This window comes from Hakea prostrata, chromosome 1 (genome assembly GCF_041222555.1).
Source record: "Hakea prostrata isolate BN-2017 chromosome 1, UWA_Hpros_2, whole genome shotgun sequence".
Classification (NCBI taxonomy): Eukaryota; Viridiplantae; Streptophyta; class Magnoliopsida; order Proteales; family Proteaceae; genus Hakea; species Hakea prostrata.
The window spans coordinates 78,514,358-78,583,271 of NC_142600.1; the positions used below are offsets into that span (position 1 = coordinate 78,514,358).

Consider the following 68,914-nt stretch of genomic DNA (forward strand, 5'->3'; position numbering starts at 1 on the left):
ACAAAGTTAGTCCTTCGTTTAGCCGAGACCCAAAACTCTCTCCCATTTGTTTAGCAAATGATTCTTCTTCGTTTGTTAATGCAACAAAGTTCGTTGATGGTTCCTCCGGGCAAAGTTCATTGATGGTTCCTTTGGGCGTGGATGGTTCCTCTTGGCAGGAAATTAGGTTTGGTGATATTTGTGTTTAAAAATAGAGTTCCCGATCCCCACCCTCCCCTCTCTTTGTGATATTTCGGCAATTTCAGCGAGATTCCACAGTCTGCTTTGGGTGGAAAAATTAATTAACGCTTTTATTTGTGACGCTCTAGTATGATGAAATATTTGCCTTTGATATCATTCGTTTATGGTTTTTTGAAATTTCAGATTTCTCATTTTGACGGAGTTCGAGAACTCGAACGGCGCTGAACGAAGTCCTCTTCTCCTCTCGCCTCCCAGAACGAACGAATGTTCTCATCGTGAGTCTCCAACAGCAGAGTGAACGAAATCTATTTGAACGGCAATCCAACGAAACCTCTTTCAACAGCGGTCTTCAACACTTCAAAGTCGTGATTGGATTGGCAACAATGAAGTGTTAGGTCTTGGTCATGAGAGAGGATGGCAATTGTAAAATCAATGAGTTACCGAGTCTTCGTCACCACTGCAGAACAGACACGTAAGACGTTGCCTGTCTCATCTCCATTTCTGATTCTTATTGTTTTGATGGTTAGTTATTGAGATTCATGCTTCTTGTTAACATGATTTGGGGCATTTTACCTTGTATCTTTCTTGTTAAATTGTTTTTATTTTTTATATATTGTCTATTTAATCAACCGATATCCTCCTTGGATCTGTTTTCTTCTTCGCATAAACCGATGCATCATTGTTCCATGAATCCATATTATGGAACCAGAAATCTTGATTTGATTACTGTTACGTAAGTTTGAGATTTGGTTGGTCTTCTCTAAATACATTGGTCTTTTTTTTTTGTTCTTTTAATTAGGGAGCAATTGTCAACCAACTAAAAATCTGATCTGGAATGTTTACGGGGAGAAATCAGGACACCGCTAGTTAGTATTATAACAACCGTTGACCCGTTCAAAGAGGAATGTGCAGATTGTATCTATTATTTCATTATATTAAGAATCTGAATTTTCATCTCCTGGATATGCTCTTTGTATATCTCTGTACCATCTCCTTCATTGTTGCAGATTATGGCAGATGAGTTCATTGCACATTAGAATCTGAAACTTTTTAAGTTAAAATATAATCTGTAGTGTATGTGCAGGATGAATGAATTTCCACTCATTTTATCTTATTCCTTTCCGTTTTGTAGACATTCATTGTTTGGACGAAAACTTATAACAGGGAATGCAAATTACAAGACTATAGTACTTCAAATACAAGCAGGAATGCAAAATAGAAGATTGAAACACTACGAATAGTAGTTAGTTGCATTTTCATACATGATTTAAGGTCACAAGCTAATTTATTGCAACAGGCTCCATCCAGAATCCATGAAAGCGACTCAAAGACTGGTTAGAAAAAAGAGAGGAACTGCACACTCTTTCTCTTCATTGGGTTTGGTAGATAGTGGTAGCAGAGGCTGTTAACCTCCTCCTTGATTAAGAGCCCCTGTAAACTTCCTTTTGGTTTTTGCACCTTCAAATTCTGAATTCATCTCTCTTTTGGTCCATATCTCAATTGTATTGATTAAGAGCCCCTCCTTGTTATCACAAAAAACACTAGGATCGATTTCAATAATATTATTCAACCATGTTGGAATGTGAATTGATGAAGAGGTCAAGAGTTCAAATCTCTTTTGGAGCGGGGTTCTGCACCTTTAAACGTTAAAGTAAATTTGTACATTTACATACATACCCTGCCCTTTGATTTACAGCCGTTTGATTTACTTATGCTTACATGGCCTAATCCTCACCATTGGCAGCAGCAGGCAACTGCTGCTGCAAATAAAAATCCGGGGGTGGGGGGTTCAATGGGTTGAATCAAGTTCAATAAAATCTTTCCAAAATCTTTCCAAAAGTTGTCCCTGTGTGTGCTGTGATATTGTAACCTGTTCACACCAGAGGTCAGGGCATTCCATAATTACTGCGTACAACTGGCAATTTGTTCCAAGCTCCATAGTTTATACAAAAGATCTATCACCACTTTAATGATTGCACTCTTCAGTCAAAGATGGTACCAACTACCAAGGTTGCATGTCCATCCTGCAAAATTAAAATGCTTCTATCCACAACCAGAATACATATCAAATGTGGTTCAGTAGTTGGTAACTTCATTTTCTTATAATTTAGAAACATCTATGATATTTGAGCTTTCTTTCAATTTCAAATGCTTGTACTGAACTAGTTGGTAACTCATTATGTTCCTCTTCTTATAATATCTTGGCAGCTAGAAGGATTGAAAATGGTTCTAAGGTCATCATTTCTCCATTACTTCTAGAGCTAATCCTTAAAACTGATGGTAATGGTGGTTCAAGTTCTGGTGAGACAAGCACAATGGGCATTTTATTGGTGCTATTTATTAATAGTGGTTAGGTAGAGAGCAGACAATGATCGAGCACCCATAAAAGCCAGGGAATTAGGTGTCACAATCATGGCCATTTGGACTGATTACTGTGAGTTCTCATCAACTAGACATGGACCAGTTACTCTTCTATGTTCATGATGTATATCTATTAAACATAAACACATTATGTGGTATATACTAAACATATGTGACATATGCCAGTGCGGTTAAGTAATTAGCATTTTTGTTTTTCTTGTTTAGAACTTAGGATATTGCTTTGTTTCACTTCATTCTTATTAAAGTCGGAATGTCTTTTATATTGCATTCCTGCAGCAGCTTTTATAGGTACTTTTTTGTCAAAGTAATCTTTTGATGCCTATGGATTATTTGTAAATCTTTTGTTTTCTTAGGTTGGTGGACCTTACTGGGATGTACCACTAGATAGAAAGGATTCCATAAGTGCAACCTACAGCCTTGCTGTCTCAAACATCCCCACACCTGATCAGGGTCTTCTTACTCTCGTTGCAAAGTTCATAGACCAAGGACTCTCAGTCACAGATATGGTTGCTGTTGTGGGTAAGTAAGCTTCTCATGTGGTGCTTAAAGAAACCCCAGAATAGAGATGGAATTTTGATTGTCTCTCTTGCAACTTGCAGGTTCATGTGGTGCAATTTGAAAATTGGAAATCCACCTACATAAATATCCAAAGCTCTGTTCTCCTGATCCACCCCCAGAATCCTTTTTGTCTTTTGATCATAAAGAAGGAGAAAATGGGAAGAAATCTGGGTTTGTTGCTGTGCTTCTCTAGTCTCGTTGTTGGTGTAGCAGTTGCAAACTGGAATATCTTGAACCAGTGGAAGATAGGGAAGGACTCAAATGACCTAAAGATAACCCTGAAGAACTATTGTGAAGCTTGGAGGATCAATGTCGAGCTCCATAACATTCGTGGCTATTGAGTTGTCCCTGAAGAATGCACAGATTACATCGGCAAGTACATGACCTCCACTCAATACAAGGTGAATTCAAAGAAAGCACTGGAAGAATGCACCATCTATCTCAGCAAAAACTTCAAGTTGACTGGTGATGGCAAAGATGCTTGGATCTTTGATATTGATGATACCCTTCTTTCCACTGTTCCTTACTTCAAGAAACATCGCCACAGGTACTGTACATAGGAGCTCTTGATCTGGGCTCCATTTCCTACCTTTTATCAGATCTTCCACGTTTTTCTTCTTTTTCCTTTGTCAGCAATTTCTTTAACTAATTATTGTTTTCAGAGGAGAGAAGTTCATTGTTACAGACTTTGAGAAATGGGCGTGGAAGACCAACGCTCCAGCTCTGAAGCACTCGATGAACCTCTTCAATGAGATCAAACGAAGAGGATTGAAGATCTTCTTAATGTCTTCAAGAGGAGAACACCTCAGGGATCCCACAACTGATAACCTCTTCAAGGTTGGTTGCACTGGGTGGTCTGGTCTCATTCTGAGGTTGGTGAAGTTCTATCCTTTCACTTAGTTGAATCAGAAGTTTATATTCTTCTATCAAGAATCAAGATCAATCATTAACTCAATGAGTTGTGTCTCTCACCGTCTGTTTATGATAGGGGTTATGAGAACAATGGCATGACAGTGCAAGAGTTCAAGGCAAAGCAGAGGAAGAAGCTGATCCATGAAGGCTACTGTATCTGGGAATGGTTGAATCACAGTGGCCCTGCCTTGTGGGGCTTCCTGGTGCCATGAGAACATTTAAGCTTCCCAATTCTCTGTATTACATTCCCTGAAAAGGGATGTCAACTCTTCATCATTCAAAATAAATATATGTTTGATTTTTGGATGCGGAACACGCTTTGGACATTTAATTTATTTCAAATTTTGATCTTATGATCTATTATTTTTATTTGTACTCTTTTGCCTTTCATTTTTTAGATTGTACAACTGTACTAATGGTTGTGTGGTAACTTTTCTGCTAAGTGTTGTGTGGCCAATACAAAGGAATTGGGTCTTCATCTATGCTTACAAGCTGAGTTGTATTGGTAGAATTGGATCTTCATTTGTGCTTACATTTTGGATTGTGGGTATATGTATAATGGAAAGTGACACATTTATATTTGTAAAATTGAATTTGGTTTTTTAGAATCAATTTTTTTTTTTAATTTAAAAAAACTTATGGCATAGGTAACAAAAAAATAAAATTTTTACTTTTTTCCACCTTTTTTTTTTCTTTCTTACTCACTCCATTAACACAAACCACCCCCCCACAACACCCCCCCCCTAGCAAGAAAAAAAACAAAAAAAAAAAACCAACCCCCCCCCCCCACTTTATTTTATCACCACCCCCAATTGTTCTACCAACCCCCTCTATTTCCCCCCCTATAAATTCCCAAAAAATTGGAAGATTTTTTTCCAAGGGAAGGGGGGTCCAAATTTACTATAAAGGTAACCCAGTATACCTAATGGAGATGTCACGGTGGGCATGAAAAGACAATTGAACACAGTGAACTAGTTTTACTTGAGAGATCAATTTGAAGAAAATGCAGATAGTATTACTCCAAGTCCCAAGATTTACACAATAAACCACATACGATGGTAGAAAAAAGGCATAAACCGCACATATATTCATAACATCAACTACATAATTGGGTTGACATGTTAAGTTCAGCTGGTTTCCATTTTGAGTAGACTGCAAAAACAGATAGAATTATGTCAAGAAAAATCGTATATTTTGAAAATAAATAAATAAATACAAGAAAAAAATTTCCCTAACCCACCTCATACCCTACGCCACCTCATACCCTAAGCCACCTCATACCCTAAACCCACCTCATACCCTACACCACCTCATACCCTACGCCACCTCATACCCTACGCCACCTCATACCCTAAGCCCTCATACCCTAAGCCACATCATACCCTACGCCACATCATACCCTACGCCACATCATACCCTACACCACCTCATACCCTAAGCCACATCATACCCTACACCACATCATACCCTACGCCACATCATACCCTACGCCACCTCATACCCTACGCCACCTCATACCCTACGCCACCTCATACCCTACGCCACATCATACCCTACGCCACCTCATACCCTACGCCACCTCATACCCTACGCCACAATACCGCCGGCGGCCCTACATCACCGCCGGCAGCCCCAACACCGCCGGCGGTCCCAACACCACCGCCGACCGCCGACCGCCGGCAGCCCCAACATCGCCGGCACCCCCACAACACCGCCGGCACCACCACAACACTGCCGGCACACAAAACTCAACACCCAATACCGCCGGCCGCCGGCAGCCGAAACCCCACCCAAGACCCGCCAGACAGCGCCGGAACCCCAAACCACCAAAAACCCTCAAAGTCTTGGTTATCAACTCTATTTCAGAATGGAACTGCAACAAACAAAAGCATAAACCAAGACAGAGTGGAACGAAATTGTTGTAAATGAGCATATATATAACACCATTCGCTTCAAAGGCGTCAAAGAAGTAGTGATTCTAAGAAGAGTCACCGGAGCTATCAAAGGGCATGAGCGGTGGTAGAGCGAATGAGATCCAGGTACTCGCCGGAGCCATTGTTGGCGTATAGGTAGTTGATCGATCAAATACACCTTAAGAAGCTCTCGTTTCTCTAGCAAAAATAAAGTGAGAAACAAAACCCAGAACCAGTCAGAAAGGCAATGGAAAACAAGAGAAGAAAAACTTGGAAAACACTCAAAAAGTGATTCAACACTTACGGTTTTAGTTGTAAACCACCGATTCCTGCAGAGAAAGCTAGCCGGATAACGTAAGGGTTCTTCCATGCTAAGGAGAAGCATTCTCTGAAAGCCGAAACATCAGTTACTGGAAATAATCCTTCCATGGCTGCTCCTGCACACAACTTGATTATGAACTCCTTAAAGGGCCAAATATTTTGGAGACATGAAAAGAGAAACTGGGAGAGGGAGAGACAGAAAAAAATCATCATCGTTGAGTCATATTCCAAAAATAATGAAGAAGTCGAACTGCGAAATCGAGTGCAGTTCGTCTTGTTGAGCTCGTTGTGAGGTCCAGTCTTCCTTTAAAGTTTGAAGAAGAAGAAGAAGCTTCTCTTGCTGCTTCCATCATCGAACGGAACCACCGGTTGAAGTTTGCTGGTTCCATCACCGAACGGAACCGCCGTAAACAAACAAAGGAAGAAGATGAAATTAAACTTTTCCATCGCATGACTGACTTACATGTTACGCTAAGCATATCTAGCCATACAAGTGGCAATGTTAAAACCATCAAATTGTAAAAAATTATTAAAAAATTACTTAACGTGTGGAACAATGAAAATGGTACGACTAATAGACTCCCAAACCCTAAACCCCAAAATTCAAAACCCTAAACCCAAAACCCTAATGACCAAATTGCCCTTTATGACTAAAAAGGCCAAAATACCTTGTAACACCAAATCACCTAAAATGTCCTTTATGTCCAAAATACCCTTTCTACTAAAAAAAAATCAAATTGTAACTCATGAGCAAAATCCCCTTTCGGATCAAATCACCTAAATGTCCTAAATGATGAAAATACCATCTAGGACATGACCCAAAATGTTGTTATGACTAAATGTTGTCTCATACGAGCAAACTACCCTACGTGACCAAAATACTCTTTATGCCAAAATGACTAAATTATCCCTGAATGACCAAAATACCCTTTATGCCAAAATGACCAAATTATCCCTAAATGACCAAAACGTGCTTATGCCCTAATGACCAAAATAACCTTCCTGTCTATAACTTTCAAAATGACCAAAATACCCTTTATGCCAAAATGACAAAAATGTACTTATGCCCTAATGACCTAAATTACCTTCTTGCCCGTAACATTCAAAATGAACAGAATGCCCTTCATCCTAATGACCAAATTGTCCTTTATGACTAAAAACGCCAAAATACCTTGTAATACCAAATCACCTAAAATGTCTTGTATGTCCAACATACCCTTTATACTAAAAAAAATCAAATTATACCTCGTGAGAAAAATCCCCTTCCGGATCAAATCATATCATACTACTATATAAAAGGAAAATCTCCAACACTTGTGGCACGTATTTTCTTAGACCAAAATATCCCTCCTAAATAAACATGAACCTTCTCAAAAAAACCCGAAATCAAACGACCGCACCCCTTCCAGCTCTTCATACCCATCCAATCCCACAATATCATACAACTATATAAATCATATCATACAATTATTAAATTTAAAAAGACAAACACAATTTATGTTCTTTTCTTTTAGTTGACTATAATAACATCCATCCGGTTACCAAAAATAAAATAATATCCCTCCCTATTGTAAAGTACCTTTTCGATAGATATTATAGCCCTTTCATTTCTTTCTACCAGAAAAATTGTCTAATTACTTGATTTCCAAAACCACGTCTCAGGAGAAAATAGATAAGAAAAACCATACATCTTCACCCGACTTTTCGTCCACCATACATCCCCATATGGATATACATAGTTCCCAAATATCATAAGATTCATAACCTTTCAAATACATATTATAGCTGTTTAAATCATAGTAAAACTTGAACCGGCAAGCGTGAGTCGCTCTACCAACCGACGTCACCTTGAAGCCATCAACCCAACGCCCCGTTACTATCCAACGTTCTAATGAGGTTTTAGCGTCGATCAAACCTCATCCGACGGACTGGTTCTTGAATTCTGTCATTACTACGGCCACCGATTTGTCGATAATCAATCATTTGTATCCCCATCTAATTGCTAACCTTACTAGATTTACTTTGGAATGCGAGTTCGGCATCCGCTGGAATTGTATGGTGGCAAGCTCTTGACGATATACACAATGGTGAAGGACACCACAACTAGATGATCCAACAAACCAAGGAGAAGGGCCAATTCTATAGGAATCAGCAGAAGCAAGCGTATTGAGTCTGTGACGGATGAAACGGCATAGACGTCGTCATTGACCATGCCAAAGAAGCTGAGCACCTCTTCACTGTTGAGAACCCCATCCCGAACCTACTCATCGACGTGTAACTACTTCAAATCGTTTCTTCCATTCAACCAGGAACTTTCTGCCAAGGAGGCTAGGTTGCCTTATGCTACCCTCATTCCTCGTCACAAAGTGGCCATCGTGAGTTATTGACTGAGTTTAATTTGCTTCCCTAAAATCCCCAATTGCTTAATATTAATCTCATTCAATTAGTTATAATCTTTCAACTACACCAATCTGCTTTTGAAGTGGAGACGTGAAACATTGTTTCATAATTTAATTTTGTTGGTTTGTACTTCGATTAGCCTCCAAAATTACAAAGCGGAAGAACGCGGGGAGTGGGATAGGGGGTTGGTATTAACTATTAACTAATGTCACTAAAAAATGATATTTATCTTGAAGAACATTTAATGTTAGTTTACCCCCCCCCCTAAAACTTTAAACAGTGTTCATTGAACAGATCCCCGATTTTAAATTGTTGGCTTGGTTGAGATTCATGTTTTGATTGGTAATGCTTAGATCATAAAGATTTAGGTTTAAATTTTATCATTGTAGGGTTAGTCGGTTGTGATCTCTCGGTGGAGATATTATGGGATAAATAAATAAAAGAAGAAAATTTCAGTAGAAAATTCCCTAAGCCACCTCATACCCTACGCCACCTCATACCCTACGCCACCTCATACCCTAAGCCACCTCATACCCTACACCACCTCATACCCTAAGCCACCTCAACCCCTAAACCACCTCATACCCTACGCCACCTCATACCCTAAGCCACCTCAAACCCTAAACCACCTCATACCCTACGCCACCTCATACCCTAAGCCACCTCATACCCTACGCCACCTCATACCCTAAGCCACCTCATACCCTCCGGCACCCTACGAACCGCCGGCAGCCCCAACACCGCCGGAACCCCAACACCGCCGGAATCCCAAAACCGCCGGAACCCCAAAACCGCCGGAACCCCAACAACGCCGGAACCAAAAACCGCCGGAACTCAAACCCAGCCGGAACCCCAACACCTCCGGCACCCCAACACTGCCGAAACCCCCTAGACCGCCGGAACCCAAACCCTAAATTTTGGCAGAAAGGATTAGAAACCTTCAACAGATGCAATCAGAACCCTATATTAAAAAAAACACAACAAGAAACAGAAAAACAAATTTACAAAACACAAACGATGCAACACAGTAGACACAGCAAGAAACAGAAAAAGAAAAGAAAAAACAAAAGCAAAGTTAGAAGAACTTACTGTTGAAGGAAAAGGAGGGACTCAGGTTTGAATTTGTCGTCACCGTGATAGTGAGAGTCAGAAATCTAAGATCCTAAAACCCAGTGACATGTTCATTTGGATCCAGAAAGTTATAGTTACAACGAATTTCGTCTAAATCATTACACCGTAAAATCAAAACCCCTGTTCATTTGGATTCGAGATGAAATAATTTGGTTATCTTCCTCTTCTCAGTTCTCTGGTAAGTGGAAAAACATGAAATTTATTTTCTGCTGCAAGAGTTTAGTTCGGAGAGGATTGAGTGATCCGTGAGTTGGAAGAAACCGAACTGATGAGAAACAAATCTCGTTGGAGTTGTTTTATGGGGAGGAGAAGATTGGAGACATGCTAGGGAGAGCTGATTCCGTCGACGGCGTTGGTGACGAAATCGTCATGTTCCATACGAGTATGAGACGTGCCCTTGCTGGAGGCGAAGCCAAGGAGAGACGGTGCCCTTGCTAGAGGCGAAGCCAAGGAGAGACGGTGCCTTTACCGGAGCCGAAGCCAAGAACAATGGAAGTTAGGTTTTGGTGCCTTTACCGGAGCCGAAGCCAAGAACAATGGAAGTTAGGTTTTGAACTTTTGAGAGAAGACGGTGGGTTAAATGGTTTATAGTTAAATGAGAAATTAAAAAAATATATATTATAATGTATGATAAATTATTGACCATTAGATTAGTATAATACACTTGTCATTGATCTAATGGTGAACTTTAGGAAACAGGAGGACATCAGAACCGGAGCGGATAAAAATCCCTGGTTAAGACTGTAATGGCGTAGTACTTCTTGTTGGCGAGGTACGAACTGTGTATGTTTATCCCCTTCCCAGAACATTTTAGTGTTATGGCGTTTGAGGATTGAGGAACCGAATGGTGTATATTCTGGTTTGTGAATCCTGAATGTAATGTTGTGGTTTGGTTTTCTTGATTAGACATTCTGTGCGTTTTGGTTTTTGATGTTCTAGGGTTTGATCGTAAGTTTTTTGCTTTTGGTTTTGGTAACGGAAATAGTAGGCAATGGTAAGCTGCTCGGTTAGTGAAAAGGGAATGGGGAATGGGGGAGAGAAAATCTGAAGGGGAAGCTTTTGATGACTTGTTCATACATGAACTTGGACAACATGGAGTCGGTGAATTTATCTGGAACTGAGGACAAACAATATGGTGAGAACCGTAAGGATTTAGATAGCAGAGCCAGTGGTACAAAGACAAATGGGGCTAGTAGCAGTGACAATGAATCAGAGAGCAGCAACAGCTTGAATCGTCTAAACCCAGGTTCCTTCACTGAGAGGAAGGGACCAAAAGAAGTGCAGGAGGGGATATTGCTCCAACTACCCGTCCCCATAGAGGGTTTCGGGTTTCGGGATTAGAGGGTTTCGGGTTTCGGGTTTGAAACAACTAACAAGTCATGTGACTTTCATGTTTCAATGTTAAGTAATATTTTAATTGTTTAAGAGTCTTGTAAGTCGTGTCATTTTAATTGTTTCACACGTTAAGTAATATTTTAATTGTGTAAATGTCTTGTTAGTCGTGTCATTTTAATTGTTTTACACGTTAAGTAATATTTTAATTGTGTAAATGTCTTGTTAGTCGTGTCATTTTAATTGTTTCACATATTAAGTAATATTTTAATTGTCTAAATGTCTTGTTAGTCGTGTCATTTTAATTGTTAAAAAAATGAAATCTCACACATAACACATTGTTAAATATTACTTAATCATTTCATTTTCCTTTAAAAATTGTAACCAAAAATGAAATCGCATAAGAAAAGAAAAATAAGTACCTTACACAGGTATTTCTCCTTTTGAACTCTCACACATAACACATCGAGATTCGAGAGTATGTTTGGTTGCAGTGTAAGAGGGGATTGTAACTAGAATAAAGTGAAAATTATTTTACCAAACTGTTTGGTTTAATTTAAGATTAATGCTATTTTTTTTAAAATCTATAAATGATAGCATTCCATGACACAAGGAGCGTATTGCATTAAAAACATCACATTCCTGTAAGTAGGCCTACACTTTCCAAACGTATTGATGATTGCATTGCTAATGTGCACAGTCAAATCCGTTTGCTCATGTAACACGACAGATGGCCTTGTCCAGCTTTTGTAATTTCAAACTTTCAAAATGCAATATGGAGAAGCAAATTGATTTACTTTTGGCTACCAAGGCTCTCGTTCAAGATGGAGAGTCAAAGACATGAGACATATGTGTTTGATTTACTTATATTTTTGACAAGTAAATTAAAATTACATTCTCATTTTGAAATGTGAAAATTATTCTACCTGAAATATATAATACCTGGCATCCAAACACCTAAATTACTTTCCTTCTCTCTCTCTCTATATATATATACACACACTATACATCAACAATTTGCATTTCTCAAAACGCTTAGTCCAGCAATTCTCAACCCATCTTCGTTGATTTGGATTTTGGCCTTCGGACACTCTTCTATGACTTTAGAAGTCTTGGAGTTGAGTTTGATGCCATCCAATAAGTGATTACATTCACAAGCAATTCTATGTCCTTTGAAATCTCTGCTCCTAGGATCCTTGAATCCATGCCAAAAGTATTCCCTACTTCTTTGGCAACTGTTTCCCATGGTGTTCCCAATCGTTAGATTTGCCAGCAGCTCACCTCCACGATTTACCGCGTCTGCCATTGCTGGGGTACATCCGGGAGAACCTGCAAATTGGATTCAAAAAGATTAATTTTGTATAAAAAGAATCATAACATAAATGAATGAAAACATATTTAAGAACCTTGTTCAAAATGTCACTGATCATATACCACTGATAATCTAACATACACTAGTGGCTATAGTATTAACCTGTTGCAGCGGAAGCCCATGATCTCCAGGTAACATACGGATTGAGATATCGAGTAGTGAACTAATGGCAGAATCACAGGTCAGCACCTGTGCTAATGTCGAAGTTTCATCAATTGTATCATCTTTGAATTTAATCAGTAGATTCCTCGAAACACCATAGTAAGACCTTATCTGTGAATTGGTCATCTAAGAATCATGAATCTTCTTATAGAAAGTAGATGTTTGCAAAATTATTACTTACAGAAAGACCCAAAGCCCATATAACAAGCAAATTTCCTCTACCCGATCCCAACACCCCCTCCTCCCCAGAAGAGGAAGACAAAAAGACACTTAAACGAATTGCACTTACCACTTAGAATGACCTTTAGCGCATTTGGGCCTTTCTGATAAAACCTCACATGCACCTTGTCACAAGTGAGTGAACTACGGTGACATAATGAAACTCCACCTACACCCCCCACCCCAAAAAAGAGAAATTCCTTCCTTCCCCGATCACCGTTTAGTCTATAGCAGATAAAAGGAAGGCTGGACAGAAAAAACAAAGAAGAAAAATGGAATTACCCAAACAATCCTACAGGCCTTGATTTGGCTGGAAGAATTGTGTAGTAGTAAATTTAGCAACTTAAAAGAATTCAATCTTGACAAGGGTTAACTCAAAAAATTCACCTTCATTAAGAAGTGAAAATCTTTTAAGACTCCAAATATGCAAACAGAACTAAAATTCACTTAAACGACCAAAGAATCCAAGCAGTAACCATAAGAGCAATCTCCAAACCGACAATTTAGAAAGTGATCCCAAAAAAAGAAAAACTACAGCCAGCAGCTATGTTCAAAATTTCGTTGAACCACAACCCATCCTCCAAAATTTCATTCATTAGATCAGTTTCAAAAGATCAACTACAGCCAGTCGATAGTGGTACCTGTGAAATTCCAGGATTTTCAACCCATTAACCCATGTTTTCAGGATCGCAAACTCAACTATGAGCCATTTGAGTCGAGCCTGAAGGTTCGAAAGTGGATCCAATGATTGTAGATGATCCTTGTGATGATTGACAAATCTTCTAGAGTTTAAGAGAAGAGAGAAGATTAATCACGACGGCGTTAAAAGGCGATTATGGCATGTTAGTAGACCGGCGATGGAAAGTCCGATTGACGAAATTAAGGTATCCAATCGGAAAAATAAAAATATTTTTTATAAACAAGAAACAAAATATCCAAATTATGACTTACCCTAGAGATTATCGTAACGGCCATCTTTAGATTATGTAACGCTGTCAAACTATTGCCGTTAACTTAAATCGGAAAGTGCAGCTATGAGTACGGCAGACATGGATTCGACATCGAACCGATGTCCGGGTTGATCAATACCCTCCAACGCGGTTCGCTGGAACCATGATTTGAGTTCTTCCTAATGGGATGGTTATTACTGTATATCAGAGCTGATTTTGACTAATTACCAAATCTGTATTCGGATAAAAAGTCTAGATTGATTTCATATTCTCTAATGATCTTAGCATTTCGAACTCATGATTCAAATACAAAGAGATGTAATTACAAATTGAGGGGCTTATCATTAAAAGGTGCAAGAAAATAAATTATGAAAATCCCCCATTTAATCTCACAATCCATCTTCTCATCATGTCTGCAACCACAACCCGAAAAGACAAGATTAGCCTTGGACTCACTCAAGTGCTTCCATTTTCTAAGCCCATGCATGCATGTGATGAATGAACATACAACTTTGGATGTATCTAGGTATCAATTCTACTGCTTCTAGCTTTTAACAACTACATTTGAATCAATTATTTTCGTTTTTATATCTATTCTCTGTTCTTGGTGCTGGGTGGAATTAGGAGATTCAATCATTGAAAGGTGAGGCATAATAACCTTTATATTAATTGTTTTTTTAGGTTCTCTATAGATAATACAACTAACTGTAATACACTTACACAAAAGCACGCATTACATTTACAGATACGCAATTTTATTTTTTCTCTGGCTTATAAACCCTAAAACCTTTATGCTCAATGACCAAAATAACCTTCTTGCCAAGAACATTTAGAATGGCCAGAATACCCTTTTTGTCCAAAACATACTAAAATGACCAAATTATGCCCTAATGACCAAAATAACCTTCTAGACTTCCAGTCCACAACATTCTTTTTTGTCAAACAGTCCACAACATTCAAAATTACCAGAATACCCTTCATGACCAAAACGTGCTTATGCCCTAATGGCCAAAATAACCTTCATGCCAATAACATTCAAAATGACCAGAATACCCGTTATGCACAAAACATATCAAAATGTCTAAATTATCCCTAAATGACCAAAATCCTTCATGTCCAAAACATTCAAAATGACCAGAGTACCCTTCATGTCCAGAATGACCAAAACGTGTTTATGCCCTAATGACCAAAATAATCTTCCTACCTAGAACATTCAAAATGACCAGAATACCCTTTATGCTCAAAACATACCAAAAAAACCAAAATACCCTTATCGCTAAATGACCAAAATAGTAAAATACCTCAAACAAGCGTACCCAAAAAATGTGCACGTACGAAACGTCTTCTACAATTGTTCTTGTCAATGTGACTAACATTTTCAAATTCTTAACGGCCAAATTTGATTTTAGTTTTCAAAAAAAAAAAGATTGATTAACAATTAACAAATGAAAAGGAGAAAAACAAATGAGTGAACCATCTGAATAACATTAAAAATATATGGGATAATTACTATTGCCCCGTTATACTTTGGTTTTATTACTAATCAAACCCCCTTCTTTGTGAAATTATTACTGCCCCCTCACTTCTAATGGTGTTAAGTGGCTGTTAACATCAAATTTGAAATGTCTATTTTGCCCTTAAAATTAAGAAGTAAAAAATATGCATTACCTACCTTGATAGAAACTATATTGCATGTCAATTATATCTTTAAAATCTTATATTTTATAATTAGTTTTGGATTTGGTGGGACCACATACTTATGAATGTTGAAACTTTTACATTCCACTTAAATTTTTGATAATCACCATGATAGAAGTTTTACAAACAAATTAGCATATAAGATCTAATTGATAGAAAATTTGGTAACATACATAATGGTCAGCACATATTAGGTGATTTTCAACTTTCAGCTTTGAATTAAATTTGATATTTCTTAATATTTTTGTTTCTATTTAATTACATCTTTTCTTTATTTGGTGATTTATTTTTAGAGAAAAAAAATCACATTTTTCCTTTATTTGGTGGTTTCTTTTTAAAAAAGAAAAGTGAAATTAAAGTTAATTTTTCCTATTAAGGGTAGTATTATAATTTAAAAAAAGAGCAAATAAATAAAAAGATAATTACAAGGTTATTTTTGGGATTTTGAAAAAATACATAGATGCAACATCATTAGTAAACTGACAGAGCTTAATGGTAGGGGGGCATTAGTAATTGTAGACAAAATTAAAGGTTGGAATAGTAATTTTAAAAAGTACAGGGGATAAAGTAGTAATAAAATCAAAGTACAAGGGGGCAACAATAATTATCCCAAAATATATTCATTGAAGCAGAAAACCTACTATAGATGTGAACAAGAAAATTCAAAAGGAAACCAAAATCTAGAAAGAATCCCACCAACGAATCAAAAAGGGAAAACGAAAAAACAAAAGCCTAAATTACTAATTGCACCATAGTTGATGAGGCAAATAGCCAATACTAACCGAAAATGAAAAACAAACTAAAAGATCAATAGCTCCAAAAATCACAAAACCATGCTCAGATCCAAAAAAACGCAAGGACGAAAATACCATAGATTTGAACTCGAAGATTGCAGATCTGAAAAGATATTTTCAAATATGAATCTAAGATGAAATCTACGTAAAAGAAGTGCCCAAGAAGATGCTTGAAAATAAAGAAAGAAGCGAAAATTAACAAGAAAACCCTAAACCGAAGCACGAAACGTGGATGTACAAACCCCAAGTGAATCACCAACGAATAATCTGAACTCAACGTTTGCAAATGCCATTGCTAAGGAAGAGCGATCGAGAGAAACAAGAAGAAGAATAGAAAATGACAAGATCTGAAGAAGATGAGGACAAAGCAGCGGCAAGACCTCTAACCAGTGTATACGAAACCCTAATGTGTTTTCCACCATGAAACATAACTTTCATGTCTCCAAATTAAAATGAAAGAGAAGAAGAAAGAACTCCATCCTCTTCTAAGGTGCATAACTGGGAAGAGATGAACTCAACAAATTGGATGGATATTTGGGAGTGTAAAACTCTTCCCAAGGTGAAAACTTCCTATGGAGAGCATGTAATGACAGTTTAGCCATCTCCAATGAAATAAACAAGAGGGGAATGAAAGTGGACCAACTTTGTGGAGCTTGTGGGATAGAGGAAGAAACCATTACTCATAATCTTCTCCATTGTGAGTTTGCCAAAGCAGTGTGGTTTGGTAGTCCATTATCATGGAGAAGCTCCCAAAGAGAATTCACCACATTGGCCGATTGGATGAAGACTCGAGCATATTTACAAGTACTTGAGAAGAAGAAAGGAGAAAAAGTGAAAAGTCTGATATCCTTTATCTTATGGTCCTTGTGGAAAGCACAAATTTCAAGGGTAATTAGAGAATCATTGTTTTCACCATCTGAAATAATGCAAATGGCGATCCAAGCACACTCAGAATATTGGACATCGGTCAAGAAGGTGAATCAAAATGCCACAACTGAAAGTAGAAACATTTTAGAGGAAAGAATGGAATGGAAGCGTCCAAATCACCCTTTTGTGAAGGTGAATACCGATGCATCTTGGCAAAAGAAAACAAAGAAGGGAGGCATGGGGATTATCATCAGAGATTGGGAAGGAAAGCCTCTAGTGGCAGCATCCATACCCAAATCATTCTCATCAGTGATTGAGGGGGAGGCCGAGGCCATGCGAGCAGGGATGTTAGAAGCTATAGCTAATGGCTTCGAATTTGTGGAGATAGAAACCGACTCTCAGCTTCTAGTGAGTTTCTTATCCGAAACAGCCTTACCTCCCACATTTATACTACCTGTAATTGAAGACATCAAATTTATAGGTAGTAGATTTTTGGGCTTTAAGCTCATTTATGTTTCTAGAAGATCCAATTGTGTTGCGGATCATCTAGCACGGAAGGCCCACTCGGTTTAGGGCCCGAGTTATTGGCCATGTTCCTCTGATTGGTTACTGAGTTTATGTTCAATTTCCTTTCCTACCCCTTCATATTAATGAAAGCTTGATTACCAAAAAAAAAAAAGAAATGAAATTTCTCCAAATGAATTTACATTTAATTTTCTCTCTTCCGGCCAAATCCGCGTGCAAATACATCCCACGTCACATCCCCTGAAAAACTATCGATTTGTAGCTTAACCTATATTCCATTTTTAAGTATAAAACCGTAGTGAAAATTATACAATAGCTTGCTGTTACGAACGGCTCATATTCAATATACTATTATCCTATGGCTGAGGATTATCGCAAATCTTGACAACTACATGCGAGCAATAGAGTAAGAAGTCAAAAGTGAAGAACGTTTACAAAAAAAAAAAAAAAAAAATTGAAGAACGGAGTGGAAATTGTGGATCTTCAGCCAAGGAGTTGGAGTGGAAATTGTGGACCTCCCTCCCGCCGCCTCCCCAAAAAAATCTCTCTTAAGGATCAAGAAATAAAAACGAAAAGAAATAATAATTAATAAATTTAATTTAATTGCATAAAATTAAAAGATCTTCTTAATTTGGGTGTTTTTCATTGGACTAGGTCTGACTCCAGTCATTTTTAGTCCAAAAACAAAATGATATCTAGCATTTTTAATACAAGATCAAACTCACGACCTCTCCACTGAAAGATGTTGGTTTTACCAACCGACCAACATCCACAATAGTATTGATGCGTCCAAAATCTGCTTAGCCCTTAGAGCACTGATGAATGACCTGTAAAACAACGTTAGACGTGGCCCGACCGTGGGGGTCGGGAGGTCACCTCCGAAAGCTAAGTCAGTTAAGGAACTGATCACAAAGCTCTGGCTAAGTACAGAGCCAAATTTGAGTAGGATAGTAAGGGAAAACGATCCAGTTACCTCAGCTGTGTAGGTGCCTGATTATCGTTGGATTTGTTCGTGCCTTTTCTTGGTGATCGTCAAATCTCGCGGTTAAACTCCTTTTATGGAGTTGTGGGTGGTTTCCTCTGCTCACACGATCCTCCGTTCCATGACTATGGCAGTTGCCACATCTTACACGATTGCCAACTCTTGTTAGTGATAGTAACCGTTTTTAAATCGGTTATCTGTCCCAATCTCCGCGGGATCATGCATGTCTTTGAAACCGCAAGGTTCCTTCCTTATCACGCTAGTGATTAAACCGGTTTGTTCAAACCCAATCGCGGTCAAACTGTTCTTAACCGGAGTCAAGGATCAAACCGACGATGGACTTGCTTTGGTAATAATCTTCCCATATAAGGTATATATGATTTCCATTTCTTTTCTTCATCTAATACCATCTATTAAATTAAATAATAATCGTTGATCTTAACATATGTTTTTCCTTTTCGGTTAGTATTGGCTATTTACCTCATCAACTATGGTGCAATTGGTAATTTAGGCTTTTGTTTTTTCATTTTCCCTTTTGATTCGTTGGTGGGATTCTTTCCAGATTTTGGTTTCCTTTTGAATTTTCCTTTTGAATTTTCTTGCTCACATCTATAATAGGTTTTCTGCTTCAATGAATATATTTTGGGATATTTACTGTTCTCCCCTTGTACTTTGATTTTAATACTACTTTATCCCATGTACTTTTTAAAATTACTATTCTAACCTTTAACTTTGTCAACAATTACTAATGCCCCATACCATTAAGCTCCATCAGTTAATTGATGATGTGGCATCTATATATTTTTTCAGAATCCCAAAAATAACCTTGCAATTATCTTTTTACTTATTTGCTCTTTTTTCAAGTTATAATACTACCCTTAATAGGAATAAATTAACTTTAATTTCACTTTTTTTTTTAAAAGAAACCACCAAATAAAGGAAATATGTGATTTTTTTTTTCTCTAAAACTAAATCACCAAATAAAAGAAAGATGTAATTAAATAGAAACTAAAATATTAAGAAATATCAAATTTAATTCAAAACTGAAAATTAAAAATCACCTAATATATGTTGACCATTATGTATGTTACCAAATTTTCTATCAATTAGATCTTATATGCTAAATTATTTGTAAAACTTCCATCATGGTGATTATAAAAAATTTAAATGCAATGTGAAAGTTTTAATAATTATAAGTATGTGGTCCCACCAAATCCAAAACTAATTCTAAAATATAAGATTTTAAGGATATAATTGACATGCAATATAGTTTCTATAAAGGAGGGTAATGCCATATTTTTTACTTCTTAATTTTAAGGGCAAAATAGACATTTTATATTTGATGTTAAGAGCCACTTAACACCTTTAGAAGTGAGGGGGGCAATAGTAATTTCACAAAGAAGGGGGTTTGATTAGTAATAAAACCAAAGTATAAGGGGCAATAATAATTATCCCAAAAATTAATTATTTTGCATCTTAATTCTAAGATCAAATTATGGTATTAGAAAATCATAAATTGATCGAATAAAGAAAGTGAAGATTACTACCCAAAAAAAAGGGGAGAGTGAAAATTTCGAAAGAGACCTAGCTGACCTAAAATTGACAGATATCTCAAGGATTAAAACTAGAATAAACACAGTATGTTTACTAATAAACTCAGAAAACTAGTTACCTAATATTGTAGCTGAGGTACCCGACAGTTCACATATGATGTTTGGGATGCCTAACAAGTACAGAAGAAAAAGATTCTATTTGGTAAAACACAAATAACAGGCTAGAAGTTGTTAAATTTAATAACATCATAACATTTAATTGCAACATAATGCACATTCCAAGATATCATGGATGTTTCGACTTCAGCTTAATGAGAAAAGAATATACTGATGTTACAACAATCAAAAGAGCGGATGATAGAGCAGAAATAAAGGTAACAGAGGATACAAATTTGGTATGTTCCATGTTTCCAGAAGGCATTTTCCATACGATGCTAGTTGCTGACTCGGAGCCCTCGGTCACCAACTTCCATAAGCAGTTTCGATGGAAGGAATCTCCTTCTATACTGCAATTAATGAACAAGTCTGGCAGATTCATCTGAATTACTGAATAGCCGCTCGCATCAAGAGGCTGCAAGAGAAAGTTAAATTAAGGTTTAAGAAAATCTTTGTTTTTAGCTGGTTTAAAGTCGCAAGAAAATTTTTGTTTTCAGGTGTGACACAATTTTTCCATTCTTAACACAATAACCCAACAGATAAATACCATCTACCTGAAATTTATTTGGCTTTAGGAAGAATGAAGGACTGACATTAGATACTGCTCAGGATACTTTCCAGAATTAACATAAGTTCCTTTTCTGTGCATTATCATCCTTTCTAGTTGCCTTTTCTTCTGGCTTTTTATAAACAATTTTAAGCAAAGACTTTGAATTAAGATGACTTTGACTGGCACCAAGCAGTAACCAATGTGAATATACAAAGAATATCGAAGTTTGCAAGCTACGGAAGACCTGTTTTGAATAAGGGACTTCGGCAATAGATTGCAACCGCTGGATACACTGCACTGTCAAGTATCTCCCTTCAACTGGTGATTCTCTGTGCATCCCAACTGGCTTTATGAAAGTAGTTCTAATGTAGTACTGTATTTGAATGATCAAAATAGTAGCCAAATAGGACCTTTCACAGGGAATCAACTTTAGATTTGATAGACTTAAGATAAATAAAATTCAGATATAAAGGTAGGCACCAAACCGGAGTGGTAGAACAAGGATATTGGTTTAAGAACAAGGACTAAATAGGTCTTCAAAACAGCAATAGACTATAAAGAAGAAAAGGATGGAACAATATAAGAGAATTAAGAGAACAATAAGGACAACAAAGTAACACCCGGGCTTCACACCGCAAGGTGGATCGATTGGATCAAACACCAACCTACCTCGATCAAACACAAGGAGTCTCCATAGAAAAGGAATGCTAACAAAGCAAATTGATTTCACTAGATGAGTTGTGTCTTCACCACTTACATAAGTCTCTTTATATAGCATTCTAAAAAGACATAAACACTAATGGCAACATCCAACCACTAGCTAACACCACCTACCTATTAATAACTCAACTACTACCTAACTCTTGACAAAGGAGAACTCCTTTGACAATGAGTTCTCTTATTTTCAAACAAAAGCCCCTTTTATTGACTTTCCAACAACTACACTTAGGCTTAGGCTATGAGGTTCAACATATGTGGGCTAACTTTAACCCACTAAAACAGCCTTAGCCCATGAAAACCATGGGCTGATTCAGGTGACAACTTTAGGCCTTTGATGGGCCTGACCCAATGGGCTTCTTCTTTCGTAAATATGTCATCAATTCTGCATCAAGTTCTCTTTAAATAACCGTGGTCCTGTCTCCTATGTCCTTGCCCCTGACACCTCAGCAGCAAAATTTCGAACTTCCTTCCATGTCCTTGCTGAATGCAGCATCTGATTTCCCTACCAATCTCAACCTGCTGGACTAACTTAAAGGGCCAGTGAGCACTTCAGAACATGAGGTTCGTACTATATGCAATCAACTCAAGTTTTCAGATTATGTGCTAATGAGAACTCGACTGCCCTACAATATAGATATTGCAAATGCTGGGATTGTGGATTATTCCTACATTGACAAGATGTGTCTGAGCACCAGAGCAATAGAAGATGAGAGTGGCAAAGGCACTGGCTGGGGAGACTATCCAAGAAACAGGAAGGGTTTATATCTGAGGCTGGTTGGCCAGAAACAGCCACCACGCAGACATGAAGTTCATAAGCATCAAGTGTTGTGGACTTGCATCCCCATGACAAGGATGGAACTAAAATCACTATGATGTGAACTAGGATCTAGGGTTTAATTGTTTTGAGTGTCTCTAAAACCAAGTCGCTCCAAGATACTCTTCCCTGAGAATCAGCAGTCTTCTAGGGCTGAAAATACTTTCGGAGGATGGATTTTGGATAGTTTTAAGGTTTGTATGCATAGGCTACAGTTAGGGTAGTTTCGGCCAGGCTTACGGGTTTTATGTTTTCAAGCACTAAACCTTGCTGTAATAGCAGTTTCAGATCTGTAATTGAAGTTAGGTTTTGGTAAATTAGGGTTTGAAGGATTCTAGGGTTAGGGTTTCCTAAAATTGAAGATAAGTAGCAGAATTTTAGGGTTTTAGGTGTGGGAGTTTAGTATCGAAGGAAGGGGAATGGTTTTAAAGTTTAATCCTAAAAAGGGAATGGTTTTAAAGTTTAGTATCGAAGGTAGGGGAATGGTTTTAAAGTTTAATCCTAAAAGGGCAAGCGTTTAGACCTAGAGACAGGACTCTTAATTGCAAAACTAAGCTGCTGGCGGTTGGGGTTTAAATCAAGGAAAATTGCCAAGCTGCCGCAGGTCTGAAAAGAAGAAAAGCAGAAGAAAAGGTGAGAGGCGGGGATATAACTGTAGTTTTAGCATTAGAAGAGGGATGGGGTTAACTAGTAATAAAAGGGGGAGGGATCCTCAGGGTGCTGCAGGGGTTGAGTGCGGTTGGGGTTGTCTATGATGGAGGGAAGTGCTAGGATTCTAAAATCCAGGGTTTGAAGGGCTGGGATAGGCTATGGATGAGTGATGACTTATACTTGAAGACACTAGCTGCAATTTTTAGAAAACTGCAGAATACCACTCTTTGAAGTAGCTGCAGGCGCCTCTTGGAACCCACGACATCTCTGGGGCTCTTTTTGGTATTTATTCTCATTCTCAATTATTAGAATTTTATTTTATTTTAAAGTGTTTGGCATCCATTCTTAGTTTTATTTTTATTTAAGACAATAGAAAAACCCCAATAATCCATAATAGACTTTTTTGTCTATTATGAATGAGAATTTTATTCTCTTCATTTATGCAGATTTGCATAAAAATTTTAAGTTAAGACGAGGGTAAAGTGGACAATACACATCTTTTTATGAAAACCTCATCTTTTTTCTTCTTTTCTCACTCTGAAACCCTATTGCTTTAGCAAGGACGCTCTCGATGGCTCGAGACCTCTTTGAGTCCCACAACAAATTCGCCTTGGATCTGCACTGAAGATCGTCTGTCGGTAGGTTTTCGTTCTACTTCTTTTGAATTAGATTTTTCTTTGAGATTCATATTCAAGGGGTTCAGCTCATCCGTTGGAAGACGTTTGCAACTTCTCAGAAAGACTTCTCCATTTCTCAGCAAGTTCCTGCCTTCAAGGCCTCGGATATTGGCAAGAAATTCTTCATAACAAGATTTTCTATGAAGACTTAAGGGGTTAATGTTATGGTCATCATGATTTAGGCCAATGAACCAGAGCAGATCATTTGGACCAAGCCAAGGGTTTAAATCTGGTCCACGATGGTTCATATGGTACTTCCAAACTTGGAACTTCTCAAAAGGGAATACCAATTGAGAAGCTGCAAAGAAAACCATGTAGTGACATACAGCTGTCCTCATACGACTTCCCGGCAAAAGTAGCGTAGATAAGAGATTCAGTGTATCCTTATCCAGACGTAAATCACAACATTGAATGCGCTGGGAATCATTAAATGTTTATCGCTAGTGAGGAAGTTTCTCATTCGTCCAAAGTCTGCCTCAAGTATTGCATCAACACCTTTTGTCCCCCCAACTGTGGGCTGGTGTCACATCAGGATCAACCTGATGCTGACCACTTAATTCATCAACAAGATCTCCAGCTGTCGAGAGGATCACACATGGTTTAGCTTATTGAGCAAGCATCTCCAAGAAGTCATCTCCACCCTTCGTCTAAGCCACGCTCATATAAGGGCTATGGAGCATCCACCATCAATTTAGGTACCAACTAGTTATATATATCATCATTATGCCTGAGCAAAGGTAAGACTGAGAAATTCCAGCCATTACTCTCTTGCATTAACTCCAAAAGAACATTCGCTTCTTCGTCTTCTTTCTCCTTAAGCATTTATTCCTCAAGGTTGAGACTCTGGCTTTCTCACTTGAACTGACTTAATCCTTGCCGCAATTCCATGATCGCTTTCGCAACTCCTGCTTCAACTCTTCCCACGTATGGAAGGGATTTTGTAATTCTCGGAATTGTACCCACCCGATTGCAGGTCCTTCGAAGCAAATCAGCGCTGCCTGTAACTTCTCTGCATCGGTGAGCCCTTGCAGCCCGAAATATCTCTCCGCTCTAGCCGACCATCCATTTGGATCTTCGCCATTGAAAATAGGTAACTCCAGATACCTCGAAAAGAAATCGCGACGCCCTAAGGACGTTGTGGTCTGCGGTGTCTCTTGTACGACAGCACTCTGCGAGTTATCCCTCACGGATGTTGGTGCCGCTTCAGCCTGCCTTCCCATAGTAATTTCAGGCGATGGACTATCGATCTCTAGGGCTTTTCCCTTTGCCAGGTATGTTCTCAGTTCACTCATGAATGCCACCTGACTTTGTTCTACCTTGTCTATTTTCGAGTCGATCAATGCGAGTTGGGTTTGCAGGTCTTTCACACTGTCTTCCAATAATTCAACTCTGGACTCCATTCTACTTCTTATCATTCCCTGAGTCGACGTGCTCTGATACCAGAATGTTAGGACCCCTTCTCACTAGCCTAACTTATCTCCCTACCAAACTCCTCAACACCAGCAAAGATTACTCAGATTGATAAATAAAGAACATGAACAGATGAGGAAGTTGAATATCATTGCATATATATTAAGACGACAATCCAACTTGAACCACTACAACAGACTCTATTCATCTGCTAACTAATTCTTGGAATGATAAAACAGAAATAAGGTAAAGCTGCAACTAACACCAGAAGGTTATACCCTTCTCCTGAGAGGCTCCCTCTCCCCGCAAGATCAACTTGCCTTTCTCTTCCTTCTCCCCCTTACTATTCGGCTATTCCCCTTATATTATTCTCCCATCCCCTGGTACTCTAACAAACTTGATTCTCTTATCCAATGTCCTGCTGCCATCTGGCCTACAGTTCTGTCTTTTAGTGCATACTAAAAATGGTGGTATTTGCCCACTCCTGGGTTGCCACTTGGCCTTCCTCTACACCTGCTGCTGGTGTAGCTACCACATCTCCCCTGTTTCACCTATGTTCTGCCCTGTTCCAGCCAATGTTTCTGCTGTTCTTCTCTGTTTCTTCTTTCGTTGATACACTTGTGTAATCAGGGGCGTATCAAGCACTCATGTTTCACCTTTTGTAAACCCCCCCCCCCCCCCACCCCCACCCAAAAAAAAAGCATTGGACTGCTACATTGCTTATTTTAGGTCTGCAACTTCTAGACATCACTTCACCAGCTTGCCCAAAATGTATTGACTCCATGGATAGGTGATCAGAATTCTTACCAAAGCATCAAGATAGAAATGGGCAGTGGGGTCCTCTTAACATTGATTCAAAACTCTCTTTCCTTAGGGAATATCCACAATCTTCTGAACCCAAACTAAAATTTTGTTTAAATAATTATCCCAAAAAAAATTTAATAATATCTACATTATATTTAAAACTTCCACGAAAAACAAGGATCTCCCAGTTTATCTCCTTGCAAGTTGGACTTGGGGCCAACCAAATATGAAGAATAATCTCCCAGGTTATACTATTCACGTTACTGTATCTCGAACAGCAACTGGTTGTGCTGCATCAGATTCATCATCTCACATCTTACAGGCCAATCTTTTCATAATCTATAGGAAGAGCTTCCAAATTGGAACAGATAAGAGGAGGAATTAGGAGAGGAAGAGCTTTATAATGTTGACCCACCCTATCAGACAACTAAATGGTTCACATTTGAATCCTACCATATGCTCTCCTGAGGACATCAACCAACGTGAGACTCTAGTGTCCCCCTACTTTTTCCTCTGTGCACAAGACCTTTCTAGTTTCTACACCCCTGAATGATGCTATGGAATCACAGTGCTAAATGGGATAAGGATCTCAAGCAATGAAATCTTGTCTCATATGTCCTGCAAGAAGACCTCACTCTAAATGGTCAGGCATCAACATCAGACGGTCGGGCCTTCTGGGAAAACCTTCAGCATTATTGCTCCTCCGGTCAATATTAATGTTACAAAAACTTGGGTCCATTACAACCCAACTGTTCCCGCAGTCTAAGAGAGACAATTGAGCACTTCCACATCATTCCTACATCTGAATCTGATATTTAGTTGGGCATTCCTATGATCCCTGGTAAACTCAAGAAGCTCATACAGAGAGTTGACAGGAAACTACAGATTTGGAAGGCTAAATTTCTGAGTCCAGCAGGTAAAATAATTCTTACACAATCCTTTCCTCGTCAGTGCCACTTTAATACATGTCCCCCTTCAGGCTCCCAGCCTCAATGCATCACACGATGGAGGCCTCTGCAAGAAGATTTTTTATCAATCAGGGAAGACTCACAGTTTCCCACTATTAGTTGGGACCTGATTTGTCAACCAAGGGGATGTGATGGTTTGAAAATCAAGAAGTCAGAAAAGATGAATCAAGCTCTTATAGCCAAGACAGATTGGAGATTATTAAATCCTTCCAATACTCTCTGGGGAGACTGCTTATGAAGGAAAAATGCTTCCCAAACACAGATATCCTTCATGTCTCCCCTATCAAGCTTTTTCTGGGACCTGGAAATCTAGCTATAAGTGCAGCACCACTCACACAAGGGCTGTACATCCAAATTGGTGATGGTCAGAGTATTAATCCATGGACAGACTTTTGTATCCCCAAGGGTAATATCTCATGATGAGGAAAATTTCTGGAATGTACTACAATTTTATTCTTATGCTGAAAAAATGGCTTTCACATTAACAAGACAAAAATTAGCCGAAGAATGCCAAGTCGGCCTCCAGGATCAAGTTCTTGGACTATGTTCTAAAGTCTAAACCACACAATCCAACACACGTGGAACTGAAAGTCTGATTTGAGAGCTACGGATAAAATTCTCTTTCTCTGGGCAAAAAAGAAAGGGGCTGTTCGGAAGACCACCTCATTGTGGCAGCTGTGGTTAGTTATAGAATGCTGCTTTTTCCCAACCGGAAACACTCGCTTGAGTCCTATCCAGGCAGGCAATCTTGTTGGCTGAAGAGTTTCTCCAACAATTTCTGGTTAAAGGAAACCCCTCTTCCAGTGCTACACTTGGGAATGGCACCCTACCTCCCAGGAATGATCAAATTTAATGTTGATAAAGCAAGTCACACTAATCCAGGACTGGAGGTATTTGTAAGATTTGAAGGGACTACTTTGGTTCTTTGTTACTCCACAAAAGGGGTTGGAGTTACTCAAGCATGTGTTTTTAAAGCACTAGCCATCAGGCATGCCTTCCAACAAGCCCAACAGTGCGGCATCAGAAGACTCTGCATCAGGGGGGATAATCTGATGGTTATTAACCTAGTAAGAGGCACACATTTTAATGTTTCATGGTGATCAACTTGCATAATCAAAGATTGCAAGCTCACCTCGAATGATGTTGATTTCATCTCCTATCTTCATACTCTAAGAGAGTGCAACTGTAATGCTGATTCTCCTGCAACAGGAGGCTCAGGCATGGAACTATCTTCCTGTGGCTCCTTATTTCCAGTTTTTTCTCTGCTTTTAAAATGTTTCTGGTTGCAATTTCTCTAAAGGATTTCAATGAAATGTCTTCTTTAACAAAGAAAGAAAAACAAAATATTGAGATGGACCACTTGCTTTCAAGGATAAGGCAGAACCACAAATACAATTCTTCTTGATGGTCTAGCAATTAAATTAGTCGTGTCATACAAGGCTGTTAATGGAAGTATGCGATGAACAGAGGACCATTTCAATATTATTGTGATCTAGAGGCCCCTGACTGTTCCAGGACGAACTCAGGCTACCATATTCATTAGACTATCAAGAAGTGTTCATTCTATCAAGTTCAATTTATTAGGTGCAGACCTGGGTCCTTCTGGCTCAGGAAAATATGTAATTCTTGATGCTACTGTATTTTGTACGTCTGTTTAATTGAAGTTTTTATTTTCATTCCAAGGGGAAGAAAAAAAAGAGCAATAGCATTGGTGTCTTGCAAACTCACTGGATATCGTGCATGTAATGGAATCTTTATCTTCAATGCAATCCCTTCCTCACGTATTGATAAAATGTTGTGACTAATGTTTATGTGAACCTCAACAGTGGACCGGTTGGAAAGTGCAGAAGGTAATTCCAAATTCGTGTCTCCTAAAACAGCAACATTCTTGAAAACTGCAACAAGGCATTCTAACACATTATGTCACAGACAATTCTCACTTACCTGGCATTAGAAAGATAAGATCCCTTACCACCATGGTCAACAAGATGTTTTAACTCAAATGGATCCGCAAAAACTCCGGAGGGTAGTCTTTCAATGATTATGGCATCACAAGAGTGAATAGGCAGCTCAGTTATGATCCCTGGCTGGAAACTAATTTTGAAAGAGGAAATTATATGGCGATGAGAACCTTCACCAATCAGATGACGCTGCAATATTGACATCTTTAGCATAGAAGTGAGATCAAGTGGCAGCCCTTTACAGAAGCCAAGGGGAAGTTCATGTGCTAAGAAATCATGAAAATCAGCATCCAAAAGGCTAGTATGTTTCTCAAAGTATGAATCCATAAGATATCTCCAAGAATATCCCAAGGAGCTGATAGTCTGGTCTCTGTTGTGATCAACATTTAGACTACTTCCACTTACCTGAAATAATGAAAGAGAATAGATACAAGGTTAGAAGCGAATAAAGGAAATGAGTGAAGAGTCATTAGTTTATAAATGACAACCAACATCAATAGAGCAAACAAAGTCAAAATGCAACATATCAGTGTTTCTCTAAGTGAAGATGAATTCAGAAACAGTTGGACAAAGACAACGAAGATTTATAAGTGACAAACAACATCGATAAAGCAAACAAAATCAAAATGCAACATATCAGTGTTTCTCTAGGTGAAGATGAATTTAAAAACAGTTGGACAAAGACACTGAAGATTTTCCTAGAGCATGCTTGTCAGGATGGTCCCCTAGTAGCCTCAGTGCCTAGGCAAACCAACATGCCTGGATAGTGGAAACCTTGACAAATCATGGTCTACCATAATATAGCAGTATCACGCATCCAAGCAACTGCTTACTTCAACTTTATCAATTTAGGAGTCCCTAGGATGATACAAATCGAAAACCCTATTTAAGTTCATTATGACCCACCCAGGTAATAGAAAACTCAACTGACAGCATTAATGGAAAAAGAGCAAATAGATTGAAATCACAAAGGGGAGTATCAATTAGAAAATAACCAACAGTCTTCGACGCTACTTGGTAGATGGGTTATAAATGGAATTAGTATTTATTGACTGAGGGTAAACTTGGAAGTGAAACAAAATAAAGAACAAACTGAAAAAGAGAGGGAGCCTAGGGAGGAGAGTGTAGTAAATAGAAACAAGAGATTATCTAACAGAAGAGGAACATTATCTCCATCCTTCAAACAGAGCTAGTTTAGTGACAAACCAGCAGCCTGATGGAATGTGAAACTCTGATCTCATGTGAACTCCAACAGCTATGAAATGGGAGGAGTTCAACAACTCAAGGACCTAACCAAAACATCAGTCCAAATCATAGTTGTCAAAGCGCTGCCTTTGATGTCCCAGCCTTTGATGTCCCAGCAGAGATCTTGGGGGCAAGGCACCTCGCTGTTTATTGTCAAGGTGCTATTTCATTATTTTAAATCTGTTCGCTCCATTTGGTGTGCTTCTATCCATTTCCCTAAATAGCTAGTTAATCTGATTCAAAGGGATGCGGCAGCACATTTTATGACAGATTGTAATTGATCTAAACCACGTCTAGGGCTAAAGGGTATTGAGGTAATTTTCCTAAATATCCCTTTCCTAGACTTTAAGTTTGCCCAGGAAATTCCAGCAATTTAATGGAAAGATCTAAGGAACTAAGGGTGATTTTAAAACTATTAGGGGTTGGAAAGGATCAACCTAAAATTATACAGTAACTGTTTTGGATAAAAGGGAAAATTAGGGGAGGGGATGGAATCCTTTACTAGGTAGTAGGGTAAGTAAAATATCAGTAGGGATACCAAGAAATCCCTTGGAAAGGAAACTGACTATTCAATTGGGATGAGAAGTATTCTGGATAAGGGAAGGAGAGACGGGGAATCTTGCGGTAAAGGGAGGGATGGGTAGGGACTTGTGGCAAGGGTGGGGAATCTACTTGCTGGATTCTTGAAAGAACCCCAATATTCTTTCAAGAATCTTGATTTTCTTTCTCTCTTGCTTTCTTCTCTTTCTTTTTCTTCTTCTCTTTTCATTTTTTTTTTTTTCTCTTTTTTTTTTTCCTGCCGCAAGAAGATAGACTGAGAGAAAGAGTCCGAGAGGGTTGGGACTTGAGAGGGAAAGGGAATGAATTGTAGGGTAGGGATAGGGTGAGGAAAGCTCAACAGGGTCGTGGGGGGCTAGGGAAGGGACTGGGGGTGTCGGGAGGGGCTGGGGAGCCAGCTGGTCTGGTGTAGCAGCAAGGCAGGAGGTGGGGATGGTGATGCAAACCTCACCAAGGAATACGAGACACGATAATCGCATAAGGAACCCAAGACCCTTCTTCAAAAGGATTTGGATGTGAAACCTCGACCTGTTGCTTATAATGAAGAAAGAACCTTAGTATGTGGAGACGCCACAATCAGTTGTGGAAGGTTGATTGATAAGTCTTGAATTGAACGCCACAGAAATCCGATAAGTTCAATAAGTTGGTCAAAAACCAAAGAGAATATAAACTCTCAAATTTGTAATAAAACTATTGTGTCTTCATAAGAATTCCAATTAAATTAAATAAGTTGATAGCCTCAAAGAAAGGAAAGAAGATCTTCCAAAGAAAAGAAAACATGATCTTGAAGAGAAAAGAAAGTAGAAATTAAATAAAAAGGAAATACCAAAAAAAAGGAAGAGACAAACAACAATCAATTGCCATATTTTGGGAAGTCAACCACAGGCAATATATCCTTCCATTATGTACGCCATCCTTGACCAAAAAGAAAAGGTAATTTTCCAATCATGCTCTAATTTATGTTATTGTCCAAAAATATAGAGCTGAGTAGGTATGGCAATTTATTGCTCTCTCTAATCAAGGAAAGTGATTAGAGAATGTTAAAATAAACATCACGAAAAAGCGAATCGAAAGATACACAAAAACGAAAACACAAAGAGATTTAATGTGGTTCATACACCGATGTGATATGCTATGTCCAAGGGCAAAGAAGAAGAATTTTTCCACTATGCAGAAGAAGAACAGAAGGAGATCTCACAAGCAATCACCAAGATTGGTGTTACAAGAACTCTTACCCAAAACCTTAATCGAAAATTCCAAATCTCTCAATAATGTGGTAGGTGAACATAAGAGAGAGAGAGAGAGAGAGAGAGAGAGAGAGAGAGAGAGAGAACTCCAATTGGGTCAGGTCATACTGTACTGTGAGGCCACAGACCAAGATCAGTGGTGGGCTTCAGGCTTGGGCATCCGGTTCCACCGCAGATCTCCGCAAATGGATCATTCAAGTCACCCATCAAAATATGTCGGTGTGGGTTCAACTTCCAAATCAGGTAAAATAACTCGGGTCAAAACATAACAAAGAAACTTCCTTTGAATTCAATTGATCTGATTTGAATTATGGAATTCCATCTTTAAGAAACTTGGTCAACACCTTCAATGGGCCTCCATGAGTTGGCTTGAGCCTAAGTAGCTTGAATTAGTCCATTAACCGCGTCTTTGAATTTATTAGCTCAACCTATTGTAACAGCCCAACTGGCACTTGAATTGGATCCTTTAACATTGCGTCATGATTTCATCAGATGGGTTACACAAGAACTAAACAAGGGTGCGGAGGTCTGCGATGGGTTGTAGGGTTGTTGGGCTTACCTGGGACTAATCTGGACTCGACTATGCAGATTGAAGACTGACTTTCGTTGCTGGAGTTTATGGTTGAAGGTTGAAGATGATCGTTGGATCTGCGAAACTGAAATCAGAACTTGAATGTTCTTGAAGAGTGCAGAAAACCAAATGCCTCTAGACAACCACAGGGTCCCCCTCAAACAAACCTTGCCACACCCAGGCAATAACACTCAATTTCTTTATTCATCAAAAGCTGAAAATAACTTCCAATGAAGAGGCTATTTATAGCCAAAAATAATAGACTCAGACTCAACATAGGAGAACCTTATTAGATAAGGATTCCATTACATAATAAATTGGACTCTGATCTAATCTAAACTTAAAAAGAATCTAATTACGACGAGATTCCAGTCCTTGGATTGGAACCTCATTACCTACTTTTAAGTTATCGATTTAAGCCCATGCTAATTAGATATCTTAAGAAAAGCAACCAACTTACATCAAACTGGACTCTTTCAAACATAACTTCAACTAACTACTAAAGACTCAATACAAATCCAAGTGAGACTCTGACTGACAGGAGAAAATCTGAAATAAGGGCTATAATGCCCAAAATACCCCTCTTGTAGGGTTCGGCCAGCCTATGGTGGCTTTTTGGATCCATCCTAGGGCCCCACTTAGGGTTTCGGACCAGCGGGTTCCTGTGTTCACATCAGTAATTGTTCTTTTTTTTCCTGTTAAGGATTTTGGTTAGGAGAGGATGCCCTCCTTGCCTGGATTCTCCTTAGCCCTCTTTCTAAAGAGGTTCTACAAGAAGGCTTTCCATTGTAACTTTTCTATATATATGTATGTATCACACTTTTCACCCAAAAAAAAAAGGCGCCTAAAGGCAAAAGTATATTGAACGAAAACCCTTGACTATGGGTACTGCTGGCTTCATACCTTTGCTCAACGGAAGATGAGAAATTCTTGATTTCTGCCAGAGCTATTGCCCTAGCATCCAAATGAAACCCACAATTGCTGCCCCAGCAACCCCAATGACCACAAACTTGGCTCCCAGTACGTTATTTTCTCCTTCTTTGTTAATCATTTTTCTCTTTGTTCTTCTTTTTCTTCCCCTCTTCCGACTTTAACCAGTCTCTGTTTTTCTTTTCTTCTTTATTCTGATAGTTTTTTTTTGGCTCAAGTTCCAGCTCCAGCGAGTCCGGTGAAGGCAAACCTGGCTACTAAACCTCCTATTTTATCTGGTAGGTTCTCTTCTTCTCTGTAGCAAGTGAGTTTAATTTCTTTGTTCTTCTTGCTCCCCTCCTCCGATCCTGACTATTATCTGATTTTCTTTTTCCATCATTATTCTGATTGTTTTAGTCACATATCTGCCCAGTCTTCTTCTCTAGAGACACTGGCAATGACAAACATGGCTCTCATGACAAGTGCAACCTCGGCTTTTCTCAAGCTCTCTTTTCCTGATATTTTATTTTTCTGTTCTTCCTCCTCTATTCTTTTTTTTTTTTTTTTAGATCTTGGTTCCACTGTTGAGTCAACTCCCCCTCCTCTTCTCTCTCTCCATACAAATGTCCCCCATCCTCCTTGTTCTTCCAGCAACACCTTGATTGCAGTATATTATTCTTCCCATTCATCTTCTCTCCTGCTGAACCTTTTTCCCTTTGTTTTTAACTGCACTTTTCCCCTCCTTTTCTTCTCCTCATCCTCCTTTTATCAGCTGCAGTAGTGGTTGCTGCTGGTGGTGTGGTCAGTGTCTGTAACTCTCTTGTGTTTTATGTTATTCATACCAAATTGAGCAGTTCTTAGTATAAATCACATAATTTTGTGATTATATGTTATGCAATCTGAAATAAAAAATGAAAAATGAAAAATGGAAAGTTCAAATTAGACCAGAATTTCAGGGTGTTGGTGCTACATTTATCCCATCTTAAAAGAAATTTTGTCCTCCAAATTTGATGTACCTGATAATCGAAAGAGATTTAGATACTTAACTTTCATTTCTACTTCATCTTTCCGTGATGCTTCATTATCTGAATTATCACTCCAGCTGAGATGGTACAATTTCAAAGCTTGGGCTCCTTTCAGTCTAGGATCTGACTTTGGCATATCTAGACACTCAAGTCTGAAGCAAGTTGAAGTACTTACTGTATCAAGATGCGTGTCGGAACTGGGGCATATTTTCAAAGCATTGACACATGGAAAACATCGTGATTGATGCTAAGGAGGTAAAGCTGACTTGTATGCCACTGGTCCAACTTTGGTGAGCATCTCACATGGACCAATATGTCTCAGGCCAATTTAGTGACTTATCCTTCTTCCGAAATCCCATGATTCCTCTAATGGGAGACTTTAGGAATATTTTATCTGCAAATTCAAGACACTTTTTCCAGTTGTTGCATAGCTTTTTTTCCCTTTCCAGACTTTTTGCATCGTTTTTTTTTTTTTTTTTTTTTTTTTTTTTGCCTGGATTTAGCTGCTTTGATTATTTCTCTGATCAAATCAACATTTTCACAAGTTTTTAGCACAAGTCCTGGCCCTAATGAAGAGTCATCCCATTAAGAGGTATCCTAAACTTCTTCATATATTGTGCTTCAAAAAGTGCCATGCCAATAGCAAGGAACAAATTTCAGTCGAAACCAGGATTTCGACCCAAGAAAAGGCCGAAATTTTTAGGTTTCGAACGAAATTTCAGTTGAAACATATGATTTTTTTTTTAAATTTTGACCCTAGGTTTCAGGCCTTATAAGACGTCTATTTCATCTGATTTATTGTCTCCTGCCTATTTAAAGCATAATAAACACAATGGAACTAGTATTTTGCCCCCAAAAAAAAACCCACTGAAAGTTTATACTCAAGTATACTAACCAATGACTACTTCCGACAAGTACAAACTATATTGCATATAGGCATAGAATCATCAGCATACATAATTGTTTGATAGAATGGTTACATATACAACAAGTCAACAAAATAAAATCTATGATTATGTTTAGCCTAGGACTATAATCTATGATTTATGTTTGATAGAATGGTTACATATATTAATTTCAAGGCAATACAAGATCATAATTATAAGCATAACCAACCATCATAAGTTGTGAATTACAAACAGTATTATCCAACTTTTATTATCTTTTCTTTGTCATCAATACATAATTGAATCTTTTGCTGCCAACGAATCAGATATCTTTAACATGTCAACAACCAAAGACAATGTTCAAAGTCTAACAAACCTTCCAACATTTCCTCATAAAACATCTGGTCATAAATAGTTAAACTATTTAGTTTATGAAGTTAACTGAAATCACTCGACAAATCCATTCTGAACTACCACCTTGTGGAGACAAAGTAGCAAGACAGGACCCTAATCAATTGTTTAGAAAACAGTAATGCAATGTACCACAATATTACAAGCAGCTGAAGCATAGATAAGTACTCCAAGACTCCAACTAGTATACAATAGGTGAGCAGATAAGAGAAGTTGCAAAGCCTATTGCGAAAAACTGTTGCTTTATCAGGGGAAACATAATGGAACAAGCAAACTACCCATTTACATCATTAAGAAATGAAGAATGTACACCAGTCAAAAACACCACTGATTGAATAAGGAGCACTAGACATGCATAAAATGGAATCAACTGTTGATTTTCCATGGAGTACCTGAAACAACAAAAATTGGATCAACATACAAAATAGGGAAAGAGGAAAAAATAATGAGATTAAATGTGAAGAGGTCAAAATGCCTTAAACTAAGTAGAACAAAGATTGAATATCTAGTTCATAACTTTGGTCATGATCGGGCGGACAATGAGGTAGTGAAATTTGATGATAAGAAGTTTCTTCGAAGTGGTTGCCTTAGGTACCTTGATTCAATCATAAATTAAAAAAAGGTACAAATTCTACTCATTGTCAAGAAACTATTCCATTGGGATTTATGCGATTACAAATTCTACCCAATATGTATTCCACAGGTTTAAAAAAACAAATAACATAATACAATATATTATTTACATAAGTTTCAAAAACGTTAAAACTCCATCTCCCTAGTTTTGTTTTAGGACTCTTGTTTGATTCTTACCTCTATAAGACTCGTTTGGATGTAAAGATTCCAATCCAAGGATTTGGCAATTCAGCATTTACAAGGTAACCTAATTTGCCATATTTGTTTAGTCCCACATCGGATGGTGCTAATGATAATATTGATTATATAGATAGTGACGAAAGAGAAAGCTAGGGAAGAAGAAGATTTATGGGCAAGTAGATGGGCCTTCCACTACTTTAACATTAAGTTGGTACAGAACCTTGTGGTGATGATCTATTATGATGGGCTTCACAAAGAGTACAAAGAAGAATATGAAGGAAAAGAGTGTAAGAACCACGTAAGAAAAGGGGGTAAAAGGGAGCGCCAAGGGATTGTTAAGGAAGTAAACACACACACACACACAAAGCCTCCCAAGTCTGAAAACCTAAGCTCAACTCATTCTATTCAATATGAGATTGCATCTTGATACAAGCTATTTAACAGAAGAAAATCAAACTAACAAAAGGGACATAATGAACTACAAACAAGCTTCATCAAATTAACAATCTCCTACTATTTCTAACCAACTATAACTCTTGCAGACATATCCCACTTCCTAAAACTGATTAAATAATATGCTTTTACCAAAAAATTTAAAAAGAAATTCCCGGTATCCTACTATGCCCAAGACTCAAATTGGAATCAATTCATCCCTATATCGAAACCCAACTGAGTTTGGGTCAGTCCAAGGCAGTTCATCATCTAACATCCCAGGATGACATCAACATTGAGAGAATTTTAATTTCCAACCAGGGAAGTATGTGAATAACATGATAAGACTAAATGACAACGAACCATTTACAAAGAAAATAAAGACGCACTGACTCGCGAATAAAAGTTAATAAAAATTTAAACTTTCACTATCAAAGTAGATTAAAAAAGAAAACGCAGTCCAAAACATTATACATGCTCTGATAAATTGTGGCACAGCAACGCATTAAGTGTGGACGCGAGAACTTTCGAACTTAAGACACCACAAAGTCTGAGAAGAGTAAATGTTCTCATAGGCAACGCCCTAGAGTACTAGCCTAATCAAATTATAGGATTCGACTTCTAAACAAGAAATCGAAATTCTAGAGTGAACGAATCATATAATAAAGAAATGAAATGAAAAATGGTTACTCCACCTGCGATGGGGAGGATTAGAGTCTCTAAGAGTGGAGGTTGGTTGGGCATCCATAAATTCCTTATGAGCTCTCTCTACATTGGTGATTACTTCAATAGGCTGCCAAGTATTATTGTTGAAGATGAGGTCATTTCTAGCTATCCAGAGGTACCACAGCAAGAAAGAGGCCTTCCTAGTGACCCAGTTGTAACTCTCTCTACTCTCTTCTTTGAAGACACCCCACGAATCAATGAACTCATGTATCATCTGCTCTTGTTTTTCCTTATGGCTTAATTCAGATCCGAACCAGACTGTTCTGGCAAATTCACACTTAAGAAGAACATGTTCAACCGATTATGGACCCTTCCCACATCTCATACAAATCAAATCCACTGGAATATTTCTGTGCTGCAGGGCTTGGGTTGTAGGCAGTCCACACGCACATGCTCACCATAAGAATTGCTGAATTTTTGGCAAGGTTGGACAGCCGCAAATACTCTTCCATGTACTATCTGGGACTTCATCCCAAGTGTGCACTTTTGAGGATGACAGCTTATTTTTTTTTTCTTTTCTTCTTCTTCTCCCAAAATCAAATTGTAGGCTGACCTCACTGAGAAGTTGCCATTCCTAGCTGCAGACCAGAAAAAAGTATCCTCTTTGCTGAATAGGCTAAGCTGGATCTTCCGAATTTCTATTACATCTTTCTCCTCAAACAGAGCTTCAATGATTTGGTAGTTCCAGCAGTTGTTTTCTTTGTCAATCAGTTCTGCTACAAGTAGAGTATTACAGTTGAGATGCTTCGGGGTATTTGGTTTGAAACCAGGAATTGAAGGTATCCATGGATCATCCCAGATTTGAACACTGGTTCCATCGCCTACTTTATAACAAATCCCATTCATCAAATGATTTCTGCCCTCAATCACACTGCGCCAAGCCCATGATGGATGCTGACCCAACTTTGCTTCAAGGAAACTATTCTTTGGGAAATATGTATTCTTGATTACCTGGGCCCAAAGACTTTTGGGCTACTAGAGAATCCTCCACGCAACCTTACATAGAAGAGCTTTGTTTTGGATCTGAGAATCTTTGAAGCCCAACCCCTCTTTTGTTTTTGGTTTGCTCAATCTCTCCCAAGAGATCCAATGGATCTTAGATCCATTTTCCTTTTTACCCCAATAAAAATCATGGGTTGCTACTGGAAGTTTGAATTGCGAGCTTTGGTAACTTGGTATGGCAAAAGCCACTGACTTTAGCAGGACTTCTCGACCTGCTTGAGATAATAAAGCATTATTCCAGCCTTGGAATTTCTTCTCAACTCGGTCCACCAACTTCTTTAAATATTTTTTTTCTTTGATATGCCAAATTCCGTGGGAAGTCCAAGGTATTTAGATGGACCTTCACCATAGGGTATCTTTAGGACTCTACCGAACCACCTTCGAAATTTTTGGTGAGTGTTTGAGCTGAAGACCAAGGTTGGTTTCTTGAGATTTACAGCTTGACCACTGGCCCTACAATAAATATCAATGCATGCCTTCAAGTTGCTCACAGATTCTATCTTCAACTTTGAGAACAAGAAGCAGTCATCTGCAAACATAAGGTGAGTAATAGATGGGCCATTGTGAAATCTAGCCCTAACCCTAACCCGGAAACCCTGTTGTTTGTAGGACCTAAGACCCGAAGTGAAAGTAGAAGACAACTATGGGCCATCTCAGTAGAAGACATGGTGCTTAATCTCGAACCCATGGATATTGATGATGGTGTTCTATACTTAGAAACCTTGTCTGAGTTGGAGAAGAAGCTGCACATTGATGAAGGAGAGCCTGGTTGTTGGACCTAAAGCCTATCTGGACATGGTTTGAAGGTATCCCTCAATGCTAGGTATGTTGTTTGAGGTGTTGTATGAAGCTCATGCAAAAATAATGAAGTCTAGACCATCAATTCCCTAAAATGGAGTTGCTGTCATGGTTGGTCGACTAATTGGTCAACTTGCCAGTCGACCAACCAATTGACCAACAGGGTCAGCAAGGCTAAAATTGGAAATCCTGGTAATTTTAAGACTTTTTATGCTATTTAAAGGGGGGAACTCCATGTTTTTCACTCACAATCAGTTTTAAGCCTCTGGAGAACGTGGGAAGAACCCTAGAACCTCTCCTCCAAAGCCAAGGAAGATCCTCAAGCATCTGTTCGAGTTTCTTCATCGGTTCCTCTTCTAAAAGGTTAGTAATCAATTTGTTTTTTCTTTCATTCATTCTTTCTTCTTTACTTCTGATCTTCTGATTATGAGAAAGGGTATTACACTACTGTAATGACCTCTTCTTTGTTTCTCCTAGCCATAGAGTGAATCCCCCATTCACTCTATATTCTTGAACCATATGGTGATGTTCTTATTTCTTTGATCTTACCTGAATTCTTGATTACTCCCATGTATTGTTTTTTCTACAAAATTTATGATTGTGGGGAAGGTCTTATACCATTACCATGACCTTCCCTTGTGTCCTCATGATTAAGGAGTTGATCCCTAATGTTCATTGGACCATTGGAAACCCTTAATAGAGAGATTTTGGAAGGAAACCCTTCAGTAACCCTCATAAGAGAATATCCACATTGGGTAACCCTCATGAGAAAGTATCCAATTGGGAACCCTATTATTTCTAATCCTCCCCAATGCCATTCTTGATATTGAATTACTAATTCCATGTTTCCCTTACCCTCTGTGAACTTACCTTGGGTTATTTTGAGAACCAATCTAGGGGAACCTTCATGAGAGGATATTCAATTGAGAACCCTAATCCTTTATTAATTATTGGATCATCCCCAAAGCTTTCCTTGATGTGATTTCGTATTCTTTATATTCCCTAGGGTGAATCTTATTCTCCCTGGCCTTTCCATGAGAACCATGGTTAATATATGTTAAGACCCTAAATCTTTATGGCTCAATCCAGAACCTATCTTTTGACCATAACTTGATGCTTTAACCTTCTTAGATAGTCTTAATATGTTCTAGGAAGCTCCCCTTTGAATTTCAGACCAATCGGACTTCAAACGAAGAAGTTATGATCAAATTAGGGTCTGCAGCCACGAACTGTCCCATTGGTCGACTGGGCAGGTAAACCAACCAATCGACCAACACAGACAGTAGCCTCAAATCTGCTCTGTTTGCTTCTGTTTGACTTCTAATCTTCTAGGTCTTATTCCTAATCATTATTATATGCTTGTTTAGGTTTTAATTGCTAGTCTTGGACCTCTTCCTCATTAATTATACGGAATCCTTTAAAGACTACTTAAGGTAAGGATGGTTGATCCCTAATAACCCTATATGCATATCTACTTGCATTTGTTTTAGAATTACATAATCATATCACTGCTGTAATTAGTTTCTTATAATTATATGGCTGCTATAGTTCTTCAACTACAATAGTACTTGTTCTTATTATTCAATTGTTATTTCAATTATAAATGATTATATTGTGCTTGTGAACGACTGATTGGGAATGTAAATGCCTAGGTTGTGATTTGGGATTGGGGAATGCCCTTTTGGCATTTCTGTCTTTGGACACCAGTGGAGGTGGTATGGGACATTTTCCTATGGTGCCCCTTGACGCTTTCCCCCATTACTGGTTGACATACCTAGGGCATGTCTAGAAGTGTTTGGCTAGGATGTCCCTGTTATATCAGACCCAATCGGAAGGGAATTGAGTCCGAGCAACCCGTGGTTGCAATGGTGATTTGTGGATACTTAATAGCGGTGCGTAATATCCGTGAGGACATAAATCACATTGTGGACAATCAATACCGATGCGTAATATCCGTGAGAGGCCATTCATTGGTACAGTTGCAGAAGTGGAACGTGGGCCCCTGAAATCAAGACCGGTGAAATGATCCGTGAGAGGAAACGGGAACTACCTGTTAGCTTGATGTAACTAACCAATAGAGTTGATGAGTCCGTAGTCCGACTTGATGGCTATCATAAAGATACGCTGACTCTAGGGAGAAGGATACCAGAAAGGATCCCGTGATTGGAGGAATGAAAGTATTTGGATCTAAGTTGATATAACTAAGTAGAAGACTTGCATTTGGCTAGGTTTAACCCTAACACGCGCCAGTACTCATACCAATGGAGGCGTGAGAGAGTGTTAACCTAAACCCCAGCCATGGAATGTCCGTGAGGGATGCCTTAACCCAATTACCGCGGAGAACTCAACAGACATGCATCAGAGCTGTGAGGGAAGAGTGATTGAGACTACCCAGAGGAGTATGGTGTCTGCTAATAGAGACCAGCATACATAAAGTTAGAAGCATATCTGCATTGTCCGTTTCATATCATTTTGCATTCTGTATGATTTGCTTCCATGTGTTATTATGTTATTATGGATTGAACTGCCTTGCTGAGTTCTTTTGAACTCACTCCTTTTTGCAACATCTTCTGTTAGACGTTTCTGCAGGTAATACTACTACTGTTGACTATGATGATCAGTACTATGAAGACCAAGTTGATGACTCTTACAATACTAGTTATGGTGACTACGTCGATGAAGACTAATAGTACGAGACTGATACTTATCAGGAGTAGTTCGGCCTTTGTACTTGTGTGCCAACGATGGGATATTGTTCCATCCTCTTTTTTACTTTTATTAGCTTCGTTGAGAGCTTAGTTGTTTGTTCCCCTTTTTATTTTGGGAACCGGTTGTAATCTACCCTTTCGATCTACTTTTCCGCTGCTACTGTGGAGTGAGTTTCCACTTCATTCTACATTTTGATTTATTCTTTTGGTATCATTTTCGGCACTCTGAATGTATTCTTGAACCTTATCTTAATCTTTTGATTAACAAAGTTAACATTTGATTTAATCTTGTTCTTGATTATATTATTGTGAATGTGGGAGGATGATTTTCTCGAATACTGGATCTTCGGGACTATGGATCACACACTTGGGTATTCCAAATAGGGTACGGGCTGGGTGGATGTGACAGCCACGATTTCAGATCTTCACACCTTGGACCAAACCTACTTCTTTAGCCTTAATGATCATAGAAGATAAAGCTTGTGAGCACAAAATAAAGAGGGCTGGGGAGAGAGGGTCTCCTTGTTGGATACCTCTGGATGGGATGATTGTGTCTCCGGAAACACCATTAATAAGAATTTTGTAATGTGTTGAGGTGATGCATGCCATGGTGAGAGAGACCCACTTTTCATGGAAGCCCAATCTCTTAAGCATTCCTTCCACAAACGCCCACTCAAGCCTGTCATATGCTTTTTTCATGTCCACTTTAAGGCCAACAAACTTTTGTTTACCTTTTTTCTTTTTCTTTAGGTAATGGAAAAGCTCATGAGCAATTAGAGCATTATCAGATATGAGTCGGCCAGGAATGAAGGCTGACTGGGTTATACCAACTATCTCATCCATAACCTTCTGTAACCTGTTAGCCATGAGCTTGGTTACAATTTTGAAAAAAAACATCACAAAGGCTGATGGGTCTCAATTGGTCCACTGATTCAGGTCCAAGGACTTTTGGGATCAAACAAATAAAGATCCCATTAAGATCTCTTGGCATAGCACTTGTGTGAAAGAATTCTAAGACAAAATGCACCACATCATCTTTGACCGATTTCCAATACTTCTGATAAAAGGCTAGGGGAAGCCCATCTGGGCCTGGGCTTTTCAAAGGGGCCATGGCAGAGTGAATTTCATCTGGGGTAGGGGTGGCACAGGGGAGACTATTCATGTCATTTGACACGATAGGGTCTACTTGATCTAGTACAAAGGACAAAGCATCTTGATCAACAGATTCAAAGTTAAAGAGATTAGAGAAATGTGATTCAATAAGAGACTTCACCTCGTATTCATAATTTATCCAGGTGCCATTGCTGTCCTTCATGGCAAGGATCTTGTTCGACATCCGCCTCTATAATGTAGTTGAGTGGAAGTACTTTGTATTCTTGTCTCCCCATTTCAGCCATTCCAGCCGAGATTTTTGAACCCAGAAGATTTCCTCCTTCTCTAGCTCAGCTGCTAGCTCTCGTTCCACCCTTATGATTGCTTCCATCGAGAAATCTCTCTAGTCTTTGGATTGCAAGGCCTCAAGTTTCTTCCTTAGATCTTTGATTTTTTTTCTTTATGTTTCTGAACACCTGTTGGTTCCAATTCTTGAACTGTTCTTGGCAGCTTTGAGTTCTCTTGGTGATCTGGAGATTGGCTGAACTACAAGCAGGGGTATGCCATGCTTTGTGAGCTATCTCATGACATTGCGGATGGGTCATCCACATGGCTTCGAAGTGGAAAGGTTTGGGCCTCTACATCTCCCACCATTTGTATCCACCAAAATTGGGTTGTGGTCGGATCCCACTACAGGCTGGACAAAATTAATAGCATTTTCAAATCTACATCTTCATTGTGCATTGGCCAGAGCTCAGTCAAGGCAGACTCTAATGTTTGCATGGCCTTTCCTCCTATTGTTCCAAGTAAACAAAGGACCCTGAGCCCCTAAGTCCATGTAACTGCAGCTATCAAGCATGTCTCTAAATTGTTGGGCATCATAAGATCCTCTATTTGAGCCACCAGCCTTCTCAAACCACCCGAGATGTGAGTTGAAATCCCCCATATAGAGCCATGGTGCATCTATGTTTCTTCCAATCTCAGTGAGTTTTTTTCATCTCTTCCTCTTTCTGACTTGACAGGGTCTCCATATACAAATGTCACCCAAAAGGGTTCTTCCTTTCCACTTTTAACTTTGCAGTCGATTACTCTTTTGTCACTGAGTTCAACATGTACACTAACATTATCACTCCAGCACATCATTAAGCCACCAGCTTTGCCTACAGGAGGAATACTGAGGAAAGAATTGATTTTTATCCTTCTGCAAAGCTTAGCAAGTTTTTTATCTGTACACTGGGTCTCCATCAGAAAAAGCAGGTCAGGCCTTACATTCTTGGAAATATTCTTAAGCTCTTGAATTGTCGAGGGATTTCCCAAACCTTGACAGTTCCAGCTGAGAGCTCTCATTGTCTCCCGTGGTGCTAGCTTCATACAACAACCACGGGTGAATTTCTTCCTATCATTTCTTCCTCTTGTGTATCTGTTCCCATAATGACATCATGTTCTTCTTCTTGGTCAACCCTCCTGTACCTCTTTGGTTTTTGCTTGAGACTTGGGCTCTCCTCATACACATCCGAATCCCTGATGATAGAAGCATTATAAGTGGTGGTGGGGTTGGCAGATGGGCTAGGTGGGTAATAAGCTTGGGTTACCTCAATTGATATAATATAAGGGTGAGTAGGTTCTGCACTTGAAGGGTTATGGGTTAGAGATTTTTGGGTCATGTTGGACATTTGTGGGCTTTGCTGTGGACTCACGTGGGTTGGTTCAAATGGGCTTGATGGGCCTTGGTCTTTTTGCAAATTGATAGGTTCGGTCAGGCTTTGAGTTAACGGGTGATTTTGGTTTGAGGTGAGAGGGGCTATGATAGTATTGATCTGACAAGAGGCTAGTTGGGGTAGGATGTTCATTACAAAGTGGGTTAAATCTGGCCGTTGGGTAAGTTGCTCTTGGAGGTGGGCCCAAGAGATGTGTTGGGAATTATGCAGATGACCGGCAAAAGGTATGTTTCCCATTTGGTGCAATGGAAAAGCAGAATTTTGAACTTCTGCAAATGATTGGTTAAGAGCTTGGGGGGGTGAGCAGGTGAGTGGCTAGGTTGGTGTTGACATGGGGAGGAGGAGTTCGGCTGTTGGTCTGGGATTGGGTAGATTGAATTTGGTGGTTAATGTTGCTCAGGTTTCGTTCAGTGTGCACCTGATATGTCTCTTCATTGCTGCCAGGTTCTGAGCTGGAAGTTCCTGTGTATGTCAGACGAGAACCAGGTTGCCATTTGTCTCTTTCCCCGCCGGTAGCTGTGTCTCCTTGCTCTCCGTCCACCTTGCTGCTCAGACAGTGAGGAGCCATTTCAATCAGTCTATCTGAAGGGGTAAGACCTCTAATGTACACCCCAAACTTGCTTTTTGGAAGATCTCTACATTGAAACCCGATTCTACATCCATGAGTTTCTCTATGCCTCTACTCCTCCATAAAACGCACCTCACATCTGCTCTCCTCATGTCCGATAGTTCCACAATAATAGCACATAAAAGGTAGTCTTTCATACTTTAGATCAGCATGGAGGAGGGTTCCGTTCTTTCTTTTGACTGTAAGGTGGGCTGGCAATGGTTGGTTAACCTTCAGAGCAACCCGAACTCTCGTATATCTGACTCTCTCTCCCATCTGCATACCATTAATAATCATCGCTATTGACATTCTTTCGAGCATCTCCCCCAGTTGGATGGCAAGTTAAAGGACCTGGATTTGAGGCAGAAGATTATGAATTTGCACCCATAGCTCAACAGTATCGAACTCCCATCTCTCCTCTTCATTCCATCTTTCCAATATGACGAGGTTATTTGCCACTGCCCAGGGGCCTTCATTCAGCAAATCTTGTTCGTGCTGAAACTGGAAAGTGGACATTTGTTCATTGTATTGCGTCACCGTAACTCCACCTCTGGTGCTCCAAGCTTCAATCAAGCCTTCAGTAACAGCTTGCATTCGAAATCTCTTTCCTTCCATGATGAAGCCAACAAGCATAAAATTATCTTTCTGATCAAGATATTCATCGAACTCCTCATCAAGCTCGAACTCACCTTGGGAAGTTGTCATTCTTGGTTCAAGGGGTTTTTGAACTCCTTGTATGTCTTTCGGCTGGATGGACTCTCTGGTAGAGTTTAGGAACGGGGCTTGGAGAATTTGTTTCTGTGGAGATAGTTCCCTGAATATGGTTCGACGAGGGTAGAAAAGATGGTGTTTAGGTTTCAAGTTTTTATGTTCAGGCATTAATGGTTGGTAGGCGGTTCTTTGAAATTGGTTAAGAAACAATGGGGTTGGTAAAGAGCATTAAAATCACACCGTACAAGTGGAGCTACAGCATGCCATTAAGACTGGAAACAGCACGCCATGAAGACGGAGAAGACGAAAGGGTTCGTGACTAGGTATGAGCAAAGTTGTCTCAAAGGCGATTAGTATTCAATTCTTTATAAATTCTTCCTTTCATATTTATTTTATCTCCTAATTCTTCATGTATAAATAGAGGTTTCCTAAGGCCTCTTCTATAGGTGAATGAAGAGAATAGTAGATTTTCTTTCTATCAAGTCTTTTGAGAAAATTCTCTTCATGTCAACACAATTGGTTCATTCTTGTGGTTTTGTTCTTTGTTGAGTTTGGAAAAATAATACTATTGTAATTAGTATTTTATAATAGGTTGAGCACAACCTTATAGCACTTGAAGGGGTATAATAGTGGAGTGCATGATTATTAGGGGAGCCCGGGGCTGTTTTATCTTGGATGTTGATTAGCGCTTTTCCAGTTACATCATGGGGGGCATCACTACAACAAGTAGGGGCTTTTGCCATGGTAAATTATCTTGGCAAAAGCCCTAAAACTATAGCAAATACTTTGACCCGATGGTAGCATTCCGTCGGTTAGAAAGGCTTTGTAAATCTTTGCGATGGAGAAGGGCGACCGTGGGTTCTATTTTATTTTCCCAAGTAATTAGTTACCGTTGCAAATATTGAGTATATGCCATGGAACTATCGTAGTAAATAATTAACTAATGCTACGGTTTTTAGTTCCTCCTCCCCTCTACTGAATTAAGCACAATGTTTGCACTATATCGCACAACAATCAACTAGCCTAAAAGCCTAAGATACTGATGGTTTTACCTTCAACTTACTGTGCTAGATTTGAGGAATTCAAGCTGATGTTGTAGCATGGACGACACCCAGTTTTCAAGTTTAAGTAAAATCCAACATCAGTTGCTAGAAAGCCCAAGGGACAGACCTACACAAGTCAGTGTTTCTAAGTGTAAATACTGACTAAGAATTGAATTAGTCCAAAACGTATCAAAGTTGAATATTCACCTAAACTATAAGAATGATTGGAAGCAATGGGACAAAAGGAAAAGAGAAACCTTACAATCTGTTCAAACAACTGCAATTGATCACATTAATGGGGTTTCACAAAGCAGAGCCATTGGTGCTATTTCCCAACACAGCAACAATGCTGCCAATGCACCACAATTTCAGTTACAACTAATAACATAAATAGTTATCTAAAGAATCGGAACCAATACAAAGAAAGAATTCAGGGAGGATGAGAGGTGGCAACAGGCATCTGACATTTAGTAAGCTTTAGAATCAATTTCAGTTCCAAAACCCTAAATATGGAACCAGAAACTCAACTTTGTTTATCAAGATTGTTCAATTCAATGTTCTAAACCCTTCAAAAACAGGCACCCTTGGTTTGCAGCATGAGGATGACATCAGTTCCTAAACCCTAAATATGGAACCGAAATTCAACTTTGTTCGCCCATATTGTTCGGTTCAGATGTTCAGTTCCCAAACCTGCCAAATAGGCATTCTTGGCAAAATCAGGACATGAACCTCAAGATTACAAATATGGAGGACAACTGAGTGTTGCAAAATCAGAGTAGCAGAAAAAGTTTGCAGTTCTAAGGGCCACAAAAACAGAGAAAGCGACAGAGAAGAGTTGTTAATTCAACAACGACGGACTCGAGTTGACGGGGCTGGGGGGGGTTGGATTACTTTGTTATGCTCCAATCTTCATGAGATATTGTTGCATTTCCCAATTTTGTGCCCTGAAATTGCTCTGATAAATGAACCTTTGATGTAAACCAAGTTTTAGGGTTAGGGTTTTTGAAGATTTTTCCTAAAACTAAGGGCCGCCCAGAATCTTCCAGCAGAGAATTCTTATTCAGATCTGAATTTTAACAAGAAGAATTTGAAAACTAGGGTTTTGTGGTGTTGGCTAGATGGGAAAATGGACCGTGATTGTTGTTTTGTACTTGCATATCTATTTTTTATGAGTTTAGAGTGGGGTGAGGGTTTAGGTTGAGCTAGGCTTTAGGTTTACAGGTTGAAGATGAAACGCAGAAATTTTTTATGAAGAAGAAGTGCAGAAATTTCGAAGCCTTAGGTTTTTGGGGTTTTAAGTGGAATTAAGCATGGGCATAGGATGAGGGACAAGAGGCAATCCAATTAGATGGAAAAGGGAGGTAAAGGGGGTGGGGGATTATAAACTTAACAGGGGAGGGAAATTCCTGCTGCCAGAAGGGAGAAGAAACAGATAGAGAGGGAATGCAGCGGCCATGGGGAGTAGGGAAGCAGGTTTAGGCTGCTGTCGGGGGTGGGGAAGAAGCTGGGAGGGGGTGTGATTGGGTGGGGTGGGTTTCCAGGGTTTGCACAAGAGGGGAGAGGGGAGGGAATGGGTTGCAATCGCCTTAGGAGGAAGGGGAAGGGGCTGGGGTGCTATTACTTGTTTACCGCTGGAACTCTTGAAGAAGATGGCTTGAATGCTTGTAGATGCTGGAAATATTGATAGAGGTGCCGATCCTTATCAAAACTCTTAATTACTCAACCATGGCCCCTCAACAAGGAACCATGATCCTTAACTCAAACTCAATTCTATTCAATAATCAGTCTAAAGAATTACAATGAGCAATGAGGCTTATTTATAGCCTACACATCAAAAGAAGAACTTGACTCAAACTCAACTTGACTAGGGTTTCCTTTATAAGTTAGGAGACCCTTGTACAACTAATTAACAAATAACAACCACCTAAATTAAAGGAATTCTTCTTGAAATAAAAGACTAACTTACTATAAGAGACCTATTTAAAGAAAGACTCCTAAGTAAATCACAACCACTAATAAAGACAAACTGCAATCGAAAACAAACTCCTAAAAGATAGGAATTCTTCTTGTGAAAAAAAGTCTTATCTACAACTTAGCTAATGAAACCAACTCAATCACAACTCAAATAAGAAATTTAAAATAGATTGGGACTCTACTAAAAATTCTGGAACTAGATTCGAGCAGTGAAGTAGACCTAAATGCCCAAAATACCTTTGTACTAGGGTTTGGCTAGTTTGCTTGGGTGGGCCTCGGGCCCACTTTAGGGTTAGACCTAGGGGGATCAATTTGTGTTCACATCAGCATGTCTTATTAAACCTATTCTTCAACCAAAAATTATTTCGTTTCGCTATTTGAAGATTGGAAGAACGAAGCATTTTATCAAACGCTTTCTGACTTTCTGTTCCCGTAAAATAGATTTATAGAGAAATGATTCCGCGGAATGTTATTAGAAATAGTTCATATCTTAGTTCGGGAATGGCAATAGAATGGGGACAGCTATGCATGGAAAATTAAATGGGTTAAACAATACAACAACAACAAGCCTTGTACCAAATAAATGGGGCCAGCTAAACAGATTATTGCTTTCGAATCAGCTCCGTTTGAGGCTATACTAGATACAAGGCCTAAGCTATGCATTCCTTTCTCACCACATCTCTAAAGGTTATCTTAGGTCTCCCATAGTGCTTATAATTCCTTCAATATGGATTATATCGCTTATCCATACAAGGCTATTTATAGGCCTCCATTGAATGTTGTCGTGCCACCTCAAACGACTTTCTCATAGCTACTACTAGATTGGCTCTAATATGATGATTCCTTATCTAATCCTTCCTAGTTTTGCCAGTCATCTATCTTTGCATCATCATTTCTATTACACTATGTTTATTTATATGATGCTTATTAACAGCCCAACACTCTACACCGGACAACAAAGTTGGTCGCACAATGATCCTACAGAATTTTCCTTTGAGCTTTAAAGAAATACGTTGAACACACAAGACCTTGGATGCACCTCTCCACTTTATCTACCCTATTTTAACTCTTTGGGAAATATCATCATTTATATCACCTTGTTTATTATGATGATTGAGCCAAAGTACTTAAAACAATCACAGTGTGGAATCTCCCTCTCATCAAATTTAACCACCTCATCATCTGCCTGATCATGACCAAAGTTACACACCAGATATTCCATCTTTGTTCTACTTAGTTAAACATTTAGATTCCAAAGTTGTTCTTCATGATTCTAACTTGATATCAGTCCCTACTTCTGTCTCATCTATCAAATCAACATCATTAGCATAATGCATACACCAAGGAACCTCATCTTGAATATCTTTGGTTAATTCATCCATTATAAGTATAAATAAAATATAGGCTGAAAATTGATCCTTAATGTAGCCTAATTGTAATTGGGAACTCACCCACCTTGTCCTCCCACAGTTCTTACACTTGTCACTGAACCATCATACATATCATCAACTATATCCACAAATTTACTTGAAACATTTCCAAACAATAATACGACATGCGGTGAATAAAATGTGTATGGCAATGATATACTACATGTTTCATATGACTACTCTCAAGGTTCGAAATGTCGCCGACATTTCAGGTGTTGATGACTGTCGACACCACCGACACCGTGAAATTTCGACGACATTTGGATGGTGTCAATGAAAAATCGACCCCCAGTTCAGGGAGTATTTAAGGTCATTTTGGCCTCATTTTGTTGTGCAGCCTAATTTTAGGGCAATAAACACACTAGGAGCGTTATTTTGGCCTAAAACATTACCTAAACTAAAGGTCCAGATCGGCACATGCTCGGCTGTATGCGGGCAAAATTGAAAGTCTAGAAAACTCATATAAACCAGTGCAAACATGCAAAGAAAACACAAGTACACAACTAGTGAAGAGAAGTACTCAAGTCTACAATTCATTATACAATTATGTGGAGTATGGCTCATGCTTCACATTTTGTTTCCCACGAACATAGGGCCAGGCGGGGGTGTGGGGGCAGCGCCCCCAGAGCCTATAAAGGTCTTAAGTCACTTTGGACCTCGGAGTTTCTTTGCAGTTTGCGCAAAATAGGGTTAAAATGGAAAAAATTGAATGAAAAATCCCTCAAAAATCCAACTAAATTCAGCTAAATCGACCGTTTACTATATGTCGCCAATTTTTCGGCGATATATCGCTAACATATTGTACCACTGGGCTATAAGAATTGGGCATATATTCATAATGTTAGATGTTCACCACCTTATAAACAAACTAATAGCATATAAACAATGACTTTACCAAAAAGAAACCAGACAACTAAAATAAACACACTATAATGTCCTCCATTACATCTCATAACATTATCTCTTAACATATCAAAATATCAATTAGAGTATCTCATCAAGCACAATGTTTCTTAAAAGAAAACACCTCAAAAGCATACCTTAATCTCCAGTGTGACAATCCAAGAAAATTGCTAGTTTCTTAATACAAATGATTACATGCACTGTTAATAAATTAAATGACAAGATGGGCTGATATGATCATATGGTTTGATATAGACTCAACCGAACTAAATGTGCTTATTGTCGTCCTTCAAAGTCTAAAGTTGATCTCAGCTTTCTTTGCCATAATCTGAATTCAGTAAACTCTTGAGAAACAGTAACAAACTTAGTTTTGGGGTTCTGAGAAAATCTAACTTCAGAAAAACGTTGGACTTAGAGAACCATAAATTGAATTCAGAAAATTTAGCATATATTACTTCTCTTCTTGAATTCTCTTTTTTTTAAAGTCCAATATGAAGGATCTCATGAGGAGTATCAAAATAAGCAGCACCTACATGTAGCAGGTCAGCAAACCAATTTCTCATATAAAGCTCAAATTTAAATTTCTAGTTCCCACGTTAATCATCCGAAGTTCCTAGTAATCTATCTTTTGGCTCCAGATATTTATTGTCGGGTTTCTCAGGATTCAAAAATATCATTTCTAGTCCATTTTCCTATAGCTTCTATTTCTTCCTCGTATTATTTTGAAGTGGCAATTACACAGAGCAACCTAAGGAAAAGAATAGGGTTTGTTTTCCAAATCGTGAACTCAGGAAATCAGATATTAGAAAGAAAGGTAAATGATATCATAAAGCTGAGAAACGACTTACAATTGAGACGGAGAAGAATGACTCGCTTGCTAAACAGAGCCGAAGAAGAGAGCTCGAATGGAGAGTTTCTGCCACTGCAACCATTAGGTGGACGGAGACGAAGAAGCAGAGGATAGAGACTGTCCGCCATTGCAATTAACAGGGAAAGATAGGAAGCAGGCAGCAGGTATTAAGACTTGTAACAAATCTCACCAGCCATGGGAACAAAGACAAGGAAGATGAATAGGACAATAACTAGTTTGGGTTTGTATACCAAAATTGGTCTCCCTTACAGCAAGCTGTGAGTTTAATTTTTTAGCATTGTTTTCCACTTAATTTTTCCCCCTTTCTGTGTGAACCTTCTTCCTCTTTTTTTTACTTTTTCTTTTTTTTTTCTTTTTTTTTCTTTTCCCCTCTCCTTTGAATTAGCAGTACTAAGAAATAAATAAAATAAAATAACATTTAAAGGCTGACTAGAAGGCAGCACCACATTTTCATTAGGCTCCTATTTTACTGTATTTTATATTATTTATTTTATTATGAAAACAAAAAGTATAATATCAAAGATAAACTTGTCCAAATGCATTCATAATGATTTTTTGGGGTAAAGTTCAAAATGATATTTTGAAGAGTATATACATTCATTATGTTGGATTACAGCAAGAGTAGCCTTCCAGTTGTATGCTCAATAAACCATGAGTAGACACAAAAATAAGAAACATTCATATAACTATGGTTTATGGATTTAACTGATCTATATGGGTCCAAAAGGTTAGTTGATGTTTTATATCCTTCCAGTTAACAGATGAAAATCATGAACTATTTAAATTCACCCCATTGGATTTTGTATATGACACAAACAAAGAAATCAAACACATGAAGCCAACTCAGCAGAATCTTTCAACCTCAAAAACTGAGGAAACCAAACTATTGAAGTCAGCAGGAAAGGAAGAAAAAAAAAATTATCAGGAAATGCAAATAGAAAATGAGAGACCTAACAATCCAAGTTGACTCACTGTTGGAGCTTCATATTGTTTCCCATTTCTCTATTCTAGGTGCTTTCATCAGTAACTTCCCAATACAGTCTAACAGTTGAAACTCATAAACATCCCATCCCCTCTGCCAAACAAGTTTGGCCAAAACTCCACTTTGTTATCACTAATACTGACTATCAACTAAGGAACTAGAAGGTGGACTAAGCCTAAGCGTGAACAGGTACATAAATTACTACCAGAAAAAAAATGATGTTTCATTATAAAACCATGTTTACTTCAATTGGCTTCTGATCTTATAAGGTCTCTCTGAGGTTATGGTTCTTCACCAAACCTCTTTCATGCATTGAGGTAAATAAAAACAGAGTCAGCAAAAGCAACAAAATGGTAGGTTTAATGCTTATCCACATCATTTAATTTCAGATAAATCAGTTAATTCACACAAAACCTTAGAGAACACTAAACCCAACAAGAAAATCCTGGGATTTTATATGACAGAATGGGATACACACAAAGTTCAGTGAAGTCATCGAGGATGGCTTCGGTTTGAAACTTGGCTTCCCATAAGTGGAATGGATTGCTGCTAACAAAAATTTAACGTTGTTAAATCCTATTTTGTTTTATGTTTCCGCCAAAGGATACAGAATTTAACAATCTGAAGATAGTGGTTGCAGCAAATACTAGCCAGTGATAAACAGTATTTTCTTGATCAAGAAGCTATTTTTAACCTTACAGAAACATTCAGTCAGCACAAATCAGAAAACAAGAGATGTCTTTGACTACAGCAGTAAGTAGGAATCGATGAAAAGAGAGACAGCAGCAAAAACTGTACACGAAGCAACAGCAAAGGACCCAATTCTGTAGCCTTTGACAGAAAAATAAAACAAAATGAGTATCTAACAAAATTACATTTTTTTTTAGCAGCAAGCCATTAGATGGGAAGCCAAATTTCAAAACCGAAGCCATCCTCGATGACAGCAGAACTCGGGATTTCAACTTGAAAACCAGGGGAAATTTTTAATTCGTAAAATTGATAGTAAACGAATCAATAATAAGAACAATTCTAACGCACCCAGTGCATCCACCTGCTGTTTCTTGCCAGAACCCTTCGGCCTCCCTCTATTCCGCTTATAAAGTGGCTCAGAGAGATGTCGAGAGAGAGAAAAGGCTGAGAGTATGTTCGGACGCAATGGTTGAGAGCCTGATTCAGATAGAGAGAGAAAGAACCTAAGCGTGATCGACCGAAGGAAGGAGAAGCTGAAAGTGATCCCAAGCGAGGAAGAAGGAGAAGTCGAGAGACGAGAGTCGCGAGTCGAGGGCCGACAGACGGTCACGAGAGGACGATTCCTGGGTTTTTTTTACATTTTGGTTGGAACTTGGAACTGTGAAATTGTGAAAATTATTTATTTTTCTCAAATTATCTTTCCTCTATTTTTCTCTTTTTTTTCTTTTAGAATTCTTCTATACTTATTGAGTTTATAATTACTCTTTTACTCTTCTCTCAAAATTTTTACCACTTATTCCCTAAAAAATGAATTCTTATCGCTTCTTCTCCTTTAATATTTTAAAATAGTAAAATTATTCCCCATTTTTATGTCGATTAACTAGAGCATTTTCTTTCTTTTTCTTCAATCAAATTTTTTTTTGGGGCATATTTGGTTATATGAATTCAGAGATTTCAAATCTTTAATATCATGAATACGAGATTTATACATGTTTGGTTATGAAAATCCTTGAATTCATGAAATCTAGAGGATTCATATTTTTACACTAAAAACGTGAATCTATAGCTTTATGGGTATGAGGTAGAATCCATAGATTTCATCCCTACTATAAAAATGCTAACAAATTTTGTATTCACAAAAATTACAGATGAATCCACAAATTTCATCCACATGTTCAATTAACCAAACAGTTAATTTTATGAATTATAACTCCATAGATTTGAAATTTCCAGATATTTGAAATCTCCAAATTCATGTAACCAAACAGACCCTTCATTTCTTTTCTTTTTATATAAGAATTCTGATTAGGTGTGTTTTTATTTTTAGGTAATTTTTAACTGGACCTTAGGTTTGACTATATCCATATGTAGTCCAAAAAAATATTACATCTTGTATCTAACTCTCCTATTGTATTTGAAAACGTCCTAATAAGGGGGAAAATATATAAATATATTTGATGCGTCCAAAATCTGCTCAACCTCCAGATCTTTGAGTAATGACCTACAAAAAGGGTTAGATGTGGCCCGACCGCAAGGTCAGGTGGCCACCTCCGCTAAATCAATAAATGAACAGATCACAAAGCCCTGGCAAATTGTAGAGCTCAAACTGAGTATAGTAATGGAGGGAAACGATTCAGATACCTTCACTTTGTGTAAATCTCTTGTTTAAATAGGTTTTACCTTTGATTCTCGACCATTGGATTCGTTTGTGCCTCCTCTTGATGGTCGTTCAATCTTAGGGTTTTACCCCTCTTTCGTAGATAATGGCGATTACCATGATTAGCACAATCCTCCCCTTTGTATACAAGCAGTTGCCGTTGATAACTCGATCATGTATCCCAAACTCTTCGAAATCACGTTTATCCTCATAACCGTAAATTCCCTTTATCCTCATGTTAGTTATGGTTTTAATCATGAACCAATCCCGACCGTGGTTGAACCGTTCTTAACGGGAGTTAGTAACCCAATCGAGGGTTGACCCGGTTCGGTATAATTTTTCCCTCATCATGAGCCCCCTAAGCCAAGCAGTCGGGATGACCGAGGGCTTGGTTTACTTTTACCGGTCACGATCGTTAAGGCGAAGCAAATAGAAGACTAAACATTCTCCCGTTCTCCAAATATGGCATTTATTGTACTAGCCTGCGCAACAGTACATTTCGAGCCGCACACGTTTCTCATAACCTGTTCCATTTACAACACATGATCTTTGTCAGTCGTAACCATCATTGCCTCCAGGTTCGAATCGACAGTTCTTCATAACCATTGGATTCGGCTTAATCTCATCCATTCAATCAAATCACGAAATGTCGCTTGGCCTCAACCGTTGATCCAAATGCATCTCATCCGTACACGATATAACTTTTTTGCCTATTTAAACTTCATCAAATCCACATTTCACTTTTTACTTATCTTCATGCGAACTTGCCTGTCTGTGAAGCTTTTCTGCATTTACTCTACATTTGCAAGCCTTTTAATCTTCAAGTTTCAACTCTTCTCCAATAAGCTCGAACAAGTAAGTTCATCAATCTTTCCTTACTATCTCTTTCAATTTCTTTCTTTAATTGCCCTTTCGGGTTTGGGGTTCTGTTCTTAGGATTTCAATTTCTTCTTTTAGTAAAAATCCTTTTATTTTTCTACGATGGATAGTGGTAAAACTTCTTGATGATTCTCTGGCGGTAATAATGCCGGACAAGAGGATTTCGGCAACCAACCTACCTCCTCTACCTCAGTTGAGTTATCCAGTCACCGAGGTGATAGGGTTACCAATCGCTGGCTCTCCTCAATGGGCCTGAAACGAAACCCTAGGGAACCTTAAGGGAATACCTTGCCTCCCTATTCCCAAAAACCACAACCTTCTAAAGCAGTAGCCAAGGCTCCCTGACCATCTAGGAGACTGGCCCAAGGCCCTAGTTTCTTTGTCTCCCACTTCATAAATGAAGAATTAGAATCTGCTGCTGACTATTACTCGATGCCCTCATCATATCTCCTTCGGGTTCCCAATTCAAACGAGAGGGTTAACTCTAACCCTCCTAAGGAATTTTCCCTTTATCTAAACACCCTAAAAAGTCTAAAAAGTGGTGTTAGGTTCTCGTTCTTCTCCCCCTTGTTTTCTAAGATTCTGAATCACTGGGAGATTTGCCCAGGGATGCTCCTCCCGAATAGTTGGTGTCACATCGTTGGCTTCCTCGTGCTCTGTTTTGAACTTAAAGTTCATCCTTCTCTTACTTTATTTTCTCACTTCTACTTTGTTAGTAAATCCAACCCTCCGAGTTGAATTTTTCTTTCTAAGCACCACAAGACCAAACTGGGATGGTCGGGTGGCATTTTAGTTGAGGAGACCTACCCTTCCAATCATAAAGGGTGGCGTCATCAGTATTTCTTCTGCTGAGCGCCACCATCCGAGCTTAACTTCTCGATTGCCTGGAATCGGGTCGAATCCTATACCCAAGCAAATTGTATTATGCCATTGACTCTCGACAATGATATCGCCATCAAGAAGATTAAATCAATTAAGGCATGTCAGGAGATTCATGGCTTAGTGATGGAGTATGAAGCTGTTCTCCAAGTGTGGGGTCTAGCCCCCAGTAATTCATTTGTAATTTTGCATAATTAACTTTTACTTTGAGTCGTCCACTGTACTTGATTTAACAACTTTGTTTTCTTCTTTGTGCAGTGCCTCCCAGATATAACCCGAATGCGGTGAAGGCTATGGCTGCTAAGGGAATGGCAGCAGCAGAGGATAGGACCCCTCGGTAAAGAGGAAAGAGCCCGAGGATGTCGCCGCGTCTTCCCTGAAGCCTGCTCCAAAAGCCCCAAAGGGGGGGTTTTGAAGATGTTGACAAGGGTTCGGAAAGACTCAAAGCTCCTGTCGAGGTGGAAGAGTCCACCCACGAAGATGTCATCCCCACTAAGAGGAGACATGAGTTGACCGATGACGCTAAATTGAAAAAACAGTGAATGGGTTCGGAGGTGGGGGAGATCTACGTTCCCAGTGGAAACTAAAGGTGACCGACCGGGTCACCCAAGACTACGAGAAAGCTTTGTAGTGGGGCACCTTCGCCCAAATGCCAGCTGACAACAAGGTCCTTGAGGCGGTCAGTGACAAGGGATTTGTAAATTCCTCGGCCAGGTAAGCAATTTGTTTGTGAAATTAAAAGTAACCGCAAGCGCACAATATCCTGTAGCTAACGGGTCGATCTCAAGGAGATATGCCACTTAGAATTCAACTTCTTAATAGTAATGCGAGAATGGAATGATTCAATTTTTGTTAAACTAATTAACTAAAACTAAACGATCCTAATCAATACATCTAATGCAATCGAATTGAAATGAAAAATAAAGCAAACACAATTAATGCATAAATAAAAGACAGGAAAAAAAATGCAAACAATAAAAATAAAAGGAAAAGGGAAGTGATTCGGGTGTCAGCTCTGGATCGAGGGAAGGGGGATCGGGTATAATAATAATGACTTTGACCGTGGACCCTTTGCCGTAGCTTATAGTCCACCGATTGGGGGAATGGATATTAGAGAAAAATAAATTGCAGAAACGAAATAATCAAAGCAATAAAAGGAAAGGGAAACCTTAACCAAAGAGAGGCAAGATTGTAGGCATCTCTGATTAAGGACCCAGGGGAAGGAGAACAATAAACAAATGCTGAAATTAAATTGCAGAAAATAAATAACAGAAAGTAAATTGCAGAAAGTAAATTGCAGAAAGTAAAATGGAAACCTTAACCAAAGAGAGGCACGACTGTAGGCATCTCTGATCAAGGATCCAGGGGAAGTGAGAACAATAAATAAATGTTGAAAGTAAATCCTAAATTAAGAATATGGAGGGGTAGATAGAAGCGGGAATGGAGGGAGGAGAGAAGATTAATAAAGAAGGTTACTTACTTGCAAATTGAACAAACGATTCGAATCTCAACCAACCCTAACAACCAGATCTAGATCTAAAATGATCTAAATCTGCAATTGCTAGACCCAGAGAAAAACGAATCTAAATACTTGAAACTTGAACTTGAATTGCATTACATAAAAAAATATATTAAACCTAAACAGTCAATCTATAAATTAAAATCTCACAAATGCAAGCAAAGAAAACTAAAGAAGGCCTAAATAAACCAAAGAGAAAAGAAAATGTGCTTCTCCTAAGCTCTAGAACACGTCCTCCCTTGATGGAGTATGCTCTCCTTTTATAGAGTTTACATGAGATATGAGGCACGACTGAATTTGAATAAAACTCAAAGTTCTTATTTGACTCAACCAATTAGGGTTTTGGCATACCAATTAGACGGACTTGGAGATATCAAATACATAATTCCACCGTGGATTTTAGGGTTAAGAAGTCGTAAAGCTCTCCTCAAAAAATCAGCTCGATTGGACACCGGATGACCGTTTGATGAAGGGCTTGATCAAAACTGAACAGAGACATTCAAAAACGGGATTTTTCCTCTTTTTCTTTTTGAATATAATTCTTTTTCCTCTTTTTCTTTCTTTGACCAAGTCCCAAATAGGAAATAAGATATTGAGGTGTGCAAGGACTCTTTTTCTCCATTAGGACTCTCTCAATAATATCTCTGTAGATTTGATTAATAATTTATAATCTCAGCCGTAGATCAAAATTTGCTTCTTTGTCTCTAAAATACTTTGGAGTTGGCCCATAATCACATCTCTGGCCCATCATGCTCCAGGTCAGGCCCATTTTCGCATTTAAGAATTTGAACGGACCTCTTGACGTGTAAAATCGCATGTTTAATACCCTAAACTCCAAATATTCGCTCAAGTCCTGAAAATTCATAAAATCTGCAAAAACAACATAAAACCCAAGGTAGCTCCACTCAAAGTGTATAGAATACATGCTTTATGCCCTAAGATTTCACACATAAATGTGTTCATCACAATTTTCTCTTTGTTTTTTCTTTATGCAATTCATAAGTGTTTGAATTTTTCCCAAACTTGATCCTCGGTTTTCGATGTTTTTCTCAGGGTAGTTGTAGATGGTTTTCACTAGCAGATGGAAGCTATGTTTCGGATCAGCCGTCTCAATGCTCGATCGAAGCGGCTAGTGGAGGGGGTGAAGTCCAGGGGTGCCGAGATTACTCGGTTGAAAGAAGAGAGTTTGAATCTCAAGGAGGATAATATGAAGTTGGCGAGGGGACAAAAACTGTAGTAAATTAGTTACTGTTGCAAATATTGAGTATATGCCATGGAACTATCGTAGTAAATAATTAACTAATGCTACGGTTTTTAGTTCCGTGGCAAATAGTTTGCTACGCCATCCATAGCATTAGTCATGCTAAGTGGGTCCCATGGGACTACCTTTTGCTATGAAAAATTTCTAACATCACAAAAAAAAATCTAAAAAATAGGAAATCGTTATGCTTATATTAATACATTAATAGATTCTTATTACCAGAAAAGGAAAATGTTAATGCTATCTGCCCAACCCAGTGTTAATAGATTTAGGCTCTTTTTGGTATTCATTCTCATTCTCTATTATGAGATTTTTTCTTTATTTTAAATTGTTTGGCATCTATTATCATTTTTGTTTTTATTTAAAATAATAAAAAAACCTGCAAAATTCATAATGAACTTTTTATCCATTATGGATTATGAGAGACAAATAATTTTCCTCATTTATGCAGTGGTGTATTTGAAATTTTAAAGTTTAAGATGGGGTACAATAGTAAATACATATTATTTTATAAAAAAAACACTCTCAAACCCTCTCCCTAACCGTAACGCGGTTGAGGACGGCTTCTTTGAAGGTTAGGGTTCTGCTAGCAAAGAAGTTGATAATGGTGGAACTCATTGTTGCGATGATCACAATGTGGATTCTAAGCAATGTTTGAGAAATGGAAGTAAAAACTCTATGTCGAGAGAGATAATTAAAAACCCTGTTGAAAGCAACATGTGGGTTTCTCGGTTGATGAGTTCTTGTTCTAAGGATGCGAAGGCTATGTTCACAGCTTTGATTGTTTCATTTCTCTTTCAGTCGTCTTTAGTAGAACCAAGATCAATTCCGTCTCGCTCCATGTTACCAACCCTCAATGTCGTAGACAGGATTTTGGCTGAGAAGGTTTCATATTTCTTCAGAAAACATGATATTGCAGACATTGTAATCTTCAAGGCTCCCCCTGTCCTTCAGAAATCGGTAACAGTTCAGGCGATGTGTTCATCAAAAGACTGTAGCCTTAGAAGGAGATTTAGTTGAGGTACGTGATGGAAAATTGGTGGTCACTTCTCAAACCCTCTCAAAATCCCTCTTTTCTCACTTCTCGCGAACTTGCAACAGATTCTCAAGGCTTCTCAACTCTGAACGGTGCTTCTCAATCCATCTTTTCTCACTTCTTGCCGACGTCCATCCTGCAACAGATTCTCAAGGTAACAGAATTCATTCTAATTGTATGCTTGATTCCGTTGATGGGTTTCTATCTTCTTACCCTCACCGTGGTTCATATGTTAGATATGGTTGGATTACCTGCGAATCGCGGGTGTTTTAACTGATGGAAATTAAGGTCTGGCCGTAGAGAACTATCTATAATATGGGTGTAGATGTTAGGTTTTTTATTAAAATCTATATTATCTATATATTAAGTTTCAAAATTAGTTTTTGCATTTCTTTTATTTAATTGTTTTGTTTGTGTGTGGGACCCATAAGGTAAGGGTGGTAATGAGGCATCATGAGTAAAGGAGGCCCTTCATGACCTTTGTTATGAGGTTCTTCATGGCATTGGTCATGGGTCTTAAAGGTCTTGATCATGGTGATGAGGTGGGTTTACTTGAATGATGGAATTTACTCAAATTCTAACTCTTGGCCTTCATTTCTCATTTCAACTTCATGACCATTCATGGCCATTACTATGAGTGGGGTTAAGGTCTTTGAATGGATTAAATCCAATTCATTCCAAAGAAGTGAATATGAGAGTTACTTCTCCAAGTAGTGGGGAGGTTAGGTCAAGGTAGTTTATTCTCATTAGTGGAGGAGGGACAAGCTATTGATTCTCCATTAGTTGAGAATTGATTCTCCATTAGTTGAGAATTGATTCTCCAATTCATTGCCTTAAGAATCCTAAGGGGTGTAAGGTGAGGTTTGGGCCTATATAAACCCAACATTTCCTTGCATGTGGTGTGCAATTGAGACACTCCTCACACTTGCATAATTTATGTTACAAAGTTAATTTCTTTATTTGAATTTGTCTAAGTGTTGTGCTCTAGCTTTTGGCTCCTTGAAGGGACTAGAAGAACTACCTTATCTTCTAGTTGGAGGTTGCTTTATCTTGGAGGTGGTGGTGTGAAGAACCCTTGGTAGTAGGTTGCATCAATTACCTTAAAGACAGCACTCAAGGTGTGACTCAACCTCATTGATCGGTGGTTCGTTCAATTGCAACATTAAGTTCTCCAGATTTGCTACAGATCTTCATCTCTCAATTGTATTGCAATTTCATTTTTTGTGTGTTTGAAGAATTTGTAATACAATTACATCAACAAGTTTAAGGTAATTGATTTTGAAAGATCCAATGGCAAGTCTTGGAGATGGCGATTTCAACAAAGATGAGAACAACACCATTGAGCTTGTTGATGGAGTTAACACTTGAGGAGATCCTTCAACAATACCGTTGAAGGCAACGTCAACAAACAAGGTGATGACACATTTGTTGCCATAGATGGTATGAAATATCCATTCCTTGCTACTCATGATTCAATCCCCACTAATGTAATTCCAATAGTGACAGATCTTTTTCCGAATATGGGTAAGATGAGGATTGTCTCTAAGTTTGACAAAATCGAACAGTTTGGAGGTTAAAACTTCAAACGATGGAGGCAAATGTTGCTGTTTGCCTTAGCCCAAATTGGGGAGGCATTTGCCTTGACTGAACCCATGCTAGAAAAACATATTGATTCTATTAAGGAGGGCAAAAGGGTGGCTTGGATTCAAGCGGACTATCAATGCAAGAATCGAATTTTGAATGCATTATCTAATGACTTATACCATGTGTATAATTCATTAGAATATGCTTATTCGATTTGGGATGCTTTGGTTAAGAAGTATTTTCTTGAAGATGCTGGTTCAAAGAAATATTTGGTGGCTAACTTTCTAAATTTTTCTATGAAAGATAGTAACACCATATCAACCCAAATCGATTTATTTCAAATTGTGGTTGGGAAGCTAGCAAAAGAGAAAATGGTCCTACCTGAAGAATTTGTAACCGGTGCCTTGATTGAGAAACTTCCACCTTCATGGAATGCTTTCAAGGTGTCTATGAAACATAAGAAGACGGGATTGACCTTAGACCAGTTGGTTGTAAAGATCAAGATTGAAGAAAGAAACCGATTCAAAGACAATGGTGAAAAAGACCTTGGGGAAAGAAGCCTAAAAGTGAACCTGGTGGAAACAAACAAGCAAAACATGAAGAGGAAAAGTCATCAAGACTATGATGAGTCTTCTAAGAAGAAGAAATTGGCTTGTTTTGTTCGTGGAATGGTTGGCCATTTCAAGAAAGATTGTAGGTTCAAGAAGGGAAAAAACTGAAAAGATGTTTTCTTCCTATTCCATAGAATCAAATGGGGTAGCGGAAAGGAAAAATAGATCTTTTAAAGAGATGATGAACTCCATGTTGTTGAGTTCTAATGTACCACTTGATATGTGGGGGAAAGCCATGTTGACATCTTGTTATCTTTCAAAAAGAATAAGGTGTACAATGGTAAAAGGAAGCATATACACCTTAGACACAATCTTGTATGACAGTACATAGATGAAGAAATGATAGCTATCGATTATGTGAAGTCAGAAAGGAATCAAGCTGACTTGTTCACAAAGGCTATGTCTGTCAAAAACTTGTGTATTACATCTACAGGAATGGGGTTAATGCCTAATCCTCGGGTTATATGATGGATACCCTACCAATGTGAAGAGGCTAAATACCTGAATTAGGTTCAAGGGGTACAAATGAAGTCATGGGAAGACCGGTTCAGTACTACTATTTATAATTATTCCATTCTAGGGTGTAGATGAAGGTAATAGTACTACCACAAGGGTAAGGTTGAGTGAAGCTCTTAATTAGTCTAATCCCAAGGAATGTGGGGGTGTGTTAGTTGTGGTGCACATCATAAACTAACCTAAGTGGATGTAAGTGGTTTGGTTGCCGCCAATGAGAACTTATAGGCGAGTTCTTTAAACATTCATGAATCCAGTATAAGGGACATGGCCGGTTTAAAAGTCCAATGTGTAGTATAAAAGGTAGCTCCAAAAGTCGACCTTTAGGACATGGATGATGGGGCGGTCAGCTACGCTAATGAGGAAAGGTTCAAGGAGTCTGACTCTACCCGTACTTTGTAGCCCGACTCATTAGACCTAGTGTAGGTTCAAGTCTGAAAGACACCTACAACGATGTGTCCTTTAGAGTCTAATAAAGTCACAACACGAGTCCTTTTTTGCAATTTTGAAACTTGTGGGGGATTGTTAGGTTTTTTATTAAAATCTATATTATCTATATATTAAGTTTCAAAATTAGTTTTTGCATTTCTTTATTGAATTGTTTTGTTTGTGTGTGGAACCCATAAGGTAAGGGTGGTAATGAGGCATCATGAGTAAAGGAGGCCCTTCATGACCTTTGTTATGAGGTTCTTCATGGCATTGGTCATGGGTCTTAAAGGTCTTGATCATGGTGATGAGGTGGGCTTACTTAAATGATGGAATTTACTCAAATTCTAACTCTTGGCCTTCATTTCTCATTCCAACTTCATGATCATTCATGGCCATTACTATGAGTGGGGTTAAGGTCTTTGAATGGATTAAATCCAATTCATTCCAAAGAAGTGAATATGAGAGTTACTTCTCCAAGTAGTGGGCAGGTTAGGTCAAAGTAGTTTATTCTCATTAGTGGAGGAGGGACAAGCCATTGATTCTCCAATTCATTGCCTTAAGAATCCTAAGGGGTGTAAGGTGAGGTTTGGGCCTATATAAACCCAACCTTTCCTTGCATGTGGTGTGCAATTGAGACACTCCTCACACTCGCATAATTTGTGTTACAAAGTTAATTTATTTATTTGAATTTGTCTAAGTGTTGTGCTCTAGCTTTTGGCTCCTTGAAGGGACTAGAAGAACTACCTTATCTTCTAGTTGGAGGTTGCTTTATCTTGGAGGTGGTGGTGCGAAGAACCCTTGGTAGTAGGGTGCATCAATTACCTTAAAGACAACACTTAAGGTGTGACTCAACCTCATTGATCGGTGGTTCGTTCGGTTGCAACATCAAGCTCTCCGGTTTGGCTAAGGATCTTCATCTTTCAATTGTATTGCAATTTCATTTTTTGTATTTTGTAGAATTTGTAATACAATTACCCCAACAGTAGATTATTTGTTTATTCTTAATTGTTATTCTTTGAAGGTTAATTAATAAGAGAAATAAATTATGGAGATCTACTGGGGAAGTTCCTTTTATTTTCCCCCCTTTTTGGATGAACTGGGGAAAGTTCCATGGTGATTCTAGTAACCGAAGAAGTTTACTTGATTTTTTTAAGGTTGATGCTTAGTTTTCTTTTCATTGAATTATGAGAGTACTCTGTTTTTGGGATTCTTAGCCTTTGGTTTTTGTTAGAAGTCATATTCATGTCATATTGTGTAGTTAGATAGGTTCGGGCAATGCAAAGGCTTCCTCTTTTAGGTGAAAGAAAAGAGTCATGGGCAAGGTTTAAAGTATCGGTATCGAGTATCGTATCGGTAAAGTGATTTTAAGAGACGTATCGTCCTGTATCGAGTATTGTATTGCTCTGACTAATGTATTTTAGAGTAATTCAACAGAGAGACGTATCGAGATGTATCGTATCGGTTGGGTCAAATATGGATACGTATCGGCTAGTATCGTATGGTTTCATGGGATACTTTAAACTTTGGTCATGGGGAAGAGGGAGTGGTTTTATAGTTATATAACATGATAGAGGGAGTGTTTTCCATTGCTTCATGTCTTTAGTTGTTAGTTTCCTATTTAGGCTTCAGGTTTGTTAGTAAGAGCTATACCTTTTGTAGTCATGTTTGACTTTATATAAATATATGCTGGTTGGTATGGGGAGACAAACATTGTAGCTGAGTTGTTTTCTCCTGTTGTTCTCTTTCACTTTCTCCTCAGATTCTGTGTTTGCCTACTCCTTACCAAGTACTTGTTATAGGTCCTGAAATTTTTTACGCTTACTGCTGGTAGGATTATTATGTTAGCCTGCTGTGATGACAACCATTTCTTGTCTGAATGATGAGAAGTAGTTTCTTGTCATACAAAAGCAATATTTATCTGGGGTGACACATTAAACAGGTTTAAGATCTTCTCATATAGCAGCAATGATATTTAGACATAAATAGTTTTTTGCAGTCATGCAACCAACAGGATTTAAGTCAATTAAACACGAGGGAAGCTCTGGAAGGTTTTTAATCTTTTCATAGTTTTGTATTTCTAGTGCTATGAGAGCTGATTGAGAGCATTAATATTGGGTGGCAGGGTGGGAACTGTCAAAACTTCCCCCAATTAAGGAGTTCAACGTTGTTGGTTTTCCCAATAAGTTTTTGTATATGTTTATTTTTATAAATATTACTGGAGGTTTAACTTTTCTGATTTGTTAGGTTTAAAGTAGAAGAGAAAACAGAGAGAACACAGGAAGAAATCTTTTGTCATTTTGACAAGCTTTAGAAGCTATTCAAGATTGATTTCAGACTAATGTTTGCCTTACTTGAACTCACTTACACTCCTTACAGCCTATAGGAAAGTTTTAGTGTGTTTAAGCATCAAGAATTGGGATAAATTCTTGTGCATCTTGTGACTGGATCACTTTTATGGTAATCATCAGTGCATCTTGCTGCTTGTAGTCTTCTTACATTGTAGTCTTCTTATTCAGCAATGAGAGAGATGAGAGCCAAGATCCGCGTTCGACGTCTTCTCCTGTCTTCTCTATGGCTGGCTTCTCTTTTATGTCTCCCGCACACAATGAATCCCCTCTCTTTACCCGTCAATTCGACCTTTATTTGTTCAAATTTTGGAAAAACTCAAAACTAAAAAGTTGTATATATTTTCGATATAATTCTATAGCATCTTGAATCACTGCAATCCGAGTTCATACGAGAGAGATATTCCCAAAATACTGAAGGTAGGTCTGTTTACCCGTTTTTTAGATTTATTACCAATTTTGTTCCTTAGACCTCACCTGTTTCCAATTTGGCTAAGATCTCACTTTTCATGATTTGTTGGGCAGCAAGATTGAATGCCATGATTTAAAATCCATCAATATCTATTATATTTGCCAACATTAGTCCATATTATCTCTAATAACGAAAATCACATTTTTCCTGAAAAATACACAACAATAAGCAATTAGCTCTCTTTTAATTAACTAAGTATGGGAAATTAAATCAAATAAATAATGATAAATACATGCTTATCACCAACCTCCCAACATATAGGAATTTCTATGAAATTTCAGTCCAGACGGACGTCCCTTTGAATCAGTCGGAGATCCGTCTAAAAAATTTAGCCGTTAAAACTAGTCGTTGAGCTTAAGTTGTACCAGATGGACTGATTAGACGAACGACCGTCTGATCCAGACGGAAAATCCATCTTGGCTTTTATGATGAGATGGTTGTCTATCTAGTCATAGAAGCAAATATGGGAATTCAGGGACTTTAAGGGTTTTTTTGGGATTTCTAGCCAACCCTAAGTTTCATACACCTTCCTAACATGTCCTAGGTCAATCTAATAATATGATATATGTATGATTAAGTACAATCTCATATGAGTGCATGTGGAGGTGTCCTAAATCCTAAATTCTTCTAAGTCTTGATCTTGACTTGACTTTCGCATCTTCTTGTGCTTTGATCTTGATCCTCATCTTGACTTTGGTTCACTGTCCAAATTTACTTGATCTTGACTTGGGCTTGAGCATCCGGTGAGTTTGGACCAATGAGTTGAATTTGATCCACTTGCTTCCGTAATGAGCTGGATAATCACAACTTAATATAGATATTAGTAATTCATGTTTAATATCATCAAAATTAATGGAGGCTGATGTGGCAATGCTGACATGGCATTTCCCAACATATATCATATATGAATTATTTTTCTTATAGATGTTTTGAGACATGCATGCATTTAAATGTGTGCTTCGTTGTTATGTTATTTTGGAAATGGTGATTTTACCATTATCTATATGTGGTTTTTAGCCATAATTGACGGATTGGTTAATAACCATGGCCTTGGACTTAAATGTATGTTTGGCTCTTGAATATCACGATGTTCAAGGAAACTCATGAATATGACGATATTCAGGGGTCTGACGAAGGATCTATAAGGAATAATGTTGCTTATGTGATCATAATTGTTCGATATTTCTTGTTTATCTCATTTCAGTTTAATTAGTAAGTAAACTTTTGTTGTGACTAATAGAAAGAAATAAGTTGTATGATGAGACATATATTCTACTTTTGTTTGACATTAGTAAACTTGTTAACTAGATAAAGGATTAATGACATATTTTGTAATTGAGATTCTATGACTACATCAATTTGTCGTAATAGAGTAATTAATCTAGCCCAAGTGGGAGATTGTTAGGGTTATTCT

At 38.4% G+C, this 68,914-nt stretch overlaps 1 protein-coding gene, 2 long non-coding RNA genes and 1 pseudogene across 7 annotated transcripts in view; 2 read left to right on the plus strand and 2 right to left on the minus strand.

The window, feature by feature from the left end:
* The window catches only part of LOC149030279 (uncharacterized), a 19,622-nt gene extending 19,000 nt beyond the window's left edge, over positions 1 to 622 (plus strand). The window contains exon 3 of the long non-coding RNA XR_016172942.1: positions 570 to 622. This is a non-coding gene — a long non-coding RNA (uncharacterized LOC149030279). The remainder of the gene's footprint in view (positions 1 to 569) is intronic.
* Positions 623 to 2,337: 1,715 nt separating this feature from the next.
* LOC149030281 (acid phosphatase 1-like) lies at positions 2,338 to 4,573 on the plus strand (annotated as a pseudogene).
* Positions 4,574 to 5,059: 486 nt separating this feature from the next.
* Positions 5,060 to 6,703, minus strand: LOC149030282 (uncharacterized). The gene is made up of 3 exons (XR_016172945.1): positions 6,250 to 6,703; positions 6,025 to 6,143; positions 5,060 to 5,184 (listed from the first exon to the last, which is right to left on the minus strand). It is a non-coding gene; the product is annotated as an uncharacterized LOC149030282 (long non-coding RNA).
* A 13,081-nt stretch (positions 6,704 to 19,784) lies between these two features.
* On the minus strand, positions 19,785 to 54,769 carry LOC149030283 (phosphatidylinositol-glycan biosynthesis class X-like protein). Of its 5 annotated transcripts, none has more exons than XM_089142552.1 (5): positions 54,677 to 54,750; positions 36,102 to 36,207; positions 28,974 to 29,367; positions 28,730 to 28,896; positions 19,785 to 20,822 (listed from the first exon to the last, which is right to left on the minus strand). In XM_089142552.1, exons 2-5 carry the CDS (start codon positions 36,198 to 36,200, stop codon positions 20,538 to 20,540), a joined length of 945 nt encoding a protein of 314 aa, XP_088998678.1. In that variant the 5' UTR covers positions 36,201 to 36,207; positions 54,677 to 54,750; the 3' UTR covers positions 19,785 to 20,537. The 5 variants fall into 5 exon arrangements, with proteins under 5 accessions (XP_088998678.1, XP_088998679.1, XP_088998677.1 ...); XM_089142551.1 differs by lacking the exon at positions 54,677 to 54,750 and adding an exon at positions 52,621 to 54,639 and having other exon boundaries at positions 19,786 to 20,822; XM_089142550.1 differs by having other exon boundaries at positions 19,787 to 20,822; positions 54,664 to 54,769.
* Positions 54,770 to 68,914: the final 14,145 nt, after the last annotated feature.

Bases quoted from the DNA above. Each gene is read 5' to 3' on its own strand.
- LOC149030283 (XM_089142552.1), bottom strand. From the start codon at position 36,200: ATGGAAAATCAACAGTTGATTCCATTTTATGCATGTCTAGTGCTCCTT. The intron at 28,897-28,973 runs GTAAGGGATCTT...GCCTTGTTGCAG, and splicing joins ACATCTTGTTGACCATGGTG to TTTTCAAGAATGTTGCTGTT. The intron at 20,823-28,729 runs GTGAGTTTGCAA...TTTCTCTTGCAG, and splicing joins CATTACATGCACGATATCCA to CCTCTTGATGCGAGCGGCTA.